Consider the following 72,089-nt stretch of genomic DNA (forward strand, 5'->3'; position numbering starts at 1 on the left):
TATATAAATGAAAACTTTAAATGCAAAGTGTCCGTTCTTGACGTTATTTTATTTTTTTTTGTCTAATTAGATACCTGAAGTTGAAATGCAGTATTATCCTTGTCCTTACCCTCATTGCCATTGGTGATGCTACAAGCCGACGTCCTTCTTACCATCGCCACCCATGTTCACGTCGTTCTCACCTATGAAGCCCTTCATTTGTCCAAGAAGATTCATAGACAGAGTAGAAAACTGTTCTTCTCTCTAGTTTGAAAAGAGGTAGAAGGCCAAAAGTCTTCTCACACCCACCACCAGAAGCCAAAGGGCTCCACCAACTGGGCTGTTCCAGTCGTTTGCGTAAGCATCCGAAATGAGAAAAGATGAGCTCACATTGTCTTGCCCTCCCAAAAAAAAAAAGAAAAAATCCCTTCTTTTTTTTGTTTTTCTAAGCCCAAAGCCTTGCAATGATGGCTCGAGACTCCTCAGGACTCTGAAATGCAGTCCTTTGATGCCTGAGCTGCTTCTCCTCTTCTCGGAACCTCTAAAAGCAAAGCCTATTCGTGTCCACAGTCCCTTCAATGAAAGGAGGACAAAACGTGAGTGAAAAAGATCACATTCTTGGGTCGCCGCATCCAATCAACCAGCTTTTAATGTTCTCCTCTTCTTTCTTATGATATCGCCAGGGCTTTTCTCCAAATGGGTGTTGGGCTTATATGCCTGCTCGATGAGTTCTTTGGGTTGCTCAGCCTCTCAACAGGAGGGCAAGCATTAATGAATTAGAGGCAGCTTAAGATCACTGTTGTGGGTGGTTGTGTGTTTTGAAGTATCTGATCCTTCCTTTTGTGGTATTTTGTTGCGTTTATTATCTTGTTTCGTTAGTAGAGAGTAGAGACGCATGGTATTTGTTTTGTTACCTCGATGGCGTTTTTCTACCCCTATTTCTCAGAAAGTGTCGCACCTAGTGGATGCAAATGGAAGAGGAGTTGACAAGGGGTGCTTATTTAGCATCAATAGCTCCAATTTATTCAAGTATATAACTACAAATAAAAGGGATCTCGGCCTCACCTATCTTGGTACTATGTTTACTCTCTTCCTTGATATATGGTGAGAATTCATATTTTCCTGGACTGCCGTAAAGTGGGAATTATAGAAGTTTAGAGCTAACATATTTTGGTTATAAATAAAAAGCAAGTCGATCAGGCCTGTCTTTCAACCAAATAAGGGGGCTTTTCTAAACAATCTTAGAATTTAGGGAATTGAGAGGTCTCGACCTTTCTTGTAATAGCTTCTATGGGGATCTCGATGGCATAAGGCCCATTCTCAAGATTAGGGTTTCTTGAATTCAGCGCCAATGGGTTCGAGAAGAGTATCCCCCATTATATTCTCCGTTGCAAAGTCCTTGGTTTTCCATCAATCTCTCAATCAATGGACTCAATAAGATTGTGCCTGATGTTCACAACGATGCATTCAAAAAATTGTGGTTCTTGAATCTTTATGGAGCACCAGTGGTAGCGAGAGGGTGAGAAGGAAAATGGGAATCTACAAAAGAAAGAGCCCTTGAACCACCCTTAACTCTATAAAAAGAGAGAAAGAGAGAGAGAGAGAGACTATTTTAGTCATCGTATAAGTTTAAATCATCGTGTTATGGTCATGTGATGCAATTTCTTAACGCCAAGATAATAAAGATGGATAGAAGGATCACATTACAATCAAAGCGCAATTTCAGCGATCCAAATAATAGCCGAAGGGGGCACTCTGCACTCAGGCAAAATCGAAGAGCTCAAGTTATATTTCTCCTAAAGAATTATACAAAATCATATCCAGTGTTATCTAACTGCATCTCTATTTCTTCGATGTAATATAATTTTCTTTAAACAAATCAGTAATGTTGATTTAAACATCATATTTCCTCAGCAGTGAAAGGGCTAAATGGCACTTTCATTTCTTGGCAGTCATTGAATTTCTGCTAAAGAGAATAATGGCTGAGAAAGCAGCATGAAATTTTTTACTGACATTAGAGTTTCGAAGCTGTTTGGCTAAGCAGAAATCCATTGTGACGTTATAAATGTACAGTAGCTGACAACAGCTTGAAGCATCGGTTGTTTTATAACTACAACGGCGTTATGAAAACAATGGGTAGACCACAGAAACAAGCGTAGAAGACTTGGATGTCAAATCCTTCCAAAAGAAAAGTTCGACTTTACCAGGGGTGATCTGACACTGTTATGAAAGCAAAAGGAGTCCTTTTTCCCTCCGTTCCGCTTTACAAGTTGGCAGAGGAATCCAAACAATGTTCACAAGCAAAACAAGCTGTCGTCGCTCTGCCCACAAGTAATCAATTGCAAGCCAGCTTTGGAACTACATGCAGGGCATCCGCCCATGCTTTCCTCCATCTCTATCGGTTTAGGAAAGCGATGGCTTGGTCTTTTTCTCCACGTCTCCTAGTATAGCCTATGTTATCCCTCCACCCAATGGAATCCTGTCCAAAAGTAAAAGCGGAAGCAGAGAGGAGAGGAAAGGAAAAGGAGGGAGCTATTTGTTTTGCACTGGGTTCGTGTCATGTGGGAAGGAAGCCTAAAAAGAAGGGGAGAGATGGACTTGTCTCTCCATCTCTCTCCCCCACTTTTTTCCTTCCCTTAAACTCACAAATGTCATGATCATATATATAAAGCACACGCCAAAGGTTTTTGGGTGCTGAAAACTTCAGAAAAGCTTGGCCAGTGAATGAACAAGGTTTGGTAGAAATTCCCTCTTATCATTTGTCAACAGGGAAGATTGCCCAGAGACCGAACAACATGGTTCGACTAATCAGATCTTTTTGGAAGAGCAATGCAACAAGTTGCAGGAGTCATGCCCCCTGTTTGATACTTATCGTCTAATTCTTCAGCAACAAGGGTGACAAAATAAATATCAAAATATATAGCTTAATTCTCACCAAATCACAAGTGAACCATGAAATGATAAATTCAGATAATATGATTCGGTCGAAAAGATGGGAAAATTCAGACTTTCGTAAGAAAGTATATACTTGATTCTTAGATGTTCAGTTCATCTCTATTCTTCAAACTATATTATGCAATGTTTATGAGCTATTGACAAATTCAATTCAAACCATCTCATTGGCTAACTTCTTTGTGACTCGGACGAAATCTAGCATAGTATTACTAAAATCAATTAAGTTAACCATCATATGCTAAGAAATTCTTTTAAGAGCTTCCTGTGAATTATAAATCTCAGCATGAAGCAAAAACCAGATAACTACATGTTGGAACTTGTAGGGACGCTATGACTACTAAACCACATCCCAGTAGATGAGTGGTTCCAGGATCAATTTATCGGGTTATAATAATCATTTGATGAGCAGACAGTGAACCCATCCTATTAACTCCCTCAGACCAGTTTGTCCAAGACCCTTAAGATACTGATAAACTTAATAAAACTCTACGCAATGACAATAAAGATGCTGATTTGTGCTCATTGATACCGAAAGATACGCAAATTCTTATGATTGATCCAACCAATACTGCCTTAGATGATTGTTAGAACCACTTGGCAACATGAACATGTTATCATGCATCAATGAGATCTAGGCTTAGACAGAAATCTTATTTAGTTATTTCAAGCTTTCTCCAGAGGTTGAATACAAAATTTCTTGAGCCCTTCTTTGTCAGAGAAATGTGAATGTTCCGCCCATCCTCAGTTGAACGCAGGATCTCTCCATGGAAGAAAGGTGCACCCTTCACAACATTTATAACATGAATTAATCTATATGACTTCCAAAATGACCAGCATTAAAAAAACACAAAGTACCAGTTTCAATTATCTGCTTTTATCTGAAGTCTATGCCTGAGAACCAAGGTGGCAGCAAGAGACTGTGAATTATTAACTGGTTAAATTTTCAATTTCTACAGTTTATAGGCATGCGTAGTAAGAGCAGGAGAAACTGCTGTTAGGAACATGCCCAAGAGAGTATGGTTGAAGAATGTGCTCGCCAACATCATACAGTAATGTCTTCTTCTAAGATCCTTGCAGAACATTCTTCGCCGAACTTGACTCTCGTTCTTAACGTACACATAGAGCCTGGTTAAGTTTTGTTTCACATAAGGAGTTTAACGCATTATAATAAAAACATGTATGGATTGTTGTTGTGGCCATAGTTAAACAAGAAAATACATCTCTTATAGCTTCAGCATCTTGTTTTTAAATGGGTTTTCAAAAACCATGTTATATTCAAAAGAAAGGGAAAAACAAATCTATGCCAATGTTTTCTACATCCGTATTTTTTAACAGACATCTGGGAATATAATCTCATAACAAAAAAAAGCATCCGTCTTTGGAGTTGTTTTCTACCATATAAGAGAGATGCAAGTTATTCAGCAGATATATCTCATCTTCAAAGAAAGTTGCATGTTATTAAGCAAAGAGACAGATTGAGAGATGAGGACGGAAGTCTATTCTTCTCCAAAAAAATAAAATGGAGATAGAAGTGCAGCTCCAAATAATATCTAGAAGATGCATGAAAGCCTGTCAAAACACCACTCGTTCATCTGAATCTTCGATGAACTTTTGTTCATATGCATGTATGCTTTTCGAGAACTAGGATGGGAGGAAACCTGGCCAAAAATCAGATGAGGCCATGATTCGAACCCAGGTCATAGATACCAACCCCCAATTATTTTACCAACTACACTAGTTGGCACCCTCCTAGCATGCATACATGTTGTCATTTTCCCAAGTGCTTCTAATGAGGGGCATAAAAAGTTCGAGTTACAAATAAGAAGTAACAGACACCTAAAATGGAAGTCAAGGCTCCAAACTGCATTACTTCCTGCTAAAAACTAACTGGACCCCACCCACAATCCCATTTTCTTGATCTAGATTTAATTAATTTCCAAATAGTAGGCCCTCAAAAAAGTTTAGAAGCAGCAAAACAGAAAAAGTTACTTTTGCACATGATGTTACAAGATGATGAGCATATAACGCATAGGTAATCATTATAAAAGGGGCATCAGCATTACAAATACAATGCATGGTATCGATTTCCATGATTATAAGATATAATTTGTAATCATTATAAAAGGGGAATCAGCATTACAAATACAATGCATGGTATCGATTTCCATGATTATAAGAGATCATTTGTGAAAATCAAATGACTTCATTTGTTTTCACTACGTTTCCTCATTCTCCAAATTCTACTTCTATATCCAACCAGACAACAGGAATAAAAATTCTAGCCGGTTTCTGAAGGGAAAAATAATGGCAAGAAACAGTTCAACTAGACTAAATCTTTAGATGTTGAAAATTACAATGGAACTCTGTGACATTGGTTTCAGCAGGTCCCCTTCCATTAGTGTAAGAATCATTAGGCAATCACAAAGATCAGTGACAGATAAATTGTGTTATTTCCAGGAGTTGTAATCTGAAAAAGACCTCCATCACGCACCTTCTCCAACCCAGTCAAAACATTGCCGCTTGTTTGGCAAACTGAACACAGAGCCCATGTTGGCCCAGGGCAGAACACGAATTAAGATGCGCACCAAGGAGAAACTTTGTATTTGATATTGGATCCACTGCCATGGCAGACCTTCATTCGGTAGATGTGCTTAGACAAAGATGCTTTACTTGCAGATTAGGATTCTCAACCCAAAAAAGAAAAAGATGAGTGGGATTATCTATGCCATTTTTGCCACTACTATAAATATCCTTGACCAGCCTTTTTCTATTGTTATTATCACTTATATTTTTCTCACATTATTATTGAAGTATGAAAACCAAATATTATATATTTCTTTATTCTAATTGCCTGAAAGCTAAACCAACATATTGTTAAACTATCACCGCGACTTATTTATTTTCAAGTGATTTTCTGGAGTTCTACTCTGTATCTGCCTAGATTGGTGCATCCAGTGTATCATGCTGTGTCAAAATGAAATGTAGCATATTGGGACTAATCATGGCATGAACCTATGAAAATTATCATCTAGTCAAACTAAGTTAAATACTGCCTGGGGCAATTTACAAACTTATTCCACTATGACTCATTTATGGAAGCATCTAATCCACACAATTTATGACAGGAATCATATGCGCACACATTAATTTTTGATTTTCGAGTTCTCCCCATATAAAACTCATTATTCAATTGTTCTCTTATTTTCCTTTTTTCCAATATGTCAATCGTTCATTTTTTCCATTTTTTTATGTGGAGCTGCATCACAGGAAGCCATACATAAACAGAATAGTGATGTAGTGAAGGATATTACTTATTTCTTAAATAAACATGATTCATTCATCCTCTCAGTTTAGAGGTCATCAATTGCCCTCTCATGTATAAATGAAACAAGAACAAAGTTGATCAAAAGACATACCTGAATTAAGTCGGTCTAGCACATAACAAGTAACAGATTAGAATTAAGGGATTGCCACTAGAATTAAAATGCAAAGCAAACACCCACTGAAAGTTTCCCATTAACAATCCAGATGTTAAAAAACTTGTTCTTATCAAGGTAAAAATATCTAATAGAGCAACAATAAACATTGCCAAAAATGACAGTGTGTACAGAAATGGGAAAGAAAATCCATGGAATGACAAAAAAAAATAATTGAAGTATAGATACCAATGCCAATCATCTTGGAAGCATGATGATGGGACTCACTCTCTTCATCAAAACTTTGAAGGCTGTAGAAAGAAGATATAAATGCTTCCAGAATAAATTATGGAAAAAAATCCTTTCATTGCCAAAGAGAAAAACTTAACTTACAGTATCTCCATCCTCAGTACAGCCCCAAAAATTTCCACCAGAACGTTCCAACAGCTCCCCAGATCAAAGCATTAATCATGGCTGTCATAAAGCCCAGCCTGAATACATCAGGAAGCTCTACAAATCCAGCTGAAGAAAACAATACATAAAGGTAGTGATAATCATTTCAACCACATATATCAGCATACAGAAAACAAGACAAAATATTTTTCTATGAACATAATTAACAAACTGATGACAAGGGATCTGATTCAGGGTATCAAATTAAAAATCAAGGAAATTTATCTAACAGCTATTGGAAGCACTAATTTAAAGCTTGACTTCCAGATTTTCTGCACTTCATTTTAATATCTAATTACAAGTGCCACTAAATAAAATATTAATTTTTTCCATGCCTCCAAGACTGAAGAGCCTGATGATTTTGAGAAGAATAGATGATTTTTCCGGAAGTTACTCATAACTTTCAATTGTGAACAATTGTGTATAACAATTAGAAATAACATAGTTTCTCAAACTCAATGTAAGAGAACAGGAGAATACCTCCATAGTATACAGCTGCCTGACCACTGCTATAATGTGTTAATGCGCCAAAAAGATTTGTATTGAAGGCCAAGGCCAGTGCTGCCAACACACCAGGAACACCAGCTGCCAAGTGCATGGCAAGAAATGCCGAGTACAAGGCTCCCACATGCCCAGTCTGACTTGCGAATAGGTAGTGGATGAGAAAGTAGGATGCCTGGAGAACACAGAATGAAGCTGGCCAGCTCAGTGAGAAAGCCTGAAGAAACTTGGCCACGCAACTAGACATCCATGTCACTATCCCAAGATTTGTAAGTTGGCCAGCCATTCCAACTAGGACTGCAAACCAAGCTAAAGTATCCCATGCAGACTTTTCAGATAGGCAATCATCCCAATCCAGAACACCCAGAAGCAGAAGGATAGATAAGCCAAACATTGCTGCAACAACACTTGCTATACCAAGAGCCTCACTGTACAGAAACCAACAACTTCTTAGCATCAAGCTTCTTGACTTAGCAAAAAAGTGCAGCAAATAAGCTTTAGATTGTTTATAAAACTACATTCAGATAAAGAGCAACAAGAGAAAGCATCTTATGTTCACTTTACGAGTGCAATAAGCTTGCAGTGTCTACCAGCATGTGACTAACATTTGTGCATGCATGCTCCAACAATATAACATGAAAAATGGCTATAGACCATTTGAAAGTATATCTAACCAATGAAAAAATAGAATTCAAAAAATCAACCTGAACCAGCTACTTATCACTTGTTCTTGTTTACTCATAGGATGGAAGATCTTTTACCATAACCAGTAACTGAACTTAAATTTCATTCATGTTGTATCAATTAACAAATATATAAACACTACAAAGTGAACAACTGCCTTAGCATCATTAATATCAGCCATTCACAGATATAGCGAAACTTGAATTCCTGTCTTAACAAGTTTGCAGTCTTCACCATGAACTTTGCATTACAGGGAACAACTAGCTATATTGACAAGTCCTGGGTGCACAGTGCCAAGCTGGGGATAACATAATATAATCAGCTGACACCAATCTACTTGCACAACTAATAAAATGAAGCAATATTCTTTTCGTAACATGCCAGAGGGTTCCATCAATTAAGAAGTATCATAAATACTTACCCGAAAACCCATAAAGAAACTGCAAGACCCATGGTACTAACCATGACCCATTCATTCCTTGTTACAGGCCCCATCTGCTCCAGTTTTTTTGTAGCCAAAGCAGGTGCATCTGGTGTATCTTTGACTTGTGGGGCAAAGATCTTGTATAAGATATATGGAGTAGCTAGAAGAGAAATGATGGCAGGTAAACTTGCAGCCTTGAACCATGATACCCATGGACTTGCAAGCCTAACCCCAAGTTCTTCAGCTAATTTAAGGCATAAGAGGTTTTGAGCTGCAGCAGTTAGGAAAAGGGCACTTGAGTTACAAGCTGACTGCCATGCACCAAACAAAAGAAATGAATGAGTCATAAAAAATAGAAAAAAAAAACAGAATAAAGAAAGGAAGAAAATGTGAATGTGTACATGTAACTTCTATAAATTAATTAAAATAAAACAGAGAAAATGACAAGTAATACAGAAGGTTGCTGCTACAATAGCTAAACTCAATATGCTCTGCAGTGCTTCTCACCAGAAAGAGTAAACATAATTAATGTCATGGATTGCCGAATCCGCCAATTCAAGGTATATCGAACTGGACTGGTTGGTTACTAGCACGGTCCGGCCTCTAATTTTAAAACAGACCTATAAATTTGGTTATTGGCTTGGGTGTTCCTCTTAATCTCTCTCCCTCCTGTTTGCTCGCATGTCGTGCTCATCTTGCCCTCACCAACCGACAAGTAAGCTCTTAGTTGGTTCAATCACTTCGTTCAATTGCCTCCCCCCCCCCCTCTGTTCAATCATTCGAGACTCGAGAATGCCGCCCCCCCCCCCTCGTTCGATTATTCGAGACCCTAACTCTCATTTACTTTGCCATCGATCCCTCTAGCAAGTCCCTCCCCCTTCTCTCTCTCCCTCTCCTCCCCCCTCACCCTTTCCTCTCTCTCTCTCTCAACCCTAGCTAGGATTTTCGAGAACCAGTCGATTCGCCACCATTGAGCTCAAACCCTACCCTTTCTCTCCAACTCTCTCCCTGTGGATCCGATACACTACAGTTCGATACGGTATGTATGGACCGATACAATACTGAACCGATCACCGGCCGGCATGACTATTAGTACCGATTTTTCAAACTGGAATAATGTGCTTACTAAATGCAGCAAATACACCAATGCAGCCAAAATCAAAGATTAGCCACCAAAAAGGAGCAAAACAACATTTTGGACACCTTCATCAGGGTTTGCCCAAATATAGCATCAAGTTAAATAAAATTAAAGAACTACAGGCATAAATCTTAAATTTTATAATCAATTTGAAATGTCAAAGTTAATAAAAAATTAATCTGAAGGTAATAAATATAAATATTATAAAGGATGGTGCCTAAGCATGGATAGTACAGCTTGTTCACATGCAAATCGGTGCATCTACATACAACCTTTATAGAATGATCCATTTTAGATTCATTTAGCATGGCCTTGCTGATTCACAGAACTGGAAGCAGGCAGCACATGTTTTCAAGTGTTGACCAATATGAGTTTCTCTGCAAGCAAGGAGCAACAATATATACCACTTCGCACATAGATAAGCCCATTAGCAGATGACCATAAGAGATGTGAGTTTAAAACAATGTGTTCCTTCAGTATGAAAACAATTAAATATGCAGCGTGTGAGGATCCGTGCGGGCGTGTGTTTAGTCCCACATCGGTTATTTGCTAGGTAGATCTTGGGTACTTATACAGGATCAAGAAACCCAAATAATACCTTCCGGATAACTATTTTGGGTAAGGTCCTGGGTTGTTACAAATGGTATCAGAGCGGATCCGGCCCATAATCTATATGGACTAGGGGACACTGCAGCATGGATCCATTGGGGCTAACCATGAGCCGATCGTGGTGTTTGTGATTAGATTTGAATGAATTTGAACCCCTTAGCCTGCCAAGGACGTCAGGGCTTCAACGGAGGGAGTATGTGAGGACCCGTGCAGGCGTGTCTTTAGTCCCACATCGGTTATTCGCTGGGTAGATCTTGGGTACTTATACAGGATCAAGAAACCCAAATAATACCTTCCGACTAGCCATTTTGGGTGAGGTCCTGGGTTGTTGCACAGCGTATGAAGGAACAAATACATACGGTTGTTTAGTATTATCTGCTAATGTCAATAGGAAAAAGGGTAAAATGTCCCAATATCTAAATTTTGGTTTATGTAGTTTAGTTGAGAAATTGGATGACTATTATCAAAATATTTGACACATAACAAAATGAAAAATGAAATTATAAGGATGGAATATAAATGAAAATTAGGGTTTCAAATGTAAATAAATTAGGTCTATTGCCAAAAGTTATGGCAAACTAAAGTTAATTATGAATTATAATCCCGAAGTGCCAAGTGGCTTAGCTGGTAAAGTCATTGGACACTGAAACCAATGACCAGTTTGAATCCTGTCCTCATCCAAATTCAGCTGCCCTTCCTCCCTCCTAATTCTTATAAAAAAAGTATGAATTGTCATCCCAAACTTGTTTATTCATGACTTGGATTGGTATTTTGGCCAAGAAAAGAGAATTGGACTACATTGGTTCTAAGGAACGAGGGAGGAAAAATCAACTAAAGATTGAACAAAGCTTTGTGATTTAAATTTAGGGTAGAGGATCGAATCAGCCTAAGGTCTTTGCAGATTCTCACTTTAAATAGGACCAACAAAAGAAGGAACAAATGATGAGATACAAGATAAGTAATAATAGGAGAAACAGGGTAAAGATATAGTAAATGAGAAAAGATGGAATAAGATTTTACCTTCTAGGATGAAGAAATTATGCAACTAGGGCTGAAAGTGGGCCAGGCCAGGCCGGGCCATGCCCCTACCCGAACCTGGCCAAAAAAAAAAAAAATTCGGGCTTCAGGTCGGGCTTAGGCCCAAAAAAAAATTGGATAATCCAACCCGAGCCAGGCCCGAGCCCGGCCCGAACTGATTGGGCTGGCCCGAATTGCCCATATGGGCCAAAAATAGGTCTAGCCCAAACTCGATTGAAGTTTAATATTTCATAATATAACTTCACAAGAAATTGAGTTAGTTATAAATTAGGCTCTCTCCTATAATATTAGTAAATAATACATGATACATTATTCTCCGCTAAACCCATTTTAATCTGTCCTTTACTTCATTATTATCTCTAAATAATAACGTACAAAAACAAATTGATTCGGGCCTAAATTCAGGCGTTGTTTCGAGCTTTGTTCAGGTTCGCATTCGGACTAAGCCAGTGACATACCCGAGCCCGGCCCAAAAATCAAATAGACTGTATATTTAAGCCCAAAGCTGGTTTGAACTCTTTCGGGCCTAGCCCGAAGCCTGGCCTGATGGGCGTTGGGCTGGCTCGAGCCCATTTCCAGTCTTAGATGCAACACAACATTGTTATTTTGCCTACGCTTATTGATCCGATCGGAGAAAAAAAAATTTCTTTAACCCGCTCAACTTGAATCTCTCAGAAGATAACTAGAAGAATAAAGAGGAATCTCAAAAGTAGAGCTTTAAGTCCTCTTTTCTTTCATTGATCCTTCAAAAAAATAAGGTACATAGTCTTTATTTATGATGTGAGGTCTGCCCTAACACAATTTGGATCAGATTTCTCTTTTTAATTCTAGTATGACTCTTTTTTCTAAAATAGATATCTCTAGTTAAAAAAAGTTACAAATTTTGAGAAGGTAGATCACGACTTCTACATCAACTCTGTCTTCTAGCGCTTTACCGAATTCTTATCGAATAGAGAGCTACGTTCGGTCAAAGTCTTATTTGAAAACGAAACTTTTGGTTTGACCAGCCCGTTTCAAGGTCTAAACGATGAAATTTTGGCTCGATTCAACTTTCTAGAATGTTGGCCGAAAGTTGTAGATTTTGAAAAGATACCTAATTTCAAAAAATAGATCATTTTAATCGGACATCATATGACCAAATTATAGCCTTCGGAAGTTTGGCTGCGACTCGGCTTCTCGATGTGGCAAATCTCGCCCTTGAACCTTGTCCAACCCCGCTTGTTGTGGCCGAAATGGTTCACATCGAGTTTGGTTATCCTCCTGAATACTCATAGTAGCCAAAATGGTCCACATTGAGTCCGGTGATCCTTTTGGATCAAAGCTCTCCTTATTTAGGAGATTTAGCTCCTGCTAAATCAGAACTAAAGATGGAAAAATGCTTGCTTTCCTGCCTCGCAGTTGAACCACTTGGTTTTGCTCGAAGATAGAGTTATTGGTGCTTGCATTGAAGGTGTCTCCAATTGAGACCCAATCTCGGTGAGTTGGGCCATCTTCTTCTCTAATTGTGGGAGACATTTCATCATCTCATCATCCATCGAGGTAGAACTAGCAACCATGCTCGTCTTTATCCTTCAATGGACTTCAAACATGGATAACCCTTCTTCTTACTACTTGTACCGCTCGCACATCTAGACTATGCCTAGAGACTCCCACATATATAGAGGATCGGAGCTCTAATACCAACTTGATCGAATCGAAGAGAAGAAAGATTTTCTTCAACCCGCTCAACTCGAATCTCTCGAAAGATAACTAGAAGAAAATGTAGAAATCTCAAAACTAGGCTTTTAAGTCTCTTTTCTTTTATTGAACCTTCAAAAAAATAAAGTACGTAGCCTCTATTTATAATATGAGATCCATCCTAACACAATTTGGATCGCATTTTTTTTCCTAATCCTAGCAGGACTTTTTTTTCTAAAATAAACATCTTTAGTAAAAAAAAGTTAAAAATCTCAAGGAGGTAGATCTCGACTTATATATTAACTCTACCTTCTGTAGCTCCGCCGGATTCTTATCAAATAAAGAGCTACGCTCAGTCAAAATCTTATCCAAAAAGAAAACTTTCAGTTTGATAAGCCCATTTCGAAGCCTAAACAATAAAATTTTGGCCCGATTCAACCAAAGTTGTAGATCTCGAAAAGATACCAGATTTCAAAAAAAAAGATCATCTCATGCAAGCATCATATGACCAAATCATTGAATGCCGTACCGGCCCGTACCGGTCCGGCCGTGGACCGGTACCGGAACGGATAAAAAATCGGTATTTTCCGGTTTTTTATCCGAACCGGCCGGTACGAGTGCGTACCGGCCGGTTCAGAGCCCGTACCGGCCGGTACCGGTGCGAACCGGCCGGTTCGCACCGGTACGATTTTTTTTTTTTTAGAACCACAGCGCCGCGCGCTGTGGTTTTTGAAACCACCGCATACCGGCCGGTACAGGACCGGGACCAGCCGGTACGTACCGGACCGGACCGGTACCGTACCGGTCCGGCCGGCCACCGGTACGCCGACCGGTACCGGTACGGCGGACCTTGGACCAAATTATGGACTTCGAAAGTTTGGCTGCAACTCAGCTTACCGATGTGGCAAATCTCGCTCTTAAACCCTGTCCAGCCCCACTCGTAGTGGTCAAAGTGGTCCACACCGAGCCTGAGGATCCTCCTAAATACTCATAGTAGCCAAAGTGGTCCACATCGAGTTTGGTAATCCTTCTGAATACTCGTAGTAGCCAAAGTGGTCTACATCGAGTCCGGTGATCTTCGTGGATCACTTATTGTAGAGCCCACTTTCCATTTCAGGCATAGATTATTTTCTATTTTGATTCAACGCATCATTAGCTTTTCAGCACATCTTTTATTTTGTAATTTAAAAAACTATTTTAGAAGTTATGATGTTTTTGATCCTAAGGCATCAAAGTTGTCCACATTCATTTAAGTCATCACACGGTTGTCACGTGATGGCTTAAGTGATGTCTGGCACTTTTAACTTACTAATAATGGAATATTGGAGAATATCAAATCAAGCAATCTCAACATCTTGATTAGAGGTAGCCGATTAGAGGGCTCAAGACATGTCAATTGAACAAGAACCAAGGTGTTATTAATTGACTACCACTCTTAATTCCATCCAAAGAGTCATATGTTCCCCCACACTCCTTTTCTTCTTTCTCATATGGGTGGTTCCCCTCTCTTTCTTTCATTTGTATGGACGAGTGGGAGACCTTTCCCATTGATGGTGCCTATTACTTCTCTCTCTCTTTCTCTTTCCTTCTTTCTAATGTCACATATTCCTTTCCTTCTTTCTTTTGAATGAGGTTCGCAATCTTGGTAACGTATTTGTATATTGTCGGTTACCCAATACAAGGATAAATTCGTCATTCCAACACTCCACCTGCACCTTGATCGGTGCCCAATACGAGAGTATGATCCTGTACAAGGCAATATGCAATTGGTACTCGGACCTTGCTTTGGAATTTTGAATTCATTTGGTAGTTTTAAGAGACTACTTAATGAGCCCTAAGACTAAGGAAAGGACATCATAAAAAGTTTTGCTGAGATCTATTGGCTATTGCCCACCATTTTTTTTTACTTTCCTCCTTGATGCTCTATTATATTGATTTGATGACCGAGCCTTCTTGAGGTTGGTTCTTCCTTTGTAAGGCATGGAAGTCGATGTATCTACCCTCCCAAATGATGAGCTTTCGCATCCGATATCTTCTTCTTTTTCATCTTTGCCTTTTTTACAACTTTCATCATATTTGCGCATATATTGCAATGTTTTTCTACTTCAAAGAGCCTCTATGTACATGTGCAACTTGGGTTGCGCACAACCTGAACCCACACCGCCAGCCTATTCATTGCGTAGGGTTGGGTTGAGGTTTTATAAAGTTGGGTTGGGCTTTGACTACCTCAAGTAGGGTTAGGTTAGGGTCTACCTTCAACTTAATTCGAACCTAACCTGACCAAACCTAACCAAACTTAAATCCAATCCAACCCGATAATATAACTAAATAATTTATATTTATATTTCATAAAGGTTACATGTTTATATAGTAGTGTCTTAATCTTATTAAGTTTCGTGCAAATGTATCATTGAAATTTACAAATAGTTAGGTCTCAATTCAACGAATGTCTATCCAATAAAGATGTCCCATGCCTTTTCCCCATCTTACAATTCCTATTCAACCCGACTTAACCCAATTAGCATGGCACAACCTAACACAACCTTGCTAATGCAACCCGATCCGGCTAACCCGAACGGATCCAACTTTAGCTTATAATTGGGTTGGCTTTGGTTGGATTGCAGAAATCCCAACCTGCGGCTAGGTCTTGCCCTCAACCCAACCCATCCTACCAAGTTGCAGCCCTACCTCTTTACATATTACTTCTATCACATCACAAACCATAAAACTCTAATTGAGAGCTCATCCAATCTAGACCTCAAGTATAAGCCCATGTAATCTAAACCTTGGTCCTTGAATCTGTTTTTTTCCTCTTTTTCTGAAATTTCTTTATGTTGTTATTGAATTATTGTGTGCAAAATCCTGAATTTGATGAATGATTATCATCTCCATCTTTGATTCTTAGATGCAAAAGATATAAGTGATGATGTTAAGCTTAGGATTTGCATATCTCATTTTCACAATCAGTCGTACAGCTGTCTGCTGGCTGAAATTAAAAAGGTTTTTTCACATATCCATCCCTATGATCTTCCATATTGCATATTAATCCTTTTCAACTCCATACTTGCAAATTTATCCCTGCAAACAAACTAGTCTTTCCACAAGTGTTCCTTAGCCAAATTGTGGTGTGTTGTCAACATTGGGAAATGACAAAAAAAGCTTGGAGATAGTTGAAATGAAAAATGTAGAGTGACTTAGATTATTTTCTAAGTGTTTCATTCTCCCATATTCCAAACTAAACCCTAACCCTAAGTTTCCCTCTTCTCGCTTGTTCTCTTTTTTGGATGGGGCTTCCTCTACTCCCTGGACTTCTCGTCTATCTTTGACCAACCCTACACCACCTTCACCATCGTCTCACAAGGTTCTCTCCCAATCATCTTCATGTCCCTCATTCACACTCAGCAAGAAGATTTTTTGTCCCTCAACAATCCCCTAACACTATCCCCTACTTCAATCTCCACTTTGAGCTCATCTCTACCATGAAAAAACCTTTGGGGCTACAAATATTGATCTCAGGATGTTTTCTGGGAAAAACAAGTGGACACTAGAGTCTAGTGATGGCAAAGGAGTTGCGAAGGCTACGATGAAGGGAAAGGAGGCTATGGGAGGGTTTGGAGAAAGGACACGAGAAGGCAAGGGAAGAGGAGAAGAGGATAGGCATGGAGGAAGAGCATTGATGGAAGGAGAAGAAGCAAGAGAATGAGAGGGTAGAGCATGATGAGAGATAAAGAGAGAGAGCAAGAGGAAAGAAGTGATTGGGGTCCAACCTCAAGGGAAGGGGTAACCTGTTGCTTGGACCAATCGCCAGAGGATAGGGATGAGAGGGAAGTAAGGGATTGTTGCTTGGAACAATAAGCAGAGAAGATGAGGATGAGAGGGAAGTATAAGTGAAGGGGTGAAGGTTTAAGGAGGGCTAGAGCAAAATCGTCCATAAAATGGATGCATAAATGAGGAATATTTTGTTCAGATCTAGCTAAGTAAACTCAAGGGACCTATAAGCAATAAATTATATGTTTGCAAGGATTAGCATGTAATACACAAATATGGATGGCTACAAGGACGGATATGCAAAATACCCAAATTAGAATAATTGGTTTTGAATCATGAAAGGTTCTTTAAAATTAAATTAAGTGTAAAACTAATTAAAGTGAATAGTAACACTATTGTGCATTATAAAAAAGTTACTAAAGCAAATTGATACAGGATTTAGGGCTACCATAAACTGCTTTGTGTTTTGCAAATACTAGCTTAGAGTATTTACTTATCAATTCTACAAGCAAGGATTTTGCACATATTAAAACAACAACAATACAAAGAAATTTCAGGATAAGGGGAAAAGAATAGCACCCTAAGACCTAGAATAGATTGCCTCATCATTAGGGTTTTAGCACTTGCAATATGAAAAAAGTAATAAGCAAATAGGCTCTGAAGACCGAAAAATAATGCAAAATATGGGTGAGCACAAGGAAAAAGATAGCAGAAAGATGAAAACGATGAAAATAACTAGAAAAACATTGGATGTGAATAATTCGTTGTTTAGGAGTGTATTCCTCATGAAGAAAAAGCCAATCTTTTGAATGGTTGGTTCTCAAACCTAACACCACAGAATTCCCAAGAAAAAAGGAAAAAGCAAAACTTGGACAACTAGTAGCAAATCTTAACAAATTTTTTATGAACCCCTTCCCATGGTTCTTTAGATAATCTATTAGAGTTGCATGATCAATTAGGAATCCCAAATAAAGAAGTAAAATATAATGTGCCAAATAAGGAAAGAGAAAGTATAGGCATCAGCCAAAAAGAAAACACAGGAGTGGGCCCCATCTCATTCGTATGGATGAAAGAAAGAGAGAGACCTAGGCAGAAGGAAAAAGGAGTAAATAGCCATACAACTCTTTCGATGGGATCAGAAAAGAGTTACCCATCAAACAATCCCACCTCAGCCCTTTCATTTAAGTGATACATCTTGAGCTCTTGGATGATCTAAAACCTGTCAATCTCAACCACAAGTATCACTTGATTTGATGTTCTATTATTAATTCCAACATAGCATGTCATTAAATCATTTTAGTTGCCAAATGTGACAACATAAGTAGATGTGCAAACCCCACAACATTGGCTCAAAAACATCATAACTCCTAAAATACTTGTCCATATAACAAAATAATGTAAGTCCCCAAAAGCTAAGAATGTGCTGAATCAAAATAGAAACTGATCTAATGCCTAAAATGAAAAATGGGATCTACAAAATAAGAGTCAAACGGAAATAACAATGCTAAGCTACATCAGTAAAAAAGAAGTATGAATTGTTGTCAGAGTATTGCTGTCATCAAAGAAAAGAAAGAAAAAGAGGGGAGGATGAGGCAGAGCAGAAGAAAATTTAGAAATTAAGAAAAAACATTATTAATTCTCAAAAGAAATCTAAATTAGTCAAACCACTTTATATGTATGGATTAGTACACCAAGCACAAAACTCCAAATCATGTCTAACCTCTTGTATCATCAAATTTTGACTCCTAGAATTATTCCACCTCATCTTCTTTGTCTATATAACGCCTACCAATTTACTAATGGTGAAAACCTCTCCCCAAACCTATTTAGGCCAAATCCAAACCTGTTTATGGCGGGTCGAACACGGGTCGGATCATATTTTGCCACCCCTACAATTAAAGGTTTACTAGGGCTGTGGCAATTCATAAAAGTACGACATGGAGGCCACTGGTTAACAAAAAACTTATGAAACCTCCAACTTTGATTAGTAGTTTGTTGTTACATGTTTGCCTTCATTTTTAAAAGACCGAGAGGATGAAGTCAATGTTACAATAGGTTTTTGCGCTTACGTTATGATTAGAAGGCACTCAACTCCCTTTATTAACCATCTCAAATATCTTCCAATTCATTTAAGTAGGTCCAACACGAAAAGAGCCAAAGTGGCATGTAAGACCGCCTCTAGCCTAAATTCTACGTGAAACTAAATATAGCCTTATGCATATCCCTTCCCCCCATTTGAACATGATTAGCTTAGGTCAAGCCAATTGTCACTGTTACCAGTAGATAGCCTATAACCTCCCAAAAGTCAATCAACCTCCAAATTGGTCACAATGGATTCATAACTACCACAAAAGATCTAGTAATAGAAATTGGTTCCAAACTTGAAAAGAGGTCTACAAAGACCCAATGGTTTCCAAGCCTGTCTATGAAGCCTTTGCCCTCATGTACAATAGTACACCAAATTTGAAACCATATAGAAACGACATATACATCAAACTCCATCTAAGAATAGTCAAATCATTTAATGTAAAAAAAAAAAATAATAGCAATATGTGGTTACTGCAAATGTTTAGGTCAACTCTTGTACATTTTTTTGTACAACAACTCATTAATTAGGCACCTTGCCCTTCAAGCCTTTATGATGTCATAAAAAGAAATGTGGATGCATTATATATGTATACAAGTGCTGTAAGTGGTTTAGTTCCTAGTGTGAATCTGTGGGATTGTGCTAGGGCACGTAGCATGAGTCAGCCTATATGGCCTAGAAGTACAACCTCAAAACAAAGGCCATGGAAAAACACGCATGCACCATTTTTTTGAAAAAAAAATGATATTATGTTGGATATAAAAAAAAACAATTTCTACAACAAAAGTGACCATATTAAAATTGATCACAAAAAATAAATCACAGAATCCATATGAACTCTGAAATTATTTTAGGAGTAAAAAGAAATTGTTCTTGAATACGAATATCCAAATCTACAGCTTGCCAATGCATTTTAGAATGTTTGGAATCCAGCGTAAGTTAGAGTTGATTTAATGTGCTGCTACTACAGTCTTCATCAGAGAACTGCATCATAGCATACTAAATCATTTACAATCATACACGTGCTTGCCTGCTCTTCAAGAAATTAATTCTATAATTGTGTGTACCCTCTGTGCGCAAATGATTTTTTTCTGATTAAGCATGTCCTGTTAAGGTTAAATTAATTCTTCAAACCCTAAACTTGGAGATAGAAAATTGTTATCACTTTTGGATTACCCAACGACTAAGAAGAGCAAGCACCCTGTTCATTATGAAAATAATGGCAAGAATATAGAAATAATGGCAAGAATATAGAAAAAAATGAACGCAATAGTTCTTCTTTCAGTTTTCTATGCTTCAAGACATCACAATCAAAGGAAGAACCCTAAAGTCATAACTAAAACTATCACACTATTGCAGGTGCCACTGTGCACGTAGTGACCTTTTCTAGATGTGAAAATAAAACCTTGCTTTCCGGAAAGCCTAATCATTCGCAAACAACCAAAAGATTTCAGTCAATTAATGCATGAATCCATAACTATAATATATGTCCAAGAAAAAAAAATCTGTTTTCCTTTCAGTTTCCATTGAAAATTAAAAGAGGGGATAAGATATGGAAACAGATGGAAGCCAAGGAGAGCCCCTAACCTGGAACTGAGACATGACCAGATAGGACCCGAGCTTCTTGGACGAAGAATCCCCTGGCCGGCTCCCGGCTGAGAGCGACAGCGACTTGATGATCGGAAGGAACACACCGCCGGCCCTGGCAGTAGTGCTGGGCATCGCCGGAGCAATTAAAGCCTCACTGATCGTGAGACCATACGACAGCCCCAACGTGCTCCTCCCCAGCCACTTCACAAAGTAGGTGGCAATCCTATCCCCAAGCCCGGTCTTCACGAAACCCCTCGCGAAGAAGAAGGAGATCACGATCAGCCAGATCACTTCGTTCGTGAAGGCCCCGAATGCTGCGGAGAAACTTAACGTTTTGGTGACAACCGAGGCGGTGAGGCCGAGGAAGGCCCAAGCGCCCACCGGCAGCGGGCTCAGGACGAGGCCCGCAATGGTCGAGAGGAAGATGGCTAGGAGCTGCCAGGCCTGAGAGGTGACCTCGATGGGCCGGGGGACGAGGAAGCGGACGGCGAGGCCGATGGCGAGGGAGATCGCTAGGGGAACGAGCTTCGCCCCCTGCGGCGGCGCTGGCGGCGGGGGGGAAGAGGGTTTCGGGGTTTCCTCAGACGAGGAAGCGGCGCGGACGGCGGAAAGGGAGGGATTTTGGCGGCGGGGGAAGGGGAGGGGGACGGGGCGGAGGGGGGAGCGGAGGGGGGAGATGGGACGGCGGTGGAGGGAGAGGGGCGCAGCTGATGGTGGCGGGAGGGAGGAGACGGGGAAGCGGCGGAGGAGAGAGGCGCCGGAGAGAGAGGAGGGGAGAGGCCGGCCGATGGCGAAGCTCTCCATCGAGCGAGCGGAGTCTCCAACGGAGTGGAAGACGACGAAACGGGGGGAGAGTAATGAGATTCGAACGGCAGTCTCCTCTAAAAGGCAGGGAGTGGGGATCTGGTCACCGCCCACAGGATCGTCCCTCTATGGCTTATTTGGGCCACGTCGGGTTTGAGTAAATGGTTGCCAAAGCGGATCCCGGATGAAACACGAAACAGAAAATGCAGCGACTGAATGATAGACACGTTGGCAGCAGGAGGGTCTGACAATGTTCTCTGCGGAAAATTCTACCCTCTGACGCGTATACGAAAACTACATGCAGAATTCGATCTTCCGTTCATTCTATCCACATCCTATCCGTTCATTTCTCCTGAGTGTACGAACGGACAAGATGGAGTTGTATGGGCTAAACAGACGGTCGATGTAATGTTCGCATATGAATCGCTAATGCACGTCTTTTAAGAAAGTAGAAGTCGACCTTTTCCTCGAGAGGTGGTGTATGGATGGCTCATGCTGACGATGTGAATCTCAAAACGTTTGGCCGCAATTCGTTCGCGGCGACCGGAGGCTTGGTTACGCGGGATGGCACATAGTATTACAAATATTTAAGAAATTAACCGAATTTGTTTGAGATTTGGTCGAGCTCATGCTTGTTTATATGTAACTTAAACTTTCATTAGACTTGGACGGTTTCATTTGTAATGGAGAAATGACTGTAAGAAATTAACCTGACTCGACATAACCCAAATGAAAAATACAATTCATACATCTTAATAATTTTGGGATAAAATACAATAAAAAACCCTTCAACTATGCTCGTGTGAATAGGGGTGCAAGAGAGCCAAAAAAAATTATAAATTAAAATATTATTTTTATCTATAGATTTTTTGAAAGAATTTTTGTTTAAAGTGCCTGATTATTGTCCGCAATTGGAGCGTGTACATGAATCAAAGCCCAAACGTTTAACAGAGAATCATAATTTAAAAATGAAAACTAAAAAGATTTAGTTGGTTCCTAAAACAAGTACAAATGAGTGGTTCAAGGCGAATAAGGAAGTCTGAGACTTAAAAATGAATAAACATATCATAGTATAGTGTGTGGTATGCTTGATGAATATCCTATGTAATAATAAAAATGTACTACTGTATGGCGCAAAACCTCAAATAATAGAATAACAAAAAAATAGTCCATTTTAAACAATATTTGAATTAATAATTTAATATTTTGAAATCTTTTTTCCTATTGCCTTCTTCAAGCATGTTTTTCACATAAAATAATAGAAAAATGGGAACTAAATTGATTGGAAAATCAAGAAAATGATTAGAGAGAATAGTGTGTAAAAGTTCACTGTAAATTCTTAGATGACATGCACCATCACCATTAAATTATCAATATTATGATTGGAGCAGGATAAGTAGGAGGCTTCTATTAGGATCAAGAAAAAAAAATGAAGGAAGGATGTGATTATAATTTGTTCAATCTATTCAAGACTAAGAAGAAGAAAGGATCTTAGAAGACTAACAAAACAAAGAGATTATATATGTTGATAAAGATAGAATTATAATGCATAAACAAGAAAATAACTATAGCAATTGAACCAACTTAACCCTAAGGCATATAGCTATGAAAAAAAAATTGTAATTACTAAAAGAAAAGGGATTTGTCACATTTTCCTTATATATCACTTTCCAATTAATAAAAGATTCCTTGATCAAAGTGCACACAAACTTGGCATCCTTATTTGAGTATTTGACAAGGATATCTCAAAAGGAAGACATGAAAGATTGGCACGTAAAAGACAAGGGCCACGTAAAAGAATTTAAGGTATTTTTATTACAGTTATTGTAGAGGAGGGGGCACCACAAATTTAGAGGAGGCTAGAGTTGAGCTCAAAGGCCAATAGCATGGAACTTTGGAATTTTTTTAGAATTTTAGTTTGCTAAGGGGCAATACCCTCCTCATTGGCTCCTTGTGGACTAGCCTTTACATATGACACATATATGCCTTAAGATTTAAAAAGTCTCAAAGTGGTCCACCAACTTACTTTATTCTTGCAATCTAATCCTTCCATCCATCTCCTCTATAACATCATTAATGGACCTTTGCAAATGACCAAATATCCCTACTCAGATAGAAAAGTGCAAAAATATCTCAAATATTTGTGGCATTAACCTTTGAGGTGGAACGGTCTATCTTCTTCTTTTCACTCTTTTAAAAAACACTTTTAGCATTAAAAATCGATCTCTTACATCCTCCAACAACTCATTCCCCGAGCACCTTTCTCGGCACTCGACATCTCTTTTCTTATCCTTGGTTAGAGCAAGATATCAATCACAAGCAACATGAGGAAAAGAGTACAACAATTCGGCTTTCATCTTCTTTTATGGCCAAACCCTTAATTTTCTAACCCATCTTTAACATCAAGTGCCTAATGAAAGAGTTTTTGTAGTTCGAGGTATCAATAAAAAGATATATGTATCATCTCTTTTAATATCTTTTGTTGTTTTACTCTTGCTTTTTTATTGTTGAGACAAATAGTAGTATTTCACTCAACTGGGGTGAGGAAGAAAAAGAAAAGCGAAAAAAAGGGAAGGAAGGGGGAGGAGGAGTGGAGGGGGAAAAGGGGGATGAAAGGGAGGCCAATTCACAAAAAATGGCCAGCAAAAGAAAAAAAAGTAAAATGAAAAAAAATTCCCCCTCCCCCCTCCCCTCCTTCCCCCTCCAAAAAAAATACATAGACACATAACCCGCAATCAAGTGTGTGCATGTGTAGGTATCAAAGCTAAGTTTTGAGAGCTAAGTTTTACCTTTTGTGAGGAAAAAAGTAAAACCTAACATTAGTAAAGAGCCTATTGAAGAACCTTGAGTTAGGTCCAAGGCATTCTTGTCATGGATGCTCGTTATCCTCATTTGAGCCAAAAGGATGTTTAAGACTTTTATCTGAGCTAGAAAACCATAGACAAGCCACTGCTCAAAGATTGAAAACGATTTTATACAATGGCTAGACTTATTAATTCCCGAGACAAGATATCTAGTAAAGGCTAATGTTCATCAGAACAATACCTATATGTATTGAGCAATTTGACAAAATATTAAAAATAAAAAAATTTCTAAAATTCTAATTAAAGAAATTTATCATTTAAGATCATTTCCATTCAAAGCTAATTACTATATAAAGTCTATTGAGAAAACTCTATCTATTAATTCAATTCAAATGACTCTTTAATTTTTAGGAAGGAAGGATTTAGAAGAGATTTGTTCTAAAAAAGAATACCAATATCTCCATATAGGGCTTATTCAAGTTGCCATAAATTATATGTCGTAGGGATTGCAGGAATCTAAAATTTCTAATTCACTCTAAGCTTAATAAAAGCTAGCCTTGCAATGGCCAATCTTCTTCAATACCTTTCCAAACTTTTCAGTCCCTATGTTGATTTCAATATTTTTGGAGTGTTTGACCTTAAATTTGCAAATATGAAGATATGATGTCAAACCAAGAATAGAAAATATCTATAAATTTTACTTTAAAGCTATAACTACCATCACCCCAGGAGCAAAGCAAGCCACTCCAAAATGACTAGCAATAGTTTTCCAGGCTAACCCTAGGATTCATTTATCACCCCAAGGCAACTTAAATGGGAGAAAATTACACTTCCCATAAAATGAACTTATCTTAAGTTGTTGAGCCTAAGAAGACTCAAGAAATTAAAGTAGAAAGAATATTAGAAACTTTGGAAGGGGATGTTGAAATATATTTTTCATCCATTCTACATTCCCAATTCTCTACATCCTCTTAAAAAGAAAATGGGTCAACCAAAGCCCATAAATATTGCCTATGCTACTTAGATAGTTATGAACCATAAATCAGAAATTTTGAAATAAATGTAATAGAATTAGTAAAGGAATTCCAGATTGACAAAGAACTTTTAAGAATAGATTTTAACTTCAAAGAAAATGAGGATAAGAAGAAATGATTTTTTCAAAAACTACGATGAAGGGAGAAGAAATTATATTAGGAAAATGTGGTATGGTCAAATGAGACAGGAACAATGAAACATATTATTCTTAGATTGGTATGAATACTACTCTTTAAAAAAAATTTAATATATGCCTAGGAAACTCCCCCTAGAAAAGTAAGTTATGGTGATAAAGAGGCTTGGCAATACTTGAAAGACCACCCAAGTCATAGAGCTAGAATCAATATATTCATCCTTTGAAACTATACAAATGGAATGAAAATTAGGAGATATTCCTTCAAAATTATTCTCAAAAAATCTCAATGAAAAGCTTAAAGTTGAACATCTCGATCAATTCATTGAATATGAAAATTTTACTAACATAACTCTACAGTCTATAGGAAAACAAACAGAGAATAGAAACTATCCTACTAGAAAAGAATGAAGAAATAGATAAGATCCACCTTAAGAATATAGGTAGTACAAAATGCCTTAAGTCAAATAGTAACCAAACCTCAAAATGACCTCTTCATCGAGAGATGGCCCCCCTATGCTCATAGTCAATGAGATAGATCTAAAAGCCAAGTTAGAAAAAAATCTTTCAGAAGATCTAGAGCTATTTATTTGGTTATCATCCTTAAAGATTAAATAATTTGTTAATCATATATCCTATTAAGACCTCCAGAAAGGATAGTGACACTCAAACAAAAATAGAGGATGAAGTAAATAAAATTTCTACCTATAAACAGATAGTCCAAGCCTCTAAGATAAAAAACTCTTACACTTGACCTACTTAATGCAATCTACTATTTGAAAAGACTCTTGATACTACAATCGCAGTACAATTTGATGGAAGTTTTTTAGTTGCATGGAACTTGAATGGATTGACAGAGTATTAAAAATTATTACATATCTGAATACCTATAACATCCAAGAAAACTGAAAAAACTACCATCAAGATGATTGTAGCTAATTTCTCTAACAATTAAAAGGCTGGTTAGGCAACTATCGTAGTGAGCAACAAAGATAAGAAATAATGAATTATAGCAAAAGAGACCTTAAAGGTAATTATTCACCGGAGCATCCTTCCAATACCATTATTATCTCATTATAACATTATATTTCATTTTGCCAGTGATTATCATGATATATATGAGAAATTAAGATAATAATTACTTAACCTTATATGCAAAATAATCTTAGATTTTAGATGGTACAAAGATATACTTTTGTCCAAATTATATCAACTTTGGGATCCTAATTAAAAATTCTAGAAGCAATCTGGTATGCCACCACTTTTTGTTAAAAAATTAGGGCATATTTAAGGAATGAAAACGAAGTATAAATTATAATCAACTAGACACGGAAAGAATAGTACCAAAAATTACAAAAGGTAGGTGTCGAACTATATAATGACTTGAAAATAAAAGATCAGGCTAAAAGGCAAAAATGCTCAAAAGAAAAAAACTAGGAGATTTCTGCTATCAACTTGAGTTCCAATTAGATAAACCTTATTATAAATGACCTAAGGGATTCAAATGGAATGAATATAAAGGGAATATGCTAAACAAAATTTTTTGAAACTTCTAAAAAATCTTAAAAATGAATCTGAAAGATAAACTAAAAAAATAATAAGCAAACATGAGAAACCCAACTAGTTACAAATGCAAATAGAAGGGATATTATGAAAGCAAATACTTTCAAAAGAATATCAAAAAAAAATCAAGAAATTATAGAAGAAAAAAATCTAGGGGATTTAAAAGGTGAAACTAGAAGAAATAACAATTTAAGCTTAGGAATGGACCGTGAAATGAATACGATAGAAGGTTGCTCTTGTTGTGATGAATCCTCTAGCAAGGAGCAAGCAAGTGATAATAAGATTATGTATTATCAAGTGCAGAAAAATTTATAATAGATTTAATAGATTCCCTAAAACATCTAAAGAAAAGAAACAACAACTTACAAAGTTCATCAACCTTAGCCAAAAATCAAGGAACAAAACCCTTCAAAAAATTGAGAAAAGGAAAGAATTCAATTCCTTGATGAGGTATTCTAGAGATGGCAAATTAAGAAAATTGTCGAAAAGGTAAGCCTAGATGACCTATTAAGAGAGCAAAAAGAAACTACTAATATTAAAAGAAAAGGTTCAACTTTTAGAAATGCAAAATCTAGACAAATGAGAAGAAGAAGAAGAAGAAGAAGAAGGATCTAGTGCACTTTTTTTGAAAACAAAGGAAAGGATAAAACTATAGTAGAAGATGAAGCGCCATCAAAATTTTATAAATTACATAAGAAACTATCAAACAAAATAATATTGTAAAATTCAATACAAACTTAAGAAAAAAAAATACATATTCAAGCATAAGATACTTATTGACTTTGGAGCAGTATAAGACATGGATTAGTCCCCAAGCACTTCAAGAAGTAAATGCATAATGTTCATTCAACCAATGGGGGGAACTCAAAGTTAGTTATAGAGTTTCTAAAGCCCATGTTTGCGTCAATAACAACCATCTTAGAACATCCTTTTTATTAATTAAAAATCTTGGAGTGATCCTAGGAATTCTCTTTTTATCCCAACGTGAACCTTCCACTGTCACAGAAGAAGGAATAATGGTTCGAGTCATTGTTGAAAAAGATAATATTTAGTATCTATACTAAGCCTAAGGAATCATTTTTAAATCAGTTAAAAGAAGCAACCAGCTAAATTCTAGGGTCAAGAGTGTGCATATGTGTCTGTGTAAGCTTCCAAGAAACCAAACACATCATTTCCAAACCCGATAAGGTAGAGGAATAACTAGCATAATCCAGAACTGCTCGAGATTTGCACAATCAATATTGAAGGGGAACTAGATTTTATATTTGCTGCCTAGCTATGCAGCCCAAGAGAGGAAGTGAATTGAATTTTTTAAAAATCTTGGATAAATAATGCAATAGAATTAAATACTTAACAAATGAATAATGATTTTAGCAAGTAAATAGTAAGTAAATATGCAAGATGTTGAAACAAAAAAAAAAAAGCAACATAAACACAAGAAGTTTATAGTAGTTCTGTGCCAACTCAGCACCTATATTCACTATCCATGAATTCTTAGAAATTTCACTATAATTTATAATTAGATTTCAACCCAATTATTTTTCGAGTTCAAAACCAAACCTAGTTAATTTTTTCAGGTCAATCAACCAAAACTTTCATCGATTTCTTTTTCGAGTTCACAATCAACCCAGTTGACTTCTTCAGGCCAATCAATCAAAACCTATCCTGAGCCTTTTTTAGGGTTAATACAATCCAATTTAAGATTTGGACAGACCTTGCCCCCAAGTTTCAATTTCAGAAACTTGTTACTGCAAATGACAAAAAGAATTAAATATTGTTATAATAAATAAAACTTCAAGATAGTAAATACAAAAATAATAAATAGAGCTACACTAGGTTGGTTGACTTGAATGCTTCTTGAAGGCGCATCTCCAACTTTCTAAAGTTGAGGATGTGATCTTTCAGCTCACAATAAAAGCTCTGAAGAATGATATGCTCGTTGAAGCTTTCTCTTTGTCTTTCTCTCTTGCTCTTAGTGGATTTTTTTTGGTGCCTGAGCTCTTATCTTTTTTTTTTTTGTGTTCTCTTGCATTTGTACTATTTAAAAATGGTTAGAACACTTTACTAGCCGTTAGACGGTCAAAAATGCCGTCGAGAGAAGAAAACAATCGTTTAGACTCGCAAAAAAACTAACTATTGCAGTTTTCAAGCATAGAGGGATCAACACGCAAATTTTTAGGGTCGACTTGAGATTTTCAAGAGTCAACTTGTGATCTTCAGGAGTCGGCTTGACTACAAGAAAATACATATTCAGCGACTAAGATTTTAGTCGCAGAATAACCATATTTGGTTGCCGAAATCTTTTCGCGACTAGCATACTCTTCATCGCCGAACCCTAGTCACTGAAAGGTTTTGGCGACCAATATTGTGTGGTCACCTAAGGTACACCAACAACGACCAACGTTTGGTTGCCGAAGAAAATTTTCAGCGACCAAATCTGTTGTCGCTAATTTCAACACCGACCAAATAGTTGGTCATGGAATGTTTGTCTTCCGCTACCAAAAAAATGGTCACTGAATGTCTATCTTCCCCCACCAATAGTTTGGTCGTAGAATGTATTGGAATACATTGGCAACAAACATTTTTTGGTGGCAGAAAGTACTAACCTGTATTTAATTAACAATTCAAATTATAAGCTTGATATTTATTTTTGGGCTCGTTCCAAATCCTGTACAACCAACACAGCCTATCCAATATCCATATTGCACAATACATTTGCTCATTCAAATAGAAGTATACACAATGTTGGAGAATCCATAATCATTCATTATAAATATCATTATCTATAAGTCTAAAGTCAAGCATACCTATTAACCATACATCACAATGTTTCATCCATACCATATGTTAAGGTGATAATCATCACCAAACACATCAAAATGTAATTAAAAATCCCAAAATATATAATCTTGGTATTCATCCAAACCACCATCATGTAGACAAAAATATTCTTATACAAAAATACATGACTTGTGCGTTTGAGTCTTTTCCTTTAAGAACTCTATCACCAAACTTGTAAGATGTGCAATTTGCTTCTGTTCTTCCTCTCGCTCTTTTCTTTCCTCCTCACGCTCTCTTCTCTCCTGCTCCAATTGCCTCCGCAGCTCCTCACGCTCCATCTCTCGCTCTTTTCTTTAAGAACTCTGTCACCAAACTTGTAAGATGTATATAACCTTGCAAAAGCATAAATTGATTTAAATGATTATTGAGATTTTAGATACCTACATATTTCACGGCGCAAATAAGATCAATCTACTCTTTGTTCTTCTTGGTATGAGTTTTCTTATAGAATTCTGAAAATTCAAGGTTTTCATAACAATTAAACTCCGGCTGCAAAGTATAATTTAGATTAGCATATAGCCACTACATAATAAGAAAACTAGAATAACCGTCAAATTTACTTGCATAAAAGAATTTCAAAAATATACTTGCAGCAAACTAGAATTAAAAATCTACTTGCAGCAAATTGTCTATTTTACAATAACCAAAACTATCCCATAGACTGCTTCACAGGCAGTTCACTAAAAATATAGCCAGTACATACTCAAAAACATATTACCGGTATAGTCATTGTTGCAACAAATGACCGAGATCCTGAACAATGATTGTACTCAAGCTTTTTCCTATTCTTTTTGCCAGCTTTTCATCTCACCTTCAAAAAATACAAATTAAAAATCTAAAGAAAACATTATGATCAAATATTTTACTTATAAACTCTGAAGCACTAAATATGTAAGTTACCTTGTGTTCTTTGCTTTTCCACACATCGTCAATTAAGTGGCGTCAAACCTCTTGAGTCACATGTTCGTATGGATGACTATAAGGGTCCACATGTAAGACGTTCTTAAGATACTTGTTTCGTTCTTTTATGTCATCTTGAAACTCTATTTCATTCGGAGTTGAACTGGATGTAGTATTTTGATTTTTCGATTTTTTGAGATTGAATGAGTTTTTTGTTTTTTTTCTTTTTGAATTTTTCATACCCACATTCAAATTTTCTATTAGACATTTGAATCTAAACAATTAACACAATCACTACAAACAAATCAAAATACAAGAGAGTTGAAAATGATAAAACCCGAAATGTCAACAGAAGCGATGCTGGACTCGACGACGAACTCAAGTCCTGACAAGCAGTGCCGAAATAGAAACTCGATGGTGAGAAGTGATGCCGGAGCTCCTATCAATTTTAATGAAGACCCTAGACATGAAAAGCTACTGTCAATTTTTCAGAATAAATATAAAGTTATACCTAAAGCAATAGACAATAAAAAATACGGAATGTCAGATGCCCGTTAAACCTACAAATATTTTTAACAACCAACAGAAATCCAAGTTAAGAAAACATACAAATATCACTTATACAGTTATACAGCATGTTCTCTGTCTTCCGAATCAATAATAATGCAAGCATTATACATTTTCATCAAAAATATAATGTAAATCTATCTCTGCAAGCATAAATAGCTACAATATTTATAGATACAACATCCATGAGTCCATGACGAGATCCATATCAAATAGCTACAATATTTCTGACATCATCACATCAAGTTTTTGGGATGAAAGCCCCCGCATAAAAAATAGTGGTTGGCACTTGGCAGAATAACAGCTCACCTTGAATCAGAAAAAAAATGCAGCAGAAAAACAAGCTGCCAAAAAATCTTAAGGGGAAAAAATAAGTGAAAAAAATCCCACGGAAGCTCACCTCCGGCTCCGGGCTCCGGCGACGACGGAGGGCTGGGCCGACTGCCGAGAAGGAGAAGAGAGCCAAGAGACGCCGTCACGCGTCACGCCGGCGACGCCGCCTTCCTGATTCCCTCCGAGGACGGCGAGAGCGAGTGGCGAACGGAAAGGGCGAAGTGAGATTCGGGAACGGTGAACCGAGTTACCGAGCCAAGCTACGAATTCAGGGAAGAAGGAAGAACCGAAGAAGAGTTTAGAACTTAGACTCTTCGCGGAAGAAGAGTCTTCGGCCGAGGCCGACAAGCCGAGATGCCGACTGCCGAGGACGGCAGATGGAGAAGACGGGCTATGGAGGATGGATCGTAGGGGCGTAGGGTCCTCCATAGCCCTGTTGTCCATTGCCCGTTGGCCACCAGGGCTTCGTACTTCGTAGGCATGGCCGATGGCTGAGGGTAGCAGGAAGGGGCAGGCGGCAGCCGCAGCTATGAACCCAGAAGGCCAGAACCCTAGTTACCCACTTAGTCACTTACCCTATCCCTACGATGGCTGATGGGCAGTTGGATGGAACGATGGAGCATTGGAGCCGTGGAGGCGGGATGCTGGAGCTGGACAGCAGAGGCGGGAGGCCTTCCTTTGGGCAAGGCTTGGGCCGGCACTGACTACGGCGACGGGTGTAGGCAAGGAGTTAAAGTCGAATAGAGGAATAGGTAATTAGGGTTTGTTTGGTTTCTCGTACACATCCCCTACATGCATACTTTTCTCGACTAATTTCTTTTTAGTCACTGAAGGTGAACCTTTAGGGACCAAAATTTAGTCACCAAACATTTTACCTCCAGTCCGCGCGAAATACTGGACTCGCGCCAACTTGGTTTTGATTTTCCGCGATCAAATATGCATTTAGTTGGTGTAGGACAATCATTCAGTAACTAACAAGGATACGTGCAAATTTATTTCTAAGCGGATTTTCGATTCGCCGTGCAGGTGGGCTAATGAAAAAAAGATCCTGCCCGTAGGATGTCCAAGAATTCTATATATTTCTAAGCAGATTTCCGTTCCCACGTCCGCATGCCGCGTATCCTGTCGATCCATATATTTATTTGACAAGGAGTCAAGCACCGAGCTCGAGCTTTTAAAATTACATAATAATAATAAAAATAAAAAAGAATTTAAGTATGAAGAAAAGTTGTGGCATTGAGATTTAGCCGAAGAGACGAAGATATGCCTAAGTGAATTAGGTGTTAAACGGCACCGTTTGAAAATAAGCAGTTTTTTTTTTTGAACTTAGAAATTAGCATCATACAAGGGCTAGTACAACATCATTCGGTTTTACAGAAACCTTCCACTACCAAAAGTTTGGTCACTAAAAAACTCAAACTTTCTGCCCGATTTTTTCATCGGAAAAAGGCGCCATTTGTAAAAGTTTTCTTGGACTAATTTTTTTTTAGTTGCTGGAGGTGAACCTAAAGGCTCAGGATTGGGCGCGCTAACAGCCTAAACCAAAATTTAGTCGCCAAAAGTTTTACCTCCAGCCCGCGTGAAATATTGGACTCGTGCCAACTTGGTATTGCTTTTCCGCGACCAAATATTCATTTAGTCGGTGTAGGACAATTATTCAGTAACTAACAAAAATGTTGGTCGCAGATAGCCTTATTTTCAGCGACTAAACTTTAGTTGCCAAACGCTTTACCTCCACCCTGCCAACTTGGTTTTGATTTTCCGCGACCAAATGTGCATTTAGTTGGTGTAGAACACTTATTCAGTAACTAACAAGGATGTTGGTCGCAAATAGCCTTATTTGCAGCGACCACTATTCATTTAGTCGCCGAAAGTGGTCGCTGAAAGTGTATTTTCTTATAGAATTTTGAGCTTGTTTCTGCTTCTGTTATGCTCTGTCTTTCGTCTACGGCACTTGTGGAGTTGGCTCTCTTAGTTTAGGGGTCGACTCAAGATTTTTAAGAGTTGATGCATTGATTTTAGGGGTCAACTCTTCAACGGACTGTCTTTTACTACTTTGTGTCTTTCCACTGTGGCTCTTTTGGGGTTGACTCGACCATTTCTAGGGTCGCCTAGACTATTTCTAAAGTTAACTCTAGTTGTACTTGTCACGCCCCGGACCCGGATCCGTGACACGGCCGTGCTATTGCCGACTATCGCCCACAGTAGCACGCAGCCTCATACAGGGATAACAGGTAGCCAAAAGATTCAAACTTTCATATATTAAAATATTTACAGTACAACCTTGAAGTTCGATACCAAAAATACAGAACTTCTATGCTACAAATGTACAAAAGTATATAAGCTTCTCCAAAAATAACGAAGTTCTGTAACAAAATAAAAATATATCTGATGACGATTACTGGTGAGGATCTGAAAGAAAACGAAGCATAAACAGACGTGAGCTACACGGCTCAGTAAGTAATCCTGCATAATCCTACCGGATCAACTAGTAGGCTAAACATGTATATCAGGGTTTGAGAAGCTGACATGCATATTTATCTAATAATCATCATGGCATAATATGTATGCAAATTAAACAAAGCAGTAGTGCAGGTCACAAAAATTTTCATAAAATATGCATATGAAACCGTGCCCCCGGCATGCCGTGGTCCATTCTCTCGGATGCTACTGCGAAGTCAGTCTCGGCCACTGGCGGGGCCAGCTCAGTTATTATTCAGCCACTGGCGGCGCAGGCTCAGTTACTATTCAGCCACTAGCGGGGCAGGCTCAGTTACTATTCAGCCACTGGCGGGGCAGGCTCAGTCATTCTCAGTAGCATCTTTGAGCCCATTATAGTGCCTCTTGGCTAGATAGTATTTCGTTATACTAACTTGCTTGCATGATTAAAATATCAGCATAATCATGGTGCATACATGGCCATAGTTTATTAGATCAGGCAAGTTACTTATCCATCATAACATATCATGCATGAATAACACTTTAAAAACTTAACAAACATAGTACTCATATGATCCATAATAAGATTAAAATAGATTACTTATTTTTCATAACATAACATTCATGAGGTATGTACTTGAATAACACTTAGACAAAATATTAGTATCATGACATGATCCAACGTCGGATTAGAACAGGTTACTTACAATAAGTAGTATTTCAAGTTCCCTGGGGTTCGGACGACGGGTCTTTGATTCCTAAAATCACATTGCAAGACCCACATTATCCTCTAATCATAAATTTCGTTCATCCTACCATGGACTTGTTTGTATCCTAACCAAAGATTTAGCCCAGTTCAATTCACCCATCTTGAAGCCTTTGGGTTTAATTAAAGTAGATTTGGTTCTACAAGGCCTAATTGGGCCTTTAAAGAAAGGGTTGGGTCGGATGTTAGGTCACCTTTTTTTTTTTTTCTAGCCAATTTGGCCTTCTGCCAATATAATTGGGCTTAAATTGGTCCTGATCTATATTCAATTGGGTCTGCTGGATCTAATCCAACTTAATTGGGTTCCAATTTGGCCCAATTTGCTTGATTTGGGTTCATTCAGGCTTGGTCGGGTTCAGACCCAACATCAATTAGGCTTAATTGATCCGTTTAATTCAATTGGGCTTGGATCAACCCTACATTGGGCTCACCCAAACCGATTGAATCATTTGGGCCTAACGGGTTTCGGATCTGGACTTGAATCCGACCCGCTAGCCCGTTAAGGCCCTCCTCTCTCTTTTTTTTTTCTTCTTCTTCCGGGAGCTTCCAGAGGCTTCGGCCTCTCCCTCCCGTTCACCCCTCTCCCTCTTCGTCTCCCCGCTTTCCTATGAAACCCTTCCCCGGCCTCCTCCGCCTCCGGTCCCCTTCTTCTTCTTCCCTCGCCGCTTTCCGGTTCTTCCCCTCCTCTCGTAGATGACCGGGGAGGCGAGGCTCCCGATCCTCCGGCCGGAGTGGTGCTCCCCTTTCGGGCGGCGGCGGTGGAAGGCCGGCTCTTTCCCCCTTCTCCGAAGTGATGCCGGAGGAGAGGAGAAAAGCCGGGAGGTGGGATCGAGGCCGATCTTCCTCCGGGGTCTTCACCGGCTCCGACCACGGCTAGGTAAGGCCGTGGCCCGAGGTAAGTATTTTATATATATATATATTTTGTCTTTCTTCTTCTTCTGTTTCCCTCTTCCCCCCTTTTCCCCCTTTTCTTTTTGGAAATCGCGCCACCACCTCTCGGCCGGCGGAGAGGTGGGGCTTGGCTGAGGCTGGCAGCCTAGGGGCCGCATCTGTCGCCGGTACGGCCAGACCCGGTGGCCCCTTGGCTACCCCTCAGTCCTAGGGCGGCGGCAGCCGCGGCTGTCACCCGCAGGCTGAGTCCGACGGGGCTCGGCCCGGGTGGCGTTGGGCTCGGCTTGGGCCGTTCTCAGGCCGACCCGCAGCCTGTGGGCCCGGCCCGGAGTCCTCCTCTTATTTCTCCCATACCGGTCTTCTCTGTGCCGGTCTCCTCTGTGTCGGTCTCCTCCCCTCTGCTTCATGAGTGAAGCAAAGGGGAGAACACCCCACAGAGGGGTTTCTCTCCCCCCATTTTCCTACCTAAATCCTACTTACAGGGCCCTTACCTTGATTCGGTTGACTGGAGTTGGGCAGTATCTCTTCTCGGCAAACTCCCTCCTTCCTCTCCTAGGGCTGCAGGGTCCCTTCCGCCTCCAGCTCCAAGGCTTGGCTCTCTGGTGCAGTAGATCCAGAGGGTTAGAGGTTTAGGAAGGGTACATCCAATCCGGGGTTAGCAAATCTTAGGGGTTTTAAATATAGGGCTTATGACTTGATCCCAAAGGAGAGGTGGCGTTCTCTCCTTCCTCACTGCTCCGGGAGCCACCAGCTGCCCCTCCTCCTCAGGCCAGCTCACAGCTTAGTTGCCGAGGGGGAGGAGGTGGCGGGCTCTTGTTTTGCATGCCTGTGGGGGTTTCTCCGTTGGCCATCTGGTGGTCCTGTCCTTTCAGCCCTCAGGCGGGAGATCATTGCCATCTTGGGCCAGTGTGGCCTGCTAACCCCTCCCTGGCCCAATACTATTCAACTGGGCCCTACAGTATTGGGCCCGGTCTGTATTGGGCCCGGACATTACACCCTTCCTCCCTTAAATAAATTTCGTCCTCGAAATTAAGCATACCTTGGTTCTCGAAGAGCTGAGGGTAACATTGTCGCATCTCTTCCTCCAGTTCCCAGGTAGCTTCCCTTTCAGTGCGGTTGGTCCACTGGACTTTAACGTAGGGAATGGTGCGCCTTCGGAGGATTTGCTCTTTTCTGTCTATGATGCGTAGGGGAGTCTCCTCATAGGTTAAATCTTTATTTAATTGCAGAGGCTCATGTGGCACCACATGGCTGGGATTCGGGACGTACCTCCGCAGTAGTGAGACATGGAAGACGTCGTGTACGCCTGATAGCTCAGGGGGTAGAGCCAATTTGTAGGCAACCTTGCCTATCCTGGCAAGAATCTCTAATGGGCCAATGTAGCGGGGACTTAGCTTGCCGTGTCTTCCGAATCGGGTGACACCCTTAGATGGAGAAATTTTTAGGAAGACAAAGTTCCCCCCCCAAAAATTCCAAGGCCCTTCTTCCTCTGTCAGCCCATCTTTTCTGTCTGTCTTGGGCAGCCTGAAGCCTTTGCTTAATCAGGAGCACTTTGTCTCTAGTGTGCTGGACCAGTTCGGGGCCCAACATTTTTCGCTCCCCGACATCATCCCAATGTAAGGGCGATCGGCATTTTCTCCCATAGAGAGCTTCGTATGGAGCCATCTGGATGCTGGAATGGTAACTATTGTTATAAGCAAATTCCACCAGTGGTATATGACTATCCCAATTTCCACCTAGGTCCACAATGCATGTCCTGAACATGTCTTCCAGAGTTTGGATTGTCCGCTCTGACTGGCCGTCAGTCTGGGGATGGTATGCTGTACTGAGCCTCAGTCCGGTACCCATAGCCTTCTGAAAGCTTCCCCAGAATCTGGATACGAATCGGGGGTCGCGATCGGAGATGATGCTCACTGGTACTCCGTGCAGGCGTACAATCTCATCGATGTATAATTGGGCCAGCTTGTCCAAAGGGGTTCCAATTCTGAAAGGTAGGAAATGAGCCGATTTTGTGAGGCGATCAACAATCACCCACACTGCATCATTCTTTCTTACTGTTTTGGGGAGTCCTGTAACAAAATCCATCGTGATGTGCTCCCACTTCCATTCTGGGATTTCTATTGGTTCCAGTAGCCCTGCTAGCCTCTGGTGCTCTGCTTTTACTAGCTGACAGGTCAAACATCGGGCCACAAACTCAGCTATCTCTCTCTTCATCCCCTTCCACCAATAATGTTCCCGAAGGTCCCGGTACATTTTAGTACTGCCTGGGTGAATAGAGAAATGGGATTGGTGGGCCTCTTCCATGATTTCCCTCTTTAGGTCAACATCTGCCGGAACACACAATCGGTGGCCAAACCTCAGGGTGCCATCTGGGTGGATTTGGAGCTCGGGTCGTAACCCCTTCTCCACCTCATCCTTAAGCTGACAGGTATGCTCATCAGACTGTTGGGCAACTTTTATTCTGTCAATCAATGTGGGTTGTATACTCAAAGTGGCCAGCAGACTTCTTGCAGTTCGGGTAACCACCTCAACCTGCAGTTTATCGAGATCCTTCCGAATCTGTGGTTGAGTGGTGAGTAATGCGGCGGAGCCCACTACTGACTTCCTACTTAGGGCATCAGCCACCACGTTGGCCTTTCCTGGATGGTACTTAATACTCATGTCATAATCCTTCAGGAGTTCCAACCACCTTCTTTGCCTCATATTCAATTCTTTCTGGGTGAATATATACTTTAGGCTCTTGTAGTCAGTGTACACCTCACAGTGTTCGCCATACAAATAATGTCTCCAAAGCTTCAAGGCGAACACCACCGCGGCCAGCTCCAGGTCATGTGTCGGGTAATTCTGTTTATAGGATTTCAGCTGTCTTGAGGCATAGGCTACCACCTTGCCATCTTGCATCAGTACACAGCCTAGCCCGTTCTTGGAAGCATCACTATAGATGGTAAATTCTCCAGTTAAGGATGGCAATGTTAAAATTGGGGCAGAAACTAACCTTTGTTTAAGCTCCTGAAAGCTTCTCTCACACTTGTCGTCCCAGATAAACTTGGCCCGTTTCTTAGTCAAATGGGTCAAGGGAGTAGCTATTTTGGAGAATCCTTCTACAAATCGCCGGTAATACCCGGCTAATCCCAAAAAGCTTCTAATTTCTTTGGCGTTGGTAGGACGAGGCCAATCCACCACCGCTTCTATCTTCTTGGGGTCCACTGATACTCCTTCCTTGGAGACCACATGGCCGAGAAACGCCATACTATCCTGCCAGAACTCACATTTGTTCAGCTTGGCGTACAGCCTTTTCTCTCGAAGGGTTTGTAGCACCACCCTCAAATGGTCTTCATGCTCCTTTCTACTCCTTGAGTAGATTAGGATGTCGTCGATAAAAACTATCACAAATTGATCCAAGTATTGCCTAAAGACTCTATTCATCAAGTCCATAAATGCAGCCGGAGCATTGGTCAGTCCAAAAGGCATAACCAGAAATTCATAGTGCCCATACCTGGTTCGAAATGCAGTTTTTGGCACATCATCAGCTTTAATCTTCAACTGATGGTAACCAGACCGCAAATCTATCTTGGAGAAGACTTGGGCGCCCTGCAGCTGATCAAACAGGTCATCGATCCGGGGTAGGGGATATTTGTTCTTTATGGTTATCTTGTTCAATTCCCGGTAATCGATGCATAGCCGCATACTCCCGTCTTTCTTTTTCACAAATAGGACAGGAGCTCCCCATGGCGACGCACTGGGCTGGATGAACTTTTTGTCCAGGAGTTCTTGTAGTTGTATCTTCAATTCTCTTAACTCAGCAGGGGCCATCCGATAAGGAGCCTTGGAGACTGGCCCCTCTCCTGGTGCGAGGTCGATAGCAAATTCGATCTCTCAATCTGGGGGTAATCCCGGTAATTCCTCCGGAAAGACATCCGGATATTCTCTGACTACTGGAATGTCTTCCAGTTTGATCTCTTTCTGAGTATCCGTTACACAGGCCAGATAGGCCATACACCCCTTTTTCAGAGCCTTTCCAGCTTTCAAAGCGGAAATGAAGTGCAGTGTGGGAGCACCCTGAAGGGGTATGTCGCCCTGAAAGAAAAATTCTTGCTCCCCAGGTATCCGAAATACCACCCTTTTATGGTAACAATCAATGTGGGCGTGATACTGTGACATCCAGTCCATGCCCAAGATAATATCAAAGTCTTGCATGTCAAGCTGTAGAAGATTTGTCTCTAATTCTTTTTCCCCTATCTGAATTATGCAATCTCTATATTTAGTGTCAACAATTACGGTTTTCTGAAGGGGTGTAGCAACATGCCATGGTTCCACTAATTTCTCAGATGTGCTATGTAATCGTCTGGAAAAGCTAACTGACACGAAAGAATGCGTAGCACCAGAATCAAATAGAATGAGGGCAGGGGCCGAGTTGACTGGAAGTGTACCTGTCACCACCTGATCGCTAGCACTGGCATCCTGATGGGTCAGTGCAAAAACCCGAGGGTTACCCCTCGACCTCTGGTCCTCCGGTGCAGTATGCCTGGGATCATCCCTTTTTCGGCTAGGGCAGTCACGGGCGATGTGTCCTGTCTGCCCACAAGAGTAACAACCCCCGGTCTTCTTCAAGCAGGTACCATTGTGGTTTCCGCCACAGGTGGGGCAGCCTCTGCTCTGTCTCTTCTTGGGCACAGACCTCTTGCTGCCTCTGGACCCACTGCTCCGTGCTCCAGACGACCGAGTCCTCTTCAGGTCCTCCCTCTCTCTCCCGGACCGTATCAGGTCAGCCTCAACCTTCAAGGCTCGGTCCAGTACATCCTTGTAGCTTGAGAACAGATGGGAGGATATTCGGGACCGAATCTCGTACCTCAACCCCTGCTCGAACCTGTTTACCTTACTTCTCTCCTCCTCCATGAATTGGGGGCAGAATCGTCCCAGTTCGTTGAATTTATTGGCGTACTCCAGAACGGACATCTGGTCGGTCTGGGTCAGCGTCAAGAATTCATTCTGCTTCGCCTGGTGGACTGAGTTCGGAAAATATTGGTTGTAAAACAGCCTCTTGAAGTCCCTCCAGGTGAGTCCGTCAACGGCATAAGCCGTCTCCATGGCCGTCCACCAGTACTCGGCATTTCCTGTCAGCATAGAGGTCGCCAGTCGGACTGTCACCTCATCAGAAAAATGGAGGGCTCAGAACATCTTCTCCATCTCCCGGATCCATGCCTCTGCCGCCATGGGGTCAGGCCCACCCTCAAAGGTTGGGGGGTTCAGTCGGCGGAACCTCTCGTAGCAGGAGTCTGCCGATGGCATAGCGGCCAGCTGCATCATCTGTTGCTGTTGCGGCACTTGTGCCATAAGCTGATATACTCCGGCTAGGCCTGCCTGACCTGCTGCAGACCGTGGAGTATCCGAGAGAACTGACTGCTCACTGGGCTCCGGGGAGGGTGGTCTCCTGTCGTCGTCCATGTCTTTCAAATGATCGCCTAGCAGTCAAAATTTTTAAAGTGAGATTATGATAAACTAGCATATTATAACATTTTCCATGACGGTGACATTCTTAACTACCCTTTTCCTCAGGCATTTTATGGTTATTCTATTGTTTAACCTAAGGCTCTGATACCACAAGATGTCACGCTCCGGACCCGGATCTGTGACACGGCCGTGCTATTGTCGACTATCGCCCACAGTAGCACGCAGCCTCATACAGAGGTAACAGGTAGCCAAAAGGATTCAAACTTTCATATATTAAAATATTTACAATACAACCTTGAAGATCGATACCAAAATACAGAACTTCTATGCTATTCAAATGTACAAAAGTATATAAGCTTCTCCAAAAATAACGAGGCTCTACAAAATAAAAATATATCTGATGGCGATCACTGGTGAGGATCTGAAAGAAAACGAAGCATAAACAGACGTGAGCTACACGGCTCAGTAAGTAATCCTGCATAATCCTACCGGATCAACTAGTAGGCTAAACATGTATATCAGGGTTTGAGAAGCTGACATGCATATTTATCTAATAATCATCATGGCATAATATGTATGCAAATTAAGCAAAGCAGTAGTGCAGGTCACAAAAATTTTCATAAAATATGCATATGAAACCGTGCCCCGGCATGCCGTGGTCCATTCTCTCGGATGCTACTGCGAAGTCAGTCTCGGCCACTGGCGGGGCCAGCTCAGTTATTATTCAGCCACTGGCGGGACAGGCTCAGTTACTATTCAGCCACTAGCGGGGCAGGCTCAGTTACTATTCAGCCACTGGCGGGGCAGGCTCAGTCATTCTCAGTAGCATCTTTGAGCCCATTATAGTGCCTCTTGGCTAGATAGTATTTCGTTATACTAACTTGCTTGCATGATTAAAATATCAGCATAATCATGGTGCATACATGGCCATAGTTTATTAGATCAGGCAAGTTACTTATCCATCATAACATATCATGCATGAATAACACTTTAAAAACTTAACAAACATAGTACTCATATGATCCATAATAAGATTAAAATAGATTACTTATTTTTCATAACATAACATTCATGAGGTATGTACTTGAATAACACTTAGACAAAATATTAGTATCATGACATGATCCAACGTCAGATTAGAACAGGTTACTTACAATAAGTAGGATTTCAAGTTCCCTGGGGTTCGGGACGACGGGTCTTTGATTCCTAAAATCACATTGCAAGACCCACATTATCCTCTAATCATAAATTTCGTTCATCCTACCATGGACTTGTTTGTATCCTAACCAAGGATTTAGCCCAGTTCAATTCACCCATCTTGAAGCCTTTGGGTTTAATTAAAGTAGATTTGGTTCTACAAGGCCTAATTGGGCCTTTAAAGAAAGGGTTGGGTCGGATGTTAGGTCACCTTTTTTTTTTCTAGCCAATTTGGCCTTCTGCCAATATAATTGGGCTTAAATTGGGCCTGATCTATATTCAATTGGGTCTGCTGGATCTAATCCAACTTAATTGGGTTCAAATTTGACCCAATTTGCTTGATTTGGTTCATTCAGGCTTGGTCGGGTTCAGACCCAACATCAATTAGGCTTAATTGATCCGTTTAATTCAATTGGGCTTGGATCAACCCTACATTGGGCTCACCCAAACCGATTGAATCATTTGGGCCTAACGGGTTTCGGATCTGGACTTGGATCCGACCCGCTAGCCCGTTAAGGCCCTCCTCTCTCTTTTTTTTTTCTTCTTCCAGGAGCTTCCAGAGGCTTCGGCCTCTCCCTCCCGTTCACCCCTCTCCCTCTTCGTCTCCCCGCTTTCCTACGAAACCCTTCCCCGGCCTCCTCCGCCTCCGGTCCCCTTCTTCTTCTTCCCTCGCCGCTTTCCGGTTCTTCCCCTCCTCTCGCAGATGACCGGGGAGGCGAGGCTCCCGATCCTCCGGCCGGAGTGGTGCTCCCCTTTCGGGTGGCGGCGGTGGAAGGCCGGCTCTTTCCCCCTTCTTCGAAGTGATGCCGGAGGAGAGGAGAAAAGCCGGGAGGTGGGATCGAGGCCGATCTTCCTCCTGGGTCTTCACCGACTCCGACCACGGCTAGGTAAGGCCGTGGCCCGAGGTAAGTATTATATATATATATATATATATATATATATTGTCTTTCTTCTTCTTCTTCTGTTTCCCTCTTCCCCCCTTTTCCCCCTTTTCTTTGTGGAAATCGCGCCACCACCTCTCGGCCGGCGGAGAGGTGGGGCTCGGCTGAGGCTGGCGGCCTAGGGGCCGCGTCTGTCGCCGGTACGGCCAGACTCGGTGGCCCCTTGGCTGCCCCTCAGCCCTAGGGCGGCGGCAGCCGCGGCTGTCAACCACAGGCCGAGTCCGGCTGGGCTCGGCCCGAGTGGCGTTGGGCTCGGCTTGGGCCGTTCTCAGGCCGGCCCGCAGCCTGTGGGCCCGGCTCGGAGTCCTCCTCTTATTTCTCCCATGCCGGTCTTCTTTGTACCGGTCTCCTCTGTGTCGGTCTCCTCCCCTCTGCTTCATGGGTGAAGCAAAGGGGAGAACACCCCATAGAGGGGTTTCTCTCCCCCCATTTTTCCTACCTAAATCCTACTTACAGGGCCCTTACCTTGATTCGGTTGACTGGAGTTGGGCAGTATCTCTTCTCGGCAAACTCCCTCCTTCCTCTCCTAGGGCTGCAGGGTCCCTTCCGCCTCCAGCTCCAAGGCTTGGCTCTCTGGTGCAGTAGATCCAGAGGGTTAGAGGTTTAGGGAGGGTACATCCAATCCGGGGTTAGCAAATCTTAGGGGTTTTAAATATAGGGCTTATGACTTGACCCCAAAGGAGCGGTGGCGTTCTCTCCTTCCTCACTGCTCCGGGAGCCACCAGCTGCCCCTCCTCCTCAGGCCAGCTCACAGCTCAGTTGCCGAGGGGGAGGAGGTGGCGGGCTCCTGTTTTGCATGCCTGTGGGGGTTTCTCCGTTGGCCATCTGGTGGTCCTGTCCTTTCAGCCCTCAGGCGGGAGATCATTGCAATCTTGGGCCAGTGTGGCCTGCTAACCCCTCCCTGGCCCAATACTATTCAACTGGGCCCTACAGTATTGGGCCCGGTCTGTATTGGGCCCGGACATTACAGTACTAGAGTTGGCTCATGAATTTCTGGGGTTGACTAGCCAATATAGTAATTTTGTTGGCTCTCTTTCTTTTCTCTATGGTCATTCTGGAGTCAACTCGTCTTCGTTTGGGGTCGACTCGTGTTAAGCTAGAGTTAGTTCGAGTACTTCATAGGTCAACTCGTCAATGCAATAAATTTCTTAGCTTTCTATCTGTCCTCAAGACTATTCTAGGGTCGACTCGCAGTCTGTTAGAGTCGACTCGTGAAGATACTACAGTTAATGACAGTGTACTAAGGTCGACTCATTGTAGGCTTGGGGTCGACTCTTGAGGTAGCTTAGGATGAAATTTTCTATACTTGTATGTGAGCTTCCCAAAAATATTTTCATAGCCTTTTGAAGTTTGCTTCTTGACGTGAAGCTTCAAATGGATGATCTTCTTTTGAGAGTAGTTGAAGATTTTCTTCTTCTTTGCTTTTTGAAATTTTATCACTTAAACTCAAAGTAAATGGATTAGTTAACTTTTAACTCAACTGTTTTGCATCATCAAAATCAACCTTTTAGGTTCAACAATATTCAAATAGAATATATGAACACGAATAAGAAGACTGGTCAAGGAACTCCAAGAAATTTTATATTTGCAAAGAGGGGTTTTAAGGGATGGGCCAACAAGATGGTCAAGTTAAGAATAACCATGTAGAAACAAGAAGCATCTATTATGCATGTTTATTATACTTAAACAAGGATAGTGGTAAATATTGTGTTTATAGCTTTGAAGTCAAACATAACTATCCTCATCATATTCCATCTTGTGTTTAAATGATGCCACCATGCAAGATTTTTGAAGCTCAAGCCTTTGATATTGAATTAGCAAAGAACGCTAGCTTAGGGTTGAAAGGTTTACAAGAACTTTACATGAACTAAAGGATAGGCATGTTAGTAAAAAGGGAAAATTTGATTCTACTAAATAAGATCATAACAATATCCTCCACATAAAACGTTAGTAAATAATAAAATATGGTAAATCAAGCAGCCTATTAAAGTATTTCCAAACCCAAAGACTACAAAAGCAAATTTTATTGCGTAGTCCAACTAGTTGCTAAAGAAAAAATAACCAACATATTGTGGAGGTTGCAAGGATGATAATTGGTTTTATAGTCAATTTGGTGATGTTGTTTCATTTGATAACACATCTCAAACCAATAAAAAGTTTTGATATTTTGCATCTTTTGTAAGTCCCATACTCACAAGAAAACATTTATATTTAGGACAACACTTTTATCCACCAAATTGCTGAACTCTTTTAATGGTTGTTCGAGACATTCCTTTAAGTAATACTGAAAAAGAAACTAAAAATACTTTCTTTTTTTTAGATTAAAATCTAAAACTATTGTCATAGATTAAGATGCTGCTATGGCAAAAGCAATCACCTTAGCGATCCTAGAAACATACCATTAAAATATGGGCTGACATATGAAACAAAATGCATTGAAGCATTTAAAATATTTATTTTGAGGTGATTATGATTTTACAAAAAATTCAAGACTTGCATCTACGAGTGTGAGAAAAAGATTCTGAAGTGCTTGAGATGCTATGCTTAAAAACATGATATTTTTATAAGTACAGCTAGTTGCAAAAGTTTTTTGAATTGAAATAAAAATGGACAAGAGGATATGTCAAGTAAAGCTTTTTCAATCAGAGTGTTTTCCCTTGGTAATGGGGATAAGGAAAAAATCTAATAGGCTACCTGGATAAATGTGTTGGCACACCACCGATTAGTCACCAGAAAGGATAGAGGCTTGACGAGTGATTATGAAATGATATGGGTTCTACCATCTTGATCCTTTAAGGACTTTCATTACCAAGATGCTATAGATGGAGGATAGAATGATAGTGAAAATTAATAAAAAGAGAATAAAACAAATGGATAGGTGTCATTCTTCAATTTTATGATGCTTATTCATGTCCTCCCTTAACTGCTGGGATAGGTGTCATTCTTCAACTTTGGCTCTTGTCCTTGCTAATTAGTGCCACATGGGCCACTACTTGCATGATAGTTATCATTTCCATCTATTCAAGATTACCAGCATCACATTTCCGTTAATTATTAGAAAACCTAAATGGTACGATATCATTAGCTAATGATGTTCCATCTCCTCTTATTTTTTGCAAATGAAGCTTTTGATCTACACAACATATAACAAAAGTTTTTTCTTTGTCAACATTACCGGGGGAAACAACAAAATTTACAGTAAATCACTTCATGCAACCCAGCATATGCATTTGAATTTCGATGTTTTGAAATTAATAAAGGCAACAGAGGGATACCTTGATAGCTTTCTTATATATATATATATATATATATATATATATATATATATATATATATATATATATATATATATATATCATCCACTATTATATCTTCAGTAAGGAAAATGCTGGTCATACTCCAATACCACCCTTAATCACAGTACATGACTTAGACTCCAGTGTAAAGTGAGAGCTTGAAAAAATAAAAATAGTGAAAAAGATATATACAAAGTTATAAACAATGTCAGAATCATTTGTAACTATGGGTACATGTTAAGGTACACTAAAATGTGACAAGTGCAATGCACGTATTATTTTGTTTTCAGTTAAAAATTAAAATTCTATAAATAAATAATGAACAAATGCTAAAAATCAATTCTTTAAATTTGTTTAATTTTATTTTTATAAATATATATGTATAAATAAATAATAAATTAATGCTTGAATGGTTTGAATTTTTGATCTTGTGGTTAAAATGAAAAATATAGGAGGAGGAGAGGAAACACGCGAGATAAGAAAAAGCAGGAATTTTAGAAATGCATTTGAATTTTTAGCATATATATATATATATATATATATAAACAGATTACATGGTAGTATAGACATAGCACTATTTTATTACTAAATATAAAATATATCTCACCACAATGATATCGCTATCTTATCCCCATTAGCATCCATCATTAACGAGGTTGCCTGTATTGACCACGTGTTTTGTTTTTCCCATTTATCCTAGTCGGCCAGGCGCAAACGGGTCAAACCCTTTTGGCCAATGCTCGAATTGTTCACACCCATTTTGCACCCAATCATTAACCCCAACCTGGGCACCCGCCGCAGCAGCCCCCGTTGACGCCAAAAATACGCCAAAATCTAACGCAATAATCTTTTGCCACGTCATCAACGACCTCACGGACGGTCCGGATCAAAGAGTTAGCTTACGTGGCAAGGATCTGAGTGTTTTTTGTAACATTTTCTATGGGACTATTCGCATGGGATTCTTGTCTGGAATGTTCGGGGATCGGGGCTCCAATACTCTATCCGTCCGCGACGGAGACCGGACCACAGGCGCGATCGCACGTGCCTCGCACGTGACGAGAGCGTGGACGACCTTGCTTCCTCCCACCTTCCCCCATCTCTCTAAATGCGATTACTATAAATAAAGAAAACCCCCGGCCTTCTCCCCTCGCGCTCGCCATCTCTCCTCCTCTCTCGGTTTTTTGGAGCCCTCGGCCGCCGATCGTCGCCGCCTTCTGCGCCGACACGCGGTGGTGCGGCCTCTTGGTACCGTTTCTCCGTTCCCTTCTTCCTTTGAATTGGTACTCTTTACTGGTGGTTGATGAGGAGGTTGGAAATGAAGGATTAGGGTTTGAGTCCTTGGCCTCCTCGATTTTTAGGCTCAATATCATATATTCATCCTATTGAATAGATCTTGTTCTGGGTGTAGGGGATTTGTGGAATTTCGCGAGTTTTTTGGCATACTTTAAGGCTAAAATGTTGGATTTTTATTTTCAGTGAAAGGTCGTTGCAAGCAAGCGCAGCTGAATTGGAAGAGAGAAAAGAAGGATTGGGGGATTGGTTAGTGAGTAATGGGTTCTGTTGGTGCTGCTTCTTCTTCTGTTGTTGGCCTCTATTGCCCTCAGTAAGTTCTCAATATTTATCGTTTCTTTATGTTCTCTGTCTACTGATGGTGGTATTCGCGTTTATTTTTGTGATTCCTAGGAATTAACAAGAGGGTGAAGTAGATATTTTCCCCCACCCTTTTCTTTGCGCTGATATAGATGTTTTAGCATTTCAGTAAGCAGAAAAATTTTGGAAAAAGAATGTATGCAGACTTAATCTTGACATAAAATCCCATATATTGTGATATTTGGCCCTCCCTAAAATTTTGGCAAATTTTAAGAGACCATATTGGGAAACAAGTCATAAACGAACCCTGACAAGTTTTGGATTTCTATCTGTCCCACATTCTGGTTGTCAATCTGTCTCTCGCACGCATCTGCATAAAATCAAACTCGACTCTCTCTCTTTACATTCAAACTTTAAGGTAATCCATGTATTATCTTTTATTATAGTAGAATCTTTAAGAAAATGGATTTGTTCTAATAATAGCCGAATGCTGCAAAAAGGAGCATCTTTTTTACTATATAATCTTAGAAAATTCATAAGTGATTGCTTTCTAATCTAAAACATGTAAAACTTTCCACACACAAGAAAAAAACATATTATATGTGTTATATGAAGGTTAGTACCTTCTTCATTTCCTCTTTTCATTTCTTAAAGTAATTTATTTTTTATTTTAGGAAGTTTACATAAGTTGATTCTTGATGCAAATATTATTTATTATCAAAATATTTTTTTTTAATATCATGATCATGTATTATCTTCAAACTTTCAATTAACATTGTTGAATAGATTTTTCAAAACATAATGGAAGATGATATTCTACATTTTGAGCAGAGCTACATATCTAACAAAACATATGTAGTTGCTTATTAATAAAATTTGATATACTAAAAAATTATTGTCCTTATATTGCCACCCCCCTCCCCCCAAGGGGAGACTCCTCGCTCTGCTCCTGCTTGTGACGAAACTTTGCAGGTTTTACAGTGTAGTGTTCCAATTTTATTTTTCCAGAAAAAGATGAAGCCTGAAGACCATAAATAAGAATTTGAAAACTGAGTTTGTGGAAAAAACTGTCCATCTGTTTACGGTAATGCTCTTGGTTCATTCTTTTGCGAAATCATCAGTGCGACCATAGGATTTCTTATGCTAGTTGCTTTGTTGCTTGCATGCGAAGCATTGGCCCAAAATTTTCCATGACTTTCTTACCAATGTTGGTCTCTGATGTGAGTTGTGGTGTGTTGATGTGAGGCCGAGGACTAGTTCTGGAAATAAAAAAAAATCTCATTTTGTGGAATGAATTTTAAAACTGCAAAGAAGTTTTGATCATCTAATGCCTAATCTTGGATTCCGGTTTCAAATGTATACATTGATAAATTATTTGTAATGGAGAGTTGGAGACTGCTCTTATTGTTCAACATGAGTTTGTAAGTGTTAGTTTTAAGTTAGCCAGTTATTTTCCTGTTTGATGCTTTTCTGGTAACTAAATGCATTTTTTCTAGTGCATGTAGCAACTTCAAGAAGTTCAGAAGGTTGCAATATAATCTATTTGCAACGTGCAAGAAGACTTCGAATTCTACATCAATCAGTTTAAAGAAAGCTTCATGTTTTGGTCTGAATGGAGATGCTGGTTTTGATACTCTGCCACTATCTAGTAATGGAGACATCCTAATGGGACAAAATACTTCAATTGGTGGGCAGGACCATCCATCGGTCAATACCGTGCTTCAAGCAGATGCTGTAAAACATGGAACAATTTCTGCAGATATGCCTCCTACAATGGATGACTTTTCTGTTGATGGTAACGAACTTGATTTAGACTGCCCTACAGAAGGTTTCTCTTCTATTCCAGAGGCAATTGAGGACATCCGTCAAGGCAAGGTTTGTCATTTTTAATCACATCAATTTTGCTTTGGATACTAATATTTGTCTTTTTTCCTTCAGTTCATTGCTGATGTGGTTGAATTTGCAGTTTGTGATTGTTGTAGACGATGAAGACAGAGAAAATGAGGGAGATCTTATAATGGCTGCATCTTTGGTAACACCAGAGGCTACAGCTTTTATAGTCAGGCATGGGACTGGAATTGTGTGTGTCAGCATGAAAGAAGAAGACCTTGAGAAATTACAGCTTCCTCTGATGGTAACAAACAAAGAAAATGAGGAGAAGCTTTGCACGGCATTCACTGTTTCAGTGGTACGTTCTCTGTTTTCATTGATGAGATGAATGGATGATTCTTGTAATTAAAAAAATTAACCTCAACGCAGAGAATAAGGGAAGGTGGCTAGATATTCCAGCAAGAAAGTAAAAATATTTTGTTATAGATGTCCCTTCTTTCAAGATTCCTTGCAACCCTCTGTAGTTTTAATATTTTAATTATGTTTATTCTAAAAATTGAAGGAAGTTAGGTAGATGCTATTGACTTAAAAATTCTGTTGCTTTATAACATTATAGTGTAGTGGTAGGCTTGAAGGAATGTTAATTGCCCTTTGTTCTTGTATATGCTTTTTATTCTAACAAAAACTAATTCATAGCATGAAAATCTTTGTATTATTGGCCTGCACTTACGATTCTATCATGTTTTACGAAAGTGTCTTTGCTTTCCACTTTTTTCCACTCTAACCATTATGTTATGTTAGATAATTACTACTAATGTTCTATCTTCTAAGCAATTGTAATTGTGCTGAATTGACTGGGGATCTGGATATCCAATGTGTATTTTTGTTATTTGAATTTGCAAATGATATTTAATTTTAATTGCCATATTCTCTTAATATACAGAAGATCTATAACTTTTTAGGTAACTAGAGTCTAGGTTTGGGTAAATTAGAGGTCCAATTGCTTAAATTGGTTGCTTATTTTGTTGTGCCTTGACTAATTGATATGAACACATCTTGTGTATTTCTTCCTTGATAATTCCCCAGTTATTGGATCTAACAGCTTACAAGTTTTTTCCTTAGGATGCTAAAGAGGGTACGACAACCGGAGTTTCTGCTAAAGATAGGGCAAAGACAATATTGGCTCTTGCATCTCCTACTTCAAAGCCTGGAGACTTCAACCGCCCTGGTCATATTTTTCCTCTAAAGTACAGGGAGGGTGGTGTTCTAAAGAGAGCTGGACATACAGAAGCATCTGTCGATCTCGCTATGCTGGCTGGTTTACCTCCTGTTGCAGTTCTGTGTGAAATTGTTGATAATGACGATGGTTCCATGGCTAGGTTACCAAAGCTTCGTGAATTTGCAAGGAGGGAGAATCTGAAGATAATTTCAATTGCAGATTTAATTAGGTACATTATTTGCTAATTATTTGGAATTGCTGAGTTTACTATAAACTTCTTATTTTATCTGCTGATAGATAAAGTCATCTCTACCACTGAGGGTGCTGTAGTCTGCTGCTCATCATAAATAACATAAATGTTATCCTTTCATGTTTTTAGATGGTTGTCTGTTTTGATATTGGAACGTCATTATGATCCAGAGATTACTATTCCTCTTAGAAAATGATGAAGGTTTAACATTTACCATTCACTTGGAGTTCAATACATCACCAGCCATAACCATAATGAACAGTTGAATTCTTGAATTCTTATTCACTCACCGATTAAAGTAAGAGCTATTTTTGTGTAGTGCAAGTTCTTCTAAATCCTTTTATCATTGCTTCCATCAATAATAGCTCAGATCTTCCTTCTTGTTAATTCATCAACACAAACTTAACTCTTTGTTGCAGATGGCCATGCACTTCTTTGAATGACATTGCATCACTTTGTTCACTATTGGCAACTACTGTACTCTTTTAATATTATATATACCCTCCTAGTCTTACCACAGAGTTGTCTCAAATTCTCAGTTTTGCCATCTTTGTCTCGTTGACTTGGGTGCTTTATGTTGTCCTGTACTGTTGCATTATATATTGTCGTTTTATCAAATTTGGTTTGATTGCCAAGGCATGTCTCAGTTATGTGACACCTTGGAAATACCAGGGCACCTCATCCATGAGTAAGGCCCCATTTGGGGGAGCTTTTGGAGGGCCAAAAAGTACTTTCTGGCCCTCCAAAAGCACTTTTGGATGAAAAATAATGTTTGGTAAAAATTTTGAAAAGCTGTTTTAGCTTTTTGAGAAAGCTGAAAACAGCTTTTTGAGAGAAGCTCCATTTGGAGCTTTCCAAAAAAGTTTTTTTGAACTTTGTCAGAAAGCTATTTTTTTAACCAAAATACCCATAATAAAATATAACAATTAGCCATTTTTATAAATCTAAAAATCTGCTAGAGCCCTAATAAAGAATCCTAGTCGTGGATCAGACTCTCTTCCATGCAAGAAAAGGTATTATTGTTTCCTATTATTATTTTATATCTTTATTATTGTATTATACTATAAATATAATATTATATTACATTATATCATAATACATTAATATGTTATATTAAATAATTTAATATTATGTTAAATTAATGTACGCTAATAATTATAATATTTTATACCTTTATTATTGTATTAAACTATAAATATAATATTATATTACATTATAGCATAATACATTAATATGTTATGTTAAATAATTTAATATTATATAAAATTATTATGGTATAGTATACAATATTATATTACTATATTATAATAATATTATATTACATTACAGTAATATTATACTATATCATATATTTATATATTAATATATGTTATATTTTATTATGCTCTGTTGTATAATACTATGCAATGTCCTTTATGGTAATTTTATCATACAAAAGTACCTTTTCAGTTTGTTTACCAAAATATGTTAAAGTGCCATAACACTTTAGAAATGTATTTACCAAACAACAAACATTTTTTTATAAAAACTCTACTTCAGAAAGCTTTACTTCCAACAGCTCTACTTCTAAAAGTTCTACTGCCAACACCTCCCCCAAACAGGACCTAAGATTTCTCTTTTAAAGAAAAATTGACTAGATTAGCAAGTATGATAAATAATATTGAAAGTACTAAATAGAAGGTACTATCTAACCTTATTACAGAAAAATGCTGAAAGGATTACGTGAAGAATAACTTTACATAATCCTTACTAAGCCTTGCCATGTTTGTATTTCAGATAAAAATAACATATGAACAGGTAAAAGATAGGAAGCAAGCAATATAAGTAAATGATTAAAATATAATAGGAGGAAATGCTCATAAACTAGCTTATTGTTTTGGATGAAACAAATGAATTTTGATTTTTGGCAATTTTGACAGTTTCGGTAGTTTCAGCTGTTTCAGCCAAGTAGGACAAAGAATATAAACAATAGCAGAAAAAGAGAATGTAGTATAAAAGGACAAAAGAGACAAATCAACAAAATGGGCATCATCGTAAAGTACACTGTATTTTAAGACCTTTAAATATGTCTTTTTGGTGGTTTCATGTCAAAATGACGTATGTATAAGACACATACAAGCGTGTATGGAATTTGTTTTCATGTAAATTAGTTAGTAATCTTGTTTCATTTTATGTTAGAGTGTCATAACTTATCATTTTATTCATACAATTAAATAGAAAACCGAATATTTATAATGTTCAAACCAAGGTTTAAAGCCTCATCCACAATGCCCCTATTGGTTAGGGAATGGGTTGTTATGGTATGGGAATGGTACCATACTGACACTTGGGATGCATTGGCATTCCATGCATACTTGGATGCCAATTAATTTTTTTTTCCTTTGTTTTGATATTCTCTCTCTTTTTTTTGTTTTTCTTCCTTTTTCCTTGTTGTCTCCTTTCTCTTTTCTTCCTCTTTCCATTCAAGCACCAACAGCCGAAAAAAGGAAAGGATAAAATCGAAGAGAGGGTGGGGGCCTGGGTGCTTTTTCTGTGCATCCTGATTGGTAATGGTCCATACCAGCAAGTGGTAGTCCTGATTTCACTTGTTTCCAATTAATACCACAATCAAGACAGCCTGGTTGAAATGAATTGTGGTGCTGGATGCATCCCATGGTACTACAAAATTTTTTCTGAGACCAATATTAGCAATAGTTCTAAATATTCACAAAAGTTAGAACATGTTTTGGATTCAGAAGGAATAAAGAAATGACAAAAGGTTAATATAAATTGTGTTATGTGTCTAATATGTTTGGCCAGTAAGAAAATTGCAGCAAAAACTCTGGAACCAACTGTAGTTTTGATTTTTTTGACCAAAACTGAAAAGTTCTGATTTTTGTTCAAGTCTGGGTAGAAACTTTGGACTGTCAGAGGGGAGGATGAAAGTTAATGAAAGTTATTTTCTTTCCTTTGGTAAAAGTAAATTCGAGCTTATTTATTTAATGATAATATATTCTGTAGATCCACCTTGGGTATAGTTTTGATGTTCACATGGCTATCTGTGAACAGTCTGCCTCACATTCTTAGAGATCGTGGACCCAAGGGGACAAAAAAGGTTTACCATTCATGCTTCAGCATATTCCGAATTGTTCCTGAGCATTATTTTTATGAACTCAATTCTGTTATCATTCTCCTCTTTGGAGTAAGATGTCTTTCAAACCTGAGGTGTGGAGATTTAGTCAACTTGTCAGTCTGACTGCGACGCTATAATATGTGGATATTACTATCCTGGAACATGACACATTCTTGAATTTTCCTTTTAATCTTTTGCCTTTTGCCATTAAACAAGTGCTGACATTAACTAATATGGCAGATATAGAAGAAAAAGAGACAAGTTGGTGGAACGTGCTTCTGTTGCACGTTTGCCCCTAAAGTGGGGTTCTGTTCGGGCCTACTGTTACAGATCATTGCTTGATGGGATGGAGCATATTGCTATGGTTAAAGTAAGTATCCTAGTAGAGAAGAAATACTCAAAATTACATATTATCCATGTTTCCTTTCCTGAGCATATCCGATCATTGATCACTAAAAGTAGATGCTAGAATAGGCTCTGAAAGCAAATTTATCTTTTAGGGGTGATTTAATTATATTAAGTCATTATCTCTCATCTATTAGATGCTTATTTAAAGCTGCCATTTTTAATTCCCATATTTTATTTTGAGTATTTACATTTTTTTTTTGTTCATAATATTAACAGGGTGATATTGGAGATGGTCAAGATATCCTAGTGAGGGTGCATTCTGAATGCCTTACAGGGGACATATTTGGATCAGCTAGATGTGATTGTGGTAATCAGCTGGCCCTGGCCATGGAAATGATTGAAAAGGCTGGGAGGGGTGTATTAGTTTATCTTCGTGGACATGAAGGAAGGGGTATTGGCTTGGGTCACAAGCTTCGTGCATACAATTTACAGGATGATGGGCGTGATACTGTCGAAGCTAATGAGGAATTAGGATTGCCCGCAGATTCACGTGAATATGGTATTGGTGCCCAGGTAAGATGATAATTACTAAGCTTTTTGAGTGTGAAAATAACTTAGGTCTTGACAATTATTTGTAGGAAAATATGTACAAATAGCTTATTTTCTGCCTTGAAATTATTCGATTCCATATCAGCCTTTTCCTTTTAAATTCTACTTAATTCTTTCCATTAAATTCATTTCTTCTGTCATTTATTCTATACATCTTTATCAAGATCCACAAAACCAATATCGGGAACTGTATCGTTATGTTATCAGTTCGATATGGTATGGGCCCCATTTGGGGGAGCTTTTGGAGGGTTAAAAAGCACTTTCTGGCCCTCCAAAAAATACTTTTGGATGAAAAAAGGTGTTTGGTAAAAATTTCGAAAAGCTGTTTAAGCTTTTTCAGAAAGCTAAATACAGCTTTTTGGGAGAAGTTCCATTTTGGAGCTTTTCAAAAAAACTGTTTTGAGCTTTGTCGGAAAGCTGTTTTTTTGACCAAAATATCCATAATAAAATATAACAATTACATACTTTATTCCTTTATAAGCCTAAAAATTTGCTGGAGCCCTAATAAAGAACTATAGCCATGGATCAGACTCCCTTCCGTGCAAGAAAAAGGTATTTTTGTTTTCTATTATTATTTTATACCTTTATTATTGTATTATACTATAAATATTATATTATATTACATTCTATCATAATGCATTAATATGTTATGTTAAATAATTTAATATTATGTTATATTATGAAAAATTAATTTACACTAATAATTATAATATTTTATACCTTTATTATTGTATTATACTATAAATATAATATTATATTACATTCTATCATAATACATTAATATGTTATGTTAAATAATTTAATATTATGTTATATTATGAAAAATTAATGTACGCTAATAATTATAATATTTTGTACCTTTATTATTGTATTATACTATAAATATAATATTATATTACATTATATCATAATACATTGATATGTTATGTTAAATAATTTAATTTTATATTAAATTATTATGCTATAGTATCAATGTTATATTATTATATTATAATAATATTATATTACATTATAGTAATATTATACTATATCACATACTTATATATTAATATATGTTATATTTTATTATACTTTGTTGTATAATACTATGCAATATCCTTTATGGTAATTTCGTCATACAAAAGTACTTTCTCAGTTTATTTACCAAACACATGTTAAAGTGCCACAACACTTTAGAAATGTAGTTACCAAACAGCAAACAACTTTTTATAAAAGCTCTACTTCTAATAGCTCTACTTCCAAAAGTTTTACTGCCAACAGCTCCCCAAACAGGGCCATAGTCAGTATGATATGCACCCGGTATTGACACGGGCTTCCAACATTTTTTCCCCACTCCTAAGTATGGTGCCGCCCAAAACCAAGTGATATGGCTCATATGCCCAATGAACCTCAGTATCGTCCTGGTACCCTACTGGTACACTACAATATGGTTGGTGTGGGTCAATACGGCTCAATATGACAAATCTTGATCTTTATAGTTTCATTTGTTTGGTAAATAATTTAATTGAAATTATCATACCGTCGTTTAGGTTGTTGTTGTTTCATCTCTTTAGTAAACCATTCATTTGTTCTTGTCATATCTTCCTGCAAATTTGGAAAAAAGTACCTAAATAAATTGGATGATGGTTTGTTGTGTGAGTATGTTAGAGTGGATGTGCTCCTTCCTACTTTGGGATGTGTTCAGAAGTTGATGTGTCGTGATAAATAGTTTGCTAACTCTGCTATTATCGAGCAATACTGCTTGTTTATTTCTGCTTCATGCCCACATCATTAAGTTGTAACAAATATCTTGTCTGGAGGAGTTATACCTGGATTGCTCACTACTCTTAGTGCTTGCATGGTGCCAAGCAGATGCCAAGTATTCATAATTTGGAAATTTCAAATTTTTCATGACCTATTCCCAACCATGTAGGGAACTCAGGAATGTAGCAGGTCCCAATTCCTGTCCTTTTAACATTATTGGTAAACCTATATTTCACTGAAAAGGAATTTCTTTTCTTCTGATTTTTCTTTTCCTCCTGCTTATTTGTCTTTCTTCTACTTTATCATCTGGATGTCCTCCCTCCATGTCTGTAACTGTTGCATCTCCAACTTTTATTTCTTCTATTGCCTACAAAAGTTTTCGTGACTTTCTTCCTTACCACATCAAAATTCATTATCATATTAAGTATCAGCAGGATTTTATTTTTTTTCCAATGTCGTTCAGAAGCAATTATTTGAATTGGGTTATATGGTTTAAGTTTTCCATGCTGGAGATTGATTTGATGTCTCGGGTCATCGCTGATTATCTCATTAATACCATCAGTGTTCTGATTATTTGACTTACTAATATATGTATCAGTTTTTATGGTGGTACATTTACCATGCATGATTTTTCCCCAAAGCTGTTAGTTTAGATTTTCTGAAATGAATTCTTTTTTTCACAGATACTGCGTGATCTAGGTGTTCGAACAATGAAGCTGATGACAAACAACCCTGCAAAGTATACTGGGCTTAAAGGATATGGTTTGAGCGTGGCTGGCCGGGTTCCCTTGTTAACTCCAATAACCAAGGATAATCGAAGATACTTGGAGACAAAGAGGGTTAAAATGGGCCATATCTATGGTTCTGAATTCAATGGTCACCTCGCCGGCTGGGTTGACAGCACTGGTAGCAACGGACAACATCCAGCCTCATAAATTGGATTGGTTGGAACTGAAGTCAATGCTGAATCTATTGTCGAATAAGATATACTTTTGAGTGAAAAGACTTGAAGGAATTTTTTCCCGTCCCATTGCATTTGTTTGGTTTTGGACTTGCCGATGTTGATCCGAAATTTGATGCGGACAGCTAATGCAGTAATGTATTTTTGGATGCAACTTATTTTGACATGCGTTTGTCTGCAGTCAAGTTGTAGGTTGGTCACAGTCAAGTTATTCTTTTCACCAAAGCAAGTTGGTCAAACACACATTACCATTGGTTTAACAATTTCTTGTGACTTCATCATATACAACAAGACTTACCGGACAGTTCCAAATAAAATATGTTCTTTCTCCTCTCCTTTTTGTTGTATATGGTAAACATTTGTTTGTCTAATTTTACCTCTCTCTCTCTCTCACACACACACACACACACACACACACACACACACACACACACACACCTTGCTCTGCGATATTGCATAGGCTCTGTGTGCTGTCAACTACAGGGATAAATGCTGGGCACAACGTGGGAAGAAAGCATAGCTTTACAACATCATTTATCTTTCATCAACAAGAAATTAGCTTGCTAAGAAATCGATGATGACCTTCTTTTGAAGCAAAATTTGGTTGGATTTCAGCTCCAAGTCCTTCAGATACCTGGCAGAGCCTCTCTGCTAGTAACATTTTCATTCTTTCTTTTCTCCCTTTCCAAGCATCTTCTTCCAAGTCTGGACAATCTCTCCTGCAAATTTATGCATGGTCAAGGGGTAACACCTCCATTCTAGCCAGGCGCATCCGAGTGTAAAGTTTGCTCTTTGCTTCATGGTAAGCAGCAATATGACATGGGGAAGAATTGGGACGTACATATACTTTTATTTGGATGTAGTGCCTTCCAATATGTGCACTCCCATGAACAAGCGTGAGCATGCATGCGTGGATGCACCCACACGTGTCCATGCACATATGTAAGTGTCTATCTAAGTAGAGAGCTATATGTACCCTCAATCTACTTCCAATGGGTCCTTTCGTACAAGCAGCAAAGCTTGAAGGTAATATTGACTCTAGTATTTTAGCACTTCTGTCCAAGCCTAGCTATGTTGGCCAACCAATCTGCTGTACAATTTCTTATGCTGTGGATGTTTAACAACTGCCTTCTTAAACCTCTAGGTGTCATGACAAGAACTTCAAAGATATGTTAGGTTACATCTTTACATGACTTCACACTTTATATGTCTAGAAGAAGAAGTTTTTGCCATGACGCAAACTTTATGTCAGGAAGAAGTTTTTATGTCTAGAAGAAGAAGAGCAAGTCGAATACGAACTTAAGCATGCTTCACTATTGTCAATGTGTTTTGAGCAACCGAGCCCGGAGGTCACCCATGCTTCTTCAGATTATAGGTGGTTACCTTTTCGAACATGATACTGCCTTTTGTCACAGCATATGCATATCAAAATAAACTATAACTGCATATAGTACTCTCTCTAATATGATAGCAAACACGATTAGCAGACTAAACAATATGGTTTTTCATAACAAGAAAAAAAATAAAACTCCAAATTCTAAAAGCATGTAGATATGATTACCTATAGCTCTGTAGGAACTTTTAATCTTGAGTTTAAAATTTTTAGAGCTGAAGAGGGAAAAAAAATGAGTACCTAGCCAGCTTTATAACTGCAAAAACGTATATGGTTAAGCTATCTATTTCTAGGACAACTTGATGTCTTCTCGGTTCTCAACCATAAATTTGCACCTGGGATACCTTAATCTCATCCTTCAGCTGAAGGCAAGTTCAGCCATGCAAGAAGACTGCAAGCATTCAAAAGCACCAAAACTTGTGATGGAAAGAAACAAAACTTGAGAGCTAGACATGCAATAAAACTAGTTTTATTCTCAAACAGTTCTTTGCTTTGACAAAAATAGAATCAAGAGAACTGAAGGAACAAGAACCTGGACTAGCTGATAAACAAGAGAACTGAAGCAAAAAGAACCTTGATGTATTTCCTACTGTGGAGGCATGTTAGGAACAAAATATATGCTACCATCTACATTTTCATGAAGAATCTTGCTTTCAGAACTCATCTGGAATGGATTGATGATTGCTAAGCTGTAAAAAACAAGCGTAAAACGTTGGTATTGCACTTGCACCTAATTTTGGGATGATGTGAGGGGAGCACAGAAGACAGAGATGTCAACACCAGCAACCTCCATGGCATTGCAAACCCAATTAGGGACATCACCGTTGGGGAACTGTTACAAATTATCAACATCAATCGTCTAAACCTGACCAGGAATAAAAGGATAAATAAAAAAAAAGAATCATGAAGTTCGGCATTATGCTTAAATTTTGATGGAGACATGACTCATGAGGAATATAAATATGTTTCAAGATCCTCAAGAATGATGAAAATATTTGATGAGGTGAAATATTGGCCGAGTTTCCTCACAATACAAACTGATCTCTCTCTCTCTCTCTCTCTATATATATATATGTGTGTGTGTGTGTGTGTGTGTATGCATGCATGTGCATGCGTGCGAATATAAATATGTTTCAAGATCCTCAAGAATGATGGAAATATTTGATAAGGTGAAATATGGGCTGAGTTTCCTCACAATACTAACTGATCTCTCTATATATATGTGTGTGTGCGCATGCGTGCGCATGCATGTGCATATGTGTGCATCCCTCAAATATTGACAGGTGGAGGTCCCTGCTAAGCTGTAATTAAAGAATATTAGAAGCTAAAGTTTCTGATCTCTGAAGTCCAGAATAGATGTAACAAGACAAGTTGAGACTTTACCCTCATCTTGTATGACAAATTATGATATGACAGAAGTTGGGAATCCATAGCATCTTTTGTGACAAGGCAATGTATGTAAGCTCGAGAGTAACTTTTACAAACCTGCAGAGATGATTATATGATATAAATAGCCAATGATAAGAAAAGCCAACATGCTATTTCTAACAGGCGAGATTAGAAGGCTTACCATGCATGAACATGTCGGATTGATAGGACGTTCATCACTGGCCATCAATTTGTGTTTCAGCTTCAGAGCTCCCTGAATGGGAGACAATAAAATTCATTATCATGAGGAAACAACCATAGCCCCCTCATAAGATTAAGGCATAAATAGGCTGCAGCTAGACTCAAAAAATCCCTGATAGAACTTGAAAGACATATATCGGAAATGAAATAGATAAAAATTTCATTGACATGTAAAAAGTGTAACTTGTACTTTTAACTTCTAAGACCAATGCTAGAATTAAAGAAGCAGTCACACTTCGCAGTCACAAAGAGCAATATGGCTATTATGAAAACATTTGCATTACCAACAAACTCAAAACTAAGGGGTGAATTGAACTTAGTCTAGAAACCCTATCTCATCAATATGGGGCCAATTGAAAATCAAAATTGAACCTACCAATGTCTGAGAACATATATTCTATGGCTTTCAAAATGATGTCAACCTCTTTAAATGGTTTGAGATTTTGAGTTTTTGTTGAGGTAAATTAATTTGTGTATCATCATTTTGGTAGCCAAGATGATCAAGTTCTAATATGCCAATGATATCTTGCTATTAAATTGCATCTTAATGATAAATGCAAATATGTAAGTAGCTATTTTTAAAACTAACCTTTCTCATCATCTAGACTCTTTCCAAATCTACAGGAATCTTGTTCGGTTGATTCTTGGTTGCATGAGCTTAAACTGCCCATAGAAGTAGGTAACCATTCATTTTAGCCAACTAAGCTTTAAGGATCAATGGTCGGATCAAGGTAAGCGGTACCGGGACCCATGCCGGTCGGCTATCGGCTCGGTACAGGGTGAACTGGATGGTTCACCTTGGTTCAGTAGACCATGATTCAAGTCTTTTGAGATATTGAAAGAGGGGGAGGGGGAAGAGAGAGAGAGAACTGGTTTAAACCGGTGCAAACCGAGCAGTTCACACCAATTCCACTCTAAACCGCCCAGATCATGCTATTTTCCAAAAAACAATGCCGAATCGACGTCAGCTCGGTTTGGTATGGGGTGAACCAGATGCTTCATCCTGATTCGGTAGACCATGGGTAGAATTGCGTGTTTTTAAATGAAGTTACCCAAGCATGAATCCAGGTATCAAACAACACTAGATTGATGTAAGATTGAGAATCAATTGCTAAAGGAGAAGGAGAATGTTCTTGAAAATTAATCCATAAAGGCTTATCTACATTCATGAGACAAGGAAAACCAAAGTGCAAGGTTTATCTGCACATATACGTATGCTAAAATGCATACTCTTCCACCATATGAGGCAAATGGGCAAAATTCTAAAAATAATTGAGCGTTGTGAAAGAAAAAGTAGCAAAAGTAGTTATATAACCTATTTTTCTTTAATTTGCTATTTTTAAATGCTAGAACAAATCTCATGTTTATATCCTTGACCACCAGCAAAATTTAGTGCGTAATTATCTGTATATCACTAAATAAATCTGCCTAAGCACATTAAGTTGAGCAATCATCTCGATACATCAGCAACAAAATCTTACTAGTGCAAAATAGATTGTAGGTAGTTTAAGTCTAAAATTTATAATTAATCATGATCCACAGAATCTAAAATATCTTCTTGTCATCAAAGAAAAAATAAAATATCTAGAAAGCGAAAAATCAAATATGTTAGAACTTTTACCTATTAAATGAGAGGGTCCAGAATGTATAGTAAAATTGAAACCCACATTGTTGATCGTGAAGCAGTGCAATCTTAAAACAAATATAGATCAGTATGCAGTGAGTTTACAGAAATTAAATCAGATCATTTATCTTGTTATTGAAATTGATCCACATTTTGACCACTTGATATTTGCTGCAACGGCTGGTGTTGGCCTAAATCCTACTGGCAGGATTATATTGCAACTTCTCTCTATATATTTATGCACATGTATGTTTATGTTGTATATAGTTTATATGTTTATGGAAAAACACAAATTCTCCAGCCACAGATTTAAGCAAAATGTCATCCGTTTTTTTGGTTTTGAGAGAGTAAAGGAGGGAGACCCACGTGTATTACAATTATCTAGTTCCAATTCTTGGAGATGCACCATCCAAGACTCAAACCCAGAACCTTTAGTTGCTTCACAAAGGGGTGAAACCACTATAGTAAGCCCCAGTGATGGAGGACAGAGAGGGGCTAAAACAATTTAAAGCTAATTCCGGCACAAATCTGATTTAATATTGTTGAGTGAGTGGCTAGAAATTAGCCAAACAACTCATCAACTAATCCTAGTAGGATTAGAACTCCTAAGTGCTCTTAGAGATATGACTTCTAAATTGTATTAGGAGTAAACTCCTAGTCCCAGATTGAAAAGGACTTCTAAAGTCTATAAGTAGGACCTAAGGGTTCAGTCTTTGAGAAAATAACAGAGAAGAGAGAGATAGCTATAATACACAGAGAAGAGAACAGAGAGGATTCCTGGGAGTGGAGTTTGAGTTTTCTTTGGGTGTATTTGGGCTTTGGGTTGTAAGTGATTTCTTACTATCCTATTGTACTCCTTTTTTGTTGTTAGTGGATTTCTTCCTGACGGCCTCGGCAGTGGATGTAGGCTTTCCAAGCCGAACCACTTAAATCTTGGTGTTCTTGTGTGGCGCTTGATTTTCTATTCTGATTATTTTTCTACTTTGAGATCCTAAAATCGTCAATTTCACAATAAATATACCGCAGAAAATCAATCTGCAGTACGAATAGTCTGGTGAAGAAGAAGAATAGCAGCAAAAATGAGAGAGAACTGTAGAAAGTAGAGAAGAAACACTGAAATAAAGTGACGTAATAAGAGAAGAAGTAGAAGAAGAAAGAAATGAAAAAGAGGGATAGAAATAGAGAAATAGAAGAAAGGCCAATACTGACCTAAAGAAATCTTTTTATTCATTCAAAATAAATTATGTACAATGCCTTTTCATTTAACCCTAATGATATAATGTTTTATAGACTTTACATGACTTTCTTCTCAAGCAAGCCAGGACTCTTGATATGAAAAAAATTGATCGCCAAAATCTCTCCTAAAAAAATTTGGAATAGCACATAACCCTATATAGAAAGGCACCTAAAGCAACCCAAAATAAAATCCTAATAATTCTTGACTTATCCAACCCAAAATATACCTAATATATGACTCTTTATGCCAATTTCACTTGAAATAGGACTCTAAAACTAATTCTAAAAATTCCCTAAAACAAAAGTTTCCAAAAATACAGAAGATTGAACTATACTTTTTTTACTCACAATCACCGGCTACATATTTAAGCAAAATGTTATCATTAAAAATGTACAAGAATGCCTAGTACGCCATACCGTATCGAACCAAACGGTACGAGCATACCGTACCATACTGGTTTGGTTCGATTCGGTATGGTATATGGTACAAGAGGCGTACCGATACTCAGTATGCCGAACCAGCCTCCGTACCGAATGAATAGACACAATGACACGGTGGCACCGGTACAAGGCTCGGTACTGAGACAGCATACTATGCCCAATGCTCTATTTTCATTAGCATCAACTTCATGCAGAGGGAAATATGCCATCACTACTCTAAAGTTGTATCAGTAAAAAAACCAACATGTGTCAACCATAGGAAGACTTCTGCCCTATGCTCCTGTATTCAGCAAAGGTAATATAAATCTTTCATTAGTGACTGACAATTTAAAACCATTCCTCAGATGCAAAATTTTTGACTATCAGTTCTGAATTCAAGTGGGTTCACTTGTTAAGTGATACTCATGAAACAAATTTTAATAAAATATACCAAAATCCATTCCTTACTAATCATTTATTCTTATAGGATTTCATTATGATCCTAAATCCTATGAAAGCAAATCATATTTAATGATAAAAGTGTTATACACATGCCTACCTTAGGTGCCAGTGCTGTACCAAAGCGTGCAGTACATGTAGGATGAACACCATCATACATTTCTGCACCTAAAGCACTGCAAACTACAATATCAAATGGATAACCAACAACCTGCAAAATATGTGCATTAAGATGAAGAAGAAAAAATTAGCTGTAATGTAAATAAATAATAAACAGATAAAAATGATGTGTATAGACTATAGAAAGTTCGCAACTCACATAACATGGTTTATCTTCAGGCAATGCAGCAGTGCACTGGGCAACAATATGCTAAAAAGAGTATTTATCTTCACGTCTTGAAAGACCGCCTATAGCATAGCTGTCACAAAAGCAACTTGGACAAATCAGCTCCTTGATTGCCAAAAAACTGTTGTTTGGGAAAAATAAAACATCTAAGAAGGAAAGTTGATAGTGTGAAAGTTTGCATTTTAGTCTTGATAAAATGATAAAAGTATATGAACTGAAATATTTACTTTCATGTTAAATTGGTGGTGATTGTTGTGTAATGGATACAATGATATACTAAGGGAAGCAATGTCCAAGTAGGCTACAGTCCTTAGTCCTTACAAATTGACCTGTATGTGCTGGACACAAAGCTAAAAAGAATAAAAGGATGGAGAAGAGCAGAAGTAAAGATTTCAAAACCCTAAAGAAGTGTTGTCTTCATGGAGACAAGAGTCTCCATGAATAATATGAAGTGGTAGATTACTGTTGTTTATTTTATTTTTTTTTAAAAGAAAAATTCAAATTAGCTTAACTAGTCAAAGTATGACCACAGAAGTTTCTGTACTTTCCACAACCAACACTTAACCTGACACCTGCTCTTCGCTGAACTTTTTTCAAGCATCTTCCATAACTTTGTTGTCCTAGTTATGTAGATAAGACAAGATTTTCCATGCGAGATGACTGTGAAATCAAAAAAGATAGATAATCATGCTATAAAATAGAAAAGAGAAACATCCATAACCACTCGAATCAAAGAAGCAAAAGGCGCTGACAAATGAGACAATGGCATAAATAAGGCACAAGAGATCTGTGGTAGAGTTGTCAAATATAATAGAGATGGACTCATTGTTGGTAGGATGAATCTTTGAAAGTAGCTCTGCCAAAGTATTGACTGTGTGATTGTTGATGATCCAAGTATTGATAGTTATATTTGAGGTTTATGTCTGTTATGACTTGTGAAAATAAGCATTAGAATAAATAAGTAATATTCTGTCTCATAAAAGTAGTGCACCAGGCGCATCCTTCATCTCTGACTAATACCAAGATACTCAACAATAGAGGGTCAATTCCACTTCCCCTCCTTCAGTCAGCAACCAGGAATAGCCCAAATCTCCTAAAGAATAGAAAAAAACATATAAATGAAATATTTATGTTTTCCGCAGCACCGACATGCTGCTGGTGGCCAGCATGGCATGTGCCAAGCCATGTCATGCCATGCCAAAGCTTAAAAAAATAATAAAAGGGAACTTTTGGCTTGGTATTGAGCCTGTGCCTTACCAGCATTGGTTGATACAGGCTGGCATTCCTGGTAGCCAATTCTGATTCAGCGCTGATTGTTTGTATTGGCTTGACATGTGCCAATTGGCATGGACAAACACAGTTGCTTATATGATGTAAGAAACACCAGTAATTCATTGAATCACCAACATAATTTAGTTGTACATGGAAGAACAAGTTATCAACTCCAATCCACTTCTTATGTAAATGATTAACTAGTTCCAATGACAGATTGAATATGAAAATGAAGTCTTAATTGCTAATTTAATAATGCTTGAATCTCCAATGCCATCAGCATATTAAAATATAAAACAGCAAAAATTACTTCTGTCATAACAGTTCAATAAATTTGCTTTAGCATTTCAGAGAAAATTTACCAGCGACTATAACCTACAAGAAATATGAACATAGCAGGTTATCGACATACCCAGGCAAATTGTGTTCAACCAAGCCACTCACACATATATCTCTGGGAAATAAGGAGTTAATCAATCTTAATATTTTTGCTACTAAAATTTTCAATGTTTTCAAGACATGAGGTTCATGACAATAAGTATTCACCTGAGAACTGGATCTAATCCTCCTTGAACAATTCCAAATAAGTTCTGTACATGGGGTTTCTGATGAGCGGCCCTTCAATATATCCAGACAAGCACCAAAGAAACACCATTTTAAAACTAGATGAGAGATTTCTCTTGAATGTTAAAATATCCTTGGCATTTAGCTAATGACAATTTCTTGGTCAAAAAAAGGTTATTGAGAAAATGAATAATTTGGCAAACCATACATGATAATATGCATTGGGCAAATAAAAATTATGTGAAATATAAAATATTTTGAGCTAATGAAATGTAAATTCAAGCAGAGGTATTGATGTAAACATTTTTTTTATGTTCTGTATTAAAAAGAGGGAACTTTGATTTACTTGAAATATATATAACAAAGATGGAAAAATAGAGATATTTGAGACTAGAGGGAACTGGCCATATTTCAACTAAAAGTAAGACAAGAGAACTGGACAACATAATTGCAACAGTAAATCAAGGAAAAACCATCTAGACTAGCAATCATGGATTTAGGAACTGATAAACCCCTCTCCCTGCTAGGCATCTTGATTCATATATGTGAATGATTGGGTCCTAGGATGCCAATCCTCTTAGAAGTTAGAGCTGATTGGTTCCAGCTAGAAGTTACCAACTGGTACCCGAGGGATGGGGACTGAGACCATTTGATACCACCCAGCACCAACCAGGAAACGATCAAAAGGCCCTAGTTGGTTTTCTTCCCCTTTTTTGTTGCATACAAACCTATATAGGAGTGAGAGGAAGAAGAAGAAGAAAGCACAGATTCATCCTCCTAGTTCCACCTTTTGTATAAATTTAGGTATCCTCTGCTGTTCATTGTTTTCCCCTAACAATGGCCAGAATTCCAAAAAAAAGAAAGGAAAAACCATGCTACTTTTTCTAGTTCAGTATGAATTTCTGATATATTGGAGGTTGGGCATCAACTATTGATATTTTTCATGGAGTAGTTCAGTTAAAATAAAGCACCATCAAAAAACACCTTTAAGAGAAATGCCAAATTGGTGTTGAGGCAAGTACCCAACTTATAAACCCAATTATGGCCTTAAAAACCTAATCTAAACCTATATGCATAAAAATCAAAAACCAATAATAAAAAATAAAAACAAATGAAGAAAAATAAGTCTTGGTATGCATAGTTATTAAACCCAAAGTGGAGACTGACTTGGCTAAGGATCCGAGCTAGTGTTTGCTGAACCAGGCCGAACCGCTCGACCTATATACATATCAAAATTTGTGTATATAGCTATTCTTTTATAGCTAAAATATAATATTTGATAATTTAATATAAAATTATTAAAATTAAAATTTTAAAGTAATTGATCAATTTTAAATTTACATACTACAATGTCATATACATATATGTATATGCATATATATACTTACTTACTTACTTTAGGCTATTTTAAATAAAACTTCACCGAAAGAAAAAAAAATTAAATATAATATAGTGAATATAGATGAGAGGATATATAATTGTTGAGATTAAAAAAAGAAAATTAGTTAGATGGCAGTTCATTCAGTGAATTGAGAAAAAAATTTAGAGTGAAAGAGAAGAATATTTATATAATTTGGCTTCTTGGATTGGGCTAGATCAAATTCATGTTATGTCGGGCAATTTTTTTGTTAACCCAAATTAGATCGGGAGCCAGATTAGGTTGAAAAGACAAGACCAGACCTAATTTGCAATCTACATCGATTCTATTATTGTTGCCCAAGAAGACAACCCAAGAGGGGGGGTGAATTGGGTTTGGATTAATTCTCGACCAATTAAAACTATGATTAGTAATTAACTAAATCTATTGCAAGTAAATTAGTTAAGTTACTAGATGAAGTGAATGAAGAGAGACAGAGAGGACAACAGCCAATACAAACACAGACCAGTTTATAGTGGTTCGGAGCTAACCCTTGCTCCTACGTCCACTCCCCAAGCTTCACTTGGGAGTTCACTATAATCCCTTGGATTACAGCCGGCTGTTTTACAAGTTCACAACCTAACTTGTTGTTTTCGCGAGATCACAACGAACTCGGTCGGTTTTTACAGGCTCACCGACTAGAACCATCCGATTGTTTTTTCCGGGATCACAATCAAACCCTTACACCGTTGGTTTTAACTTCGGCTCACCAACTAACCTTACAATCCTTGATTCAATCCCCTGATTGAATCAAGTAAGAAAAGTAGTGTTTGGGATTTCACAGAGAGAGCTTCTGAACAAGCAGATGTGATAAACAATAAATGCAAAGTAAAGGTTAGAAGCCCTCAAACAGATTTTGGAATGGAAAGTTGGGACTTCTCGATTTCTGGGTCTCCTCTGGAAAGTACTGAAGATTTGAGGACAGTAGGAGAGCCTTGAACGCGAAGAAAGTGCTTGTCGGATAGTGTTGAATGCACCTCTTCCTTCTTTTGCTTGTATTTACTCTTGAGAACTCTTGGTAGGTGGAAAATCCTTTTTACTTAAATGAAATAGCTCTCTTGATGTCTACTACTGTTTACTCTGGCTATTTAAACAGTCTCTTTTGAAAAATAGCCGTTAGATATTGATTTGTGGCCGTTCTGCACAGTCTGCATCTCCTGACAATGTATCCGTTGGGGTCGGAATCGACTCGCTCGATCTGGAGTCGACTCGACTGTTGCTGGAGTCGACTCATGCTTTACTGGAGACGACTCCCATACTATTCAGGATTTGAATTAAAGTGCTGTCCCGACCTGGAGTCGACTCGGGCCAACCCTGGAGTCGACTCGCCAAGATCTGGAGATGACTCGGTATTTTGGAGACGGCTTGTTCTCAGGATTCTAGAGATTAATGAATTTGCTTTCTTAAGATTTCAGATTCTCCCTCTCAACATGTGCATTCAATTTTGTTTAAGTTTTCGAGACTATTGAGCTTAAATTCTTACTTTCAGAGAGAAAATCTGACAATTTGTTCTTGAGTATGATTCAACTAATCTTCGAATATCCCTTGAATAGATTCTGGAGATTACTTCTTGAGGAGCCCCAACAGAGAGATAATGAGCCTTGAGGTATTGAATCCACTAAGAACAAATTACTTTTTGCTTTAAGGATTTTCTTTTTAGTGATTCCCTTTACATTTCAAATCATCATATTTTCTCCCCCTTTTTGTCATAATAGCAAAAAGGCACAAAACACAAAAAAAGATAAGAAGTCAATTTGCACAGTTTTGAAAGAAAATTTCTATTCATTGTATTAAAGTCAAATTGAGTACAAATATGAATACATAACAGAAAAAGTCCTCAAGGGACTGTACATCATAAAATCAAAAATACACTAGGGTTTTTTAGTAGTGGAGGATGTGGCTCCCGTACTCAGTCTAATATGTTTCATGACCAAGCTTATCCCCTCAGATACGTTCCCTAGTTGTTCGATGATCTCCGAGGTGGCCCTGGATTGTATCTCAGTGAGTTGGGTCATACTTTCTTGAATAGTGTCAAGCTTGAACATTAAGACATTTGCAAGCCTTTCCGCACCTTGACTTTGGCTACCCAGCTCTTCTCTGATGCTATGTCGCATCTTCCTCGTGTCATCCTTTATGTCACTAATGCTCCAATATTGACCTTGGACTAGGCTCCTTATGTTGTACATTTTCTCCTTAAGGTCTTCTACCATCTTGGACACGGCTGCTAAGGAGGAAACGATGTCAGTAGAGGGAACACTCAGTGGACCTTGTAGCTCTCTCAATATATCATTTCTCAGCTCCCTCACTATCTCCTGTCTCATCTTCCGGAGCTGCTCAGTGCTGATCCGGACTTCTAGAGGTTGCTGAGGTGGTGGATGAGGATGATAGTGGTATTTTGATGATTAACACAACCATTGAAGGAATATCTAATTGAATATTACAAGGTACTATGATACATCATTGATAAATGACACACCCTCGATACATTTATGATACATTAAGAACATATGGTCAAAACCACTCTCAAGAATTTATAACGAGATATAATTTGTAATAGAGAATGGTAGAAAGCTCAAGAATCCATTTTGACAAAGTTTCACGTTGAAAATACCTAAAAGGGCAATTCGGCAATTTCTACTATTAAGGGTATGAAACTCTATTGTGCCATGCATCGTAATTTGCTTGAAGAATCATATTGTTGTTTCGATGTGCATAACTAACTTTCAAAGTGCAGAAAAATATGGTTAGAGTCAACCCTAATTAGTTTGGAGTCGACCCTGATACATTTGGCACGCCTTGGAACGAAGTGGCACGCCTTTGGAACACTTGGCACAGAGTAGGAGTCGACCCTAGAAGAGATGGAGTCGATCCTGGCACGTTTTAGAAACATACTGGCACAATCTAGCACTCATGGGATGGATGAACAGTACTTGGGTCGACCCAAGTGCAAGTTGAGTCGACCCCATCTTCAAGCCTCAAGAAAACAGTTCTCTGGAATCCCTGAGAGGGTCGACCCAAATGGAACTTGAGTCGACCCAACCTTGAGTCGACCCCAACTGAACATGAGTCGACCCAAAGGCTATGTCATTCAAGAATCGGTTCTCTGGAATCCCTGAGAGGGTCGACCGAGTGAAATTTGAGTCGATCCAACTGAACCTTGAGTCAACCCAAAAAGAGTTGAGTCGACCCAAGTGAAGGAAGGCTGAAATACAAGGTTCTGTGTTTCCTGAGAGGGTCGACCCCAATGTTGCATGAGTCGACCCAAGTGAAAGTTGGGTCGACCCCAGTGAAAGTTTGAGTCGACCCCAAGTCTGATGAACAGTGGTTTGAGTCGACCCCAGGAAAGATTGGGTCGACCCAAGCACGGGCAGAAGCATAACGGCTAGTTCTGCAGAAGTATTTTTTGTCCTCCCAACAGTAAGTAACGGCTAGTTTTTGAAATCTGACCCATAGGGGGGTGTCCAATGGATGAGGAAAACTATTTAAAGGGACACTATTCATCAGAGAAAATATAATTTTGCAAAATATCAAAGCTTACACAAAAAAAATAAGTGCCCTAATCTTCTCCATCCAAGTGCTTCACTCAAGAGTCAAAAGGAGGTGGTAAAGCAGATTCTAAGCAACATTAAGAGCTCCATCAACCCTTGAAGAGTGAAGCATTCTTGACAAAGAAGAGAGAAGTCTCATTAAGCGATAACTATATTCTAAACTCTTCTTTGTAGCTTATAATTGTTATAGTTGCTCATCTAGGAGTTTCAACTTTCTTCTTCTTTTAATCACATTATAAA

At 38.5% G+C, this 72,089-nt stretch overlaps 2 protein-coding genes, 1 long non-coding RNA gene and 1 pseudogene across 8 annotated transcripts; 1 reads left to right on the forward strand and 3 right to left on the reverse strand.

Annotated features, from left to right (window-relative positions):
* Positions 1–3,428: 3,428 nt before the first annotated feature.
* On the reverse strand, positions 3,429–21,188 carry LOC103718740 (dicarboxylate transporter 2.1, chloroplastic). Of its 5 annotated transcripts, XR_005507372.1 has the most exons (6): positions 20,316–21,188; positions 8,410–8,723; positions 7,284–7,732; positions 6,744–6,872; positions 6,600–6,661; positions 3,429–3,716 (listed from the first exon to the last, which is right to left on the reverse strand). XR_005507372.1 is itself a non-coding variant. In XM_039116989.1 (5 exons), exons 1-4 carry the CDS (start codon positions 21,120–21,122, stop codon positions 6,757–6,759), a joined length of 1,686 nt encoding a protein of 561 aa, XP_038972917.1. In that variant the 5' UTR covers positions 21,123–21,188; the 3' UTR covers positions 3,429–3,716; positions 6,744–6,756. The 5 variants fall into 5 exon arrangements, 3 of the variants coding, with proteins under 3 accessions (XP_038972917.1, XP_038972916.1, XP_026664942.2); XR_005507371.1 differs by having other exon boundaries at positions 6,600–6,872; XM_039116989.1 differs by lacking the exon at positions 6,600–6,661.
* Positions 21,189–29,400: 8,212 nt separating this feature from the next.
* Positions 29,401–32,077, reverse strand: LOC103696905. Its single transcript, XR_005507373.1, has 5 exons — positions 31,366–32,077; positions 30,399–30,858; positions 30,217–30,309; positions 29,883–29,950; positions 29,401–29,800 (listed from the first exon to the last, which is right to left on the reverse strand). It is a non-coding gene; the product is annotated as an uncharacterized LOC103696905 (long non-coding RNA).
* A 15,304-nt stretch (positions 32,078–47,381) lies between these two features.
* Positions 47,382–58,276, forward strand: LOC103718728 (probable bifunctional riboflavin biosynthesis protein RIBA 1, chloroplastic). Of its 2 annotated transcripts, none has more exons than XM_008807671.4 (8): positions 47,382–47,524; positions 47,756–47,882; positions 49,366–49,744; positions 49,836–50,057; positions 50,822–51,147; positions 54,521–54,650; positions 54,905–55,201; positions 57,664–58,276. In XM_008807671.4, the coding sequence occupies exons 2-8, from the start codon at positions 47,830–47,832 to the stop codon at positions 57,913–57,915; spliced, it is 1,659 nt and encodes a 552-aa protein (XP_008805893.1). In that variant the 5' UTR covers positions 47,382–47,524; positions 47,756–47,829; the 3' UTR covers positions 57,916–58,276. The 2 variants fall into 2 exon arrangements, with proteins under 2 accessions (XP_008805893.1, XP_008805895.1); XM_008807673.4 differs by having other exon boundaries at positions 49,375–49,744.
* LOC103718739 lies at positions 58,083–66,940 on the reverse strand (annotated as a pseudogene).
* Between the last annotated feature and the right edge of the window lie 5,149 nt (positions 66,941–72,089).

Source organism: Phoenix dactylifera, unplaced genomic scaffold (assembly GCF_009389715.1).
Source record: "Phoenix dactylifera cultivar Barhee BC4 unplaced genomic scaffold, palm_55x_up_171113_PBpolish2nd_filt_p 000153F, whole genome shotgun sequence".
Classification (NCBI taxonomy): Eukaryota; Viridiplantae; Streptophyta; class Magnoliopsida; order Arecales; family Arecaceae; genus Phoenix; species Phoenix dactylifera.

What these genes read in the sequence shown, in the direction of transcription:
- LOC103718740 (XM_039116989.1), bottom strand. Translation starts at nt 21,122, where the DNA reads ATGGAGAGCTTCGCCATCGGCCGGCCTCTCCCCTCCTCTCTCTCCGGC. An exon ending in TGGTCATGTCTCAGTTCCAG is followed by an intron (nt 8,724 to 20,315) that starts GTTAGGGGCTCT and finishes GGTGCATGGCAG; the next exon opens with TCAGCTTGTAACTCAAGTGC. An exon ending in GGCAGCTGTATACTATGGAG is followed by an intron (nt 6,873 to 7,283) that starts GTATTCTCCTGT and finishes TGTTTTCTTCAG; the next exon opens with CTGGATTTGTAGAGCTTCCT.
- LOC103718728 (XM_008807671.4), top strand. Translation starts at nt 47,830, where the DNA reads ATGGGTTCTGTTGGTGCTGCTTCTTCTTCTGTTGTTGGCCTCTATTGC. An exon ending in GTTGGCCTCTATTGCCCTCA is followed by an intron (nt 47,883 to 49,365) that starts GTAAGTTCTCAA and finishes CATTTTTTCTAG; the next exon opens with TGCATGTAGCAACTTCAAGA. An exon ending in AGGACATCCGTCAAGGCAAG is followed by an intron (nt 49,745 to 49,835) that starts GTTTGTCATTTT and finishes TTGAATTTGCAG; the next exon opens with TTTGTGATTGTTGTAGACGA.